The sequence below is a fragment of the Halichoeres trimaculatus genome, unplaced genomic scaffold (assembly GCF_033239565.1).
Source record: "Halichoeres trimaculatus isolate MK-OKI-2021-1 unplaced genomic scaffold, fHalTri1.1 fHalTri1_scaffold_12, whole genome shotgun sequence".
NCBI lineage: Eukaryota > Metazoa > Chordata > Actinopteri > Labriformes > Labridae > Halichoeres > Halichoeres trimaculatus.
Window position 1 is genome coordinate 32,294,748 of NW_027437190.1, and position 58,028 is coordinate 32,352,775.

Sequence of the window (58,028 nt, forward strand, 5' to 3'; positions counted from 1 at the left end):
TTTGGACTGAGTCCGGATCCGATTTTGGGTTTGGAGATAAACTTTGCCAAAGAAGCGAGAAAGAGAAGTAGCACAGTTTTCAACTTTGTGTATTAAAAATACTGAAAAGTAAATGATAACAGTTAAAAATTATTAATTCTATTTAACTTTGACTAGTTAGCTAGTTTTGAAGTTAAAACCCTCTGGATCCCAAACTCGTCGGCGGGATCAAAATACCTCATATTTTTAAATGGCTGGCATTTACAAGCCATTTGTCCAACCAAAAAACTGAAAAAAACGGGGTAATCATCAGATTCTCAAGTTTCTGAGGGTACCTGAATGTATCACATATGAAGCTTGAAAAATGTCTTTAGATGACGCAAAAGACTGGAGAATTTCATCAACATCACTTTAAATTGCATGTCTTCTCAGAACATTTGCAGAAAATGACTGGTTTGCTGTAATGCGCCTGGATTCAGGACCAGTCTATTCTCTAGCCCTCTGTTGGACTGTCCAAAGTTGGAAAAGCAGTCGGCCGTGAAGTGGCTAGAACACACATGCACAGTTTTACTGAGTGTAGCTGGCACATTTCCTTGATAAATGAACTCTAGCCACTTAGTCTGTCTTCTTCTGAGATGGGAAGCTTGAGCATGGAACTATGTGGCTGTTTACAGCCCAAAACAGAGCAGTGATGGCTCTTCAACTTTGGCATTCTCCTTTCCGCTGCTGGAGAGAAAGCTCTCCAGCAGCGGGGAGGGAAGTGGACGGGAGGGGTTTAGGGGGCATCTGCTCAGATGGACCAATCAGGCCAGACTTGCTTCTGATTGGTCAAAAAAGGGAATCGCTGACATCAGCAAATCCCCAGAATCCAAACAGCTCGTTTTAAGGTCAGGATTTTACATTCACAAGCTCTACTAATTACAGGTTTTGTCATTAAATATCACATTTTGTGGGCTGGGAGGAAAGACAACAACCTACAAATTTCACTGAAAGACTTAACAAAGTGATTTTTGCATAAAATGAGACCTTTAAAGAGAAAATAACCCTAACGTGGCCTTCAAACAGGGTGTCCTGCTCCATCACAGAGATCATCCACAAACATGAACTGACTCTGTGTGCTACGTTTTTACATTTACTCTAAACCTGTCAGAAGTCTGTTTCTGTCTGAGCTTTGTCTCCACCTGCTGGTTGGTTTCAGAATCACAGGAAGAAGAACCAGACTCGCCAAGCTCTCTGATTGGACGAAAATCCTCTGGTGTTAAACCACCTGAAGGAGTCATAGAGGATGAGACATAAAAATATGGCACCTCCTCCTCTCTCTCTTCCTCTCCTATACCCCCCCTCCCCCATCTTCCTCCTCTCCCTCCTCCTCCTCTCTGTCTCTCTCTGAGTAAAAAGGAAGTTGTGGTCTCGTAGTGTAGTCCTCTGAGTGAGTCTTGTCACTGTCTCTCTGTAAGTGCTCACAGTTAATGTGTTCAGAGCTGCGAGGAAACAGATCTCTTCATCATCATGGCTCCATCACTCCTCTTCATCCTCCTCTTCATCCTGGGCTCCTCCAGCTCCCTGCCTCATCCTCGGAGATCCTTCCCCCTCCGTGAGTTCAAGTCTGTTTTAAAAACTGGTGTGTGAGTGTGTGTGTGTCCCTGCTCCTCTGTCGAGCCTGTTTGTTAAAGCGGTGATGGTCTGAGTCCTCGGTGTTAAGGTCCTGAAATCTGTGGGGGGTCGATCCTTGTCTTGGAACGCCTTAGAATCCTTGAGGAGGATCTGGGTCAGTTTTTGTGTTGGGGAATGTTAGCCTACTCAAGAAATCTGACCAATCTGTCAGATATATTCTATTCTATTCTATTCTAAAAACCATGAGGTGGGTCAGGAAAGGGAGCTGAGGGTGGATCCTCATGGGGACTCTGGGGGTTTACTGGTCTGTGATCAGCTCAGACTCTCTCTGTGGACTCTCAGCGTGTCCCCGTCAGTCTGTGACTCTGGTTGAGTTATTACAACCTTCAGACGTTTGTCGATCGCTTGGTGTTGAAACATCTTCAGAGTTCCTGCTGCAGCTTCATGTTTACAGAGCTCACACCTTCCACATGCTAAACACCAGGATACAGCTAGCACACTGTTAGCTTAGCATAAGGACAGCATTTTTAGCCCTTACAGGACAGGACGTGGACAGAGCTGGAGGGAAAGAGTAGGTAATGACACAAAGAAAAGAGTCTAAAGAGTCTGAAGGTTAGCGCACAGAAAAACCACGAGGACGAACCCAGTCTGAGCTTCTTCATCACGTGTCTTCATTGGCCGTCACCGCCTGCTCTCAGTAACCCTTCAGGTTACTTTGTGAAATTTTTGGGGGCATCTGTTTCAAGACTATAGACGATTCCCCTCCTTATCTGACCAGCAGCCGCCACTATATATATATATATATATATATATATATATATATATATATATATATATATATATATATATATATATATCAGTGGCCGCTGCTGGTCAGTCAAGGAGGGGAAGCTCATTTTTTTCCGGCCTACTTCATAAATTTGTTTATTTATTTAAACATAAATTCTACCCTCGGTGTCAGCTCGTTAGCAGCTGGAGCTGCTACGTGAGACTACGACAGGCTGTAAGTGCGAGTGACAGGGGGAGAAGCTCCACAGCTGGAGCTGGAGCTGCTTATTGGAGAAAAGAGAGAGAATCTTTAAACACAACGCTCGTTGTTTTTAAGAAAGGTAAACTCACTGGGGATCAATAAAACCTCCGGATCAGTCCAGAACAAGTGACTGTAAAAATCAGAAGATGCTCTGGTGGAGGGTTATACTTAAAGATCGCTGACTGGCTCATTTCACTGTCAATCAAAAAGGGATTCAGCCTCAGACAGATCATCCAATCATCATGCAGAAGCAGAGTGTCCAGGCCAGCCCACTGCCTCATAGACCCCCAGAGACGCTGAGCGTCCGATGGGCGGGACAAAGCCCAGCGTTTATCCAATGACCGTCCAGTTTCCACAGTGGAACAACCCACTCTACGCTTCCCCGCTGAAGTCAGAAGACGCTCAGCGTCCGACTGTGTTAAAGCGCTGAGACGCTGGGGGGATGAATGAGAAGGAGGTGGAGCCAGTTACCTGTGATAGGAGCTGATTCTGAACTAAAGATGAAGAAATTCTAGCGCAGATTTTGTCAATAAAATATACACACAGCAGAACATATCAACACTTTTTTGGGGACATTTTAGAGGAAGCTGAGCTTCCCTTGCAGTCTTAAAGCAATCACCACAGGTCAAATTAGGAACATGAATTTGGCCTACATGTAAAATAGTGAATACCACCATCATCTTACACAACGCTGTGGTCTTCTGGGCTTCAGGGTTAGAAGAAAGAAAGGTCATCAAACTCAGCAGAAACAGTCAGTGTTGATTTGACAGGGATCTATATAAACATTGTATTCTTGAACCAGCAGCATCTCGTGTTTCCCTTTTATGTGATTTTCCCCTTGTAGTAATCATATGGCTCCATGGGGTGTTTTTGCTCCGCAGGGGGAAACATCTTTGATTTTGTCATTTCGACAATCGATAGGTTGGGTATTTTTATCTACTGCGGACGCATGCTTAGCCGCAGCTTGGATCAGCCCGGCTTGAGTAAGCGTCTCTGAAAATCAGCTGAGCCTCATTAGTAGAACGAGTTGCAGCTTATTCAAGCTACACTTACCAACGATAGCCCGGACTTTTTTAGCCAGCTTCGTGGAATACCCCCCTTGTATCCCTATGGAGGATTATCCAGGTCTGAGTCTGTCTGCAGATACCCCAGGACTCTGTTTTGATGTCTGTTATAAGCAACCTCTGCTCTAAAAAGGTGCATTAACTGCAGTTCCCTGAGTGTCCACTAGAGGCTGTGTGCAAAAACAGAAGAAATCACATCCACGGCCATTCAAAAAGCCAATCTTAACAGCAGAAATAAACATTTTTTCAGCCTGGTTAAAAATATATTTTTCAATCAAAACAGATCATTTCTTTTATCAGCACACCAAACAAAGGAGGACATGTTTGACCATATAAGGGCGTGGCTGACAGACTGACAGGTGGGCACCTTGTATCTGTTAGTGAAGAGGCTGAAAACCCAACTCTTCATATCATGCTAACTCAAACAAAATGAAATAATCAGAGAGTTTAAAAATCCATGTTAATGTGTAAACAAGTGTTCCCCACTTGCACAGTTTTGTCTGACGCCACCTGTAGCGTCAACGCGGTGAGTGTCTGATCTGACTGACAGGAAGTCAGAGTCTATTTAGAACTAGATGTGAAGTCTAAAATATCTGCTTGTTGTCAGTGCGGTGCTGCTGATGAAAATGTGAAACCCTGAGGACGGTCAGAGTCAGAGTCAGACTGACGTTAACGTCTGAGGTGTGAGGAGGTTTCACACAGAGACACGCCATGAGGTTTAAAACGTTAACATAACTCCTCTACGCTGATGACACTCCACTATCTCTATCATCGTCCTGGTAACGTCACGCCCTGTCTACCTCTACTGGTTCCTGAGTGTCACCTTGTCTCCTTTTACTCTCCTGTCTCCTGTCTCCTAATGACATCGCCATGGTAACATCATCTTTTTGAGCTCATTCTAATGATTTCAATAAGGATTCAGTCAAAATGAGTTTTAATAAAAGTTTTTAACTAACCCCTGTGATTGAGTGGAGACCAGTCCAAGGTGTACTCTGCCTCTTACCAGCAGACAGCTGGGAGAGGCACTGGCCAACCAAAATAAGCAAAGTTGCTGAAAATGAATGAATGAATTTGAGATTATTTCACTTCCCCTCTTCGCCTGATCTGATTATTACTCTGTAAATTAATCAACAGGAAGCTGAAAGAGGAAGGATTTGAGAATGCAGAAAGGGGGTTAGATGAGGGAAGAGGAGACAAAGGTAATGAAGTGTGAAAATACATGACCCATTTACGGCAAAGGAAAAATCCAGCTCCTGTTCTGCTCTACGTCGATGACCCGACGGTCTCTACCAACCTCCAACCTGAGAGCCTTCAGTGCGTGTGTCCCTCAGTTCAACCAAGCTTTATTTACTTGGCTCCAAATCACAAAAAAAACATTCATGTCGCATTAATAATCAACCTAACCCTCCACGAGAACAGACCTTACAGTACAGAAACCTCCAACAGAGGAAGACTCATCAGCCCCATGGTTTGGTTGGACTTGTCTTGACCCGTCAGACTGGTCAGTCTTATACCATCTTGTCCTGAATCTTTCCAGTTTGCACTGACTCGTTACAACTGGTCTGACCTGGTCCAGCTCATCTGACTTTTCTGACTGGTTCTGACTGCTCCAACACGTCTGATATTCCTGGATGATTCTGACTGGTCTAGCGTGGATGACTGGCCCAACTGGTGACTGAGCTGACTGGTTTGACTCATCCTGACTGATCTGACTTGTCCTGCCTTCTCTGACTGGCCGACTTGTCCTGACTGGTTTAACTCAAGCTGACTTCTCTGACTGGTCTGACAGGTCTAAGTTCTGATTGGTCTGACTGGCCGACTTGTCCTGACTCAGCCTGACTTTTCCATGTGGTCTGACTTGTCCTGATTGGTCTAACAGGTCTGACTGGTCTGACTAGTCCTGACCGGTCTGTCTTGTCCTGACGGGTCTACTTGCCCTGATTGGCTTGAAATGGTCTGTCTTGTCTTTACTTGTCCAGATTTTTCTGACTTCTCTGACTGATCCTGATAGGCTTGACTGGTCTAACTTGTCGTAATTGGCCTGATGGGTCTGACTGGTCTGACTTGTCCTGACTTCTCTGCCTGGTCTGACTGGTTTGACTGGTTGAGTTGTCCTGACTGGTCTGACTGATCGGACTTTGCCTGATTGGCCTGATGGGTCATACTTGTCTTGACTACACCTGACTTCTCTGACTGGTCTGACCGGTCTGACTTGTCTAGACTTCTCTGACTTCTCTGACTGGTCTGACTGGTTTGACTGGTTTGACTGGTTTGACTCATCCTGATTGGTCTGACCTATCCTTGCTTCTCTTACTGGTTTAACTTGTCCTGATTGGTCTAACTGGTCTGACTGGTCTGACTTGGCCTGATTGGTCTGACTTGGCCTGACTGGTCTAACCTTTCCCGGCTTCTCTGACTGTTCTGACTTGTCCTGACTGGTTTAACTTGTCCTGATTGGCCTGACTGGTCTGACTTGCTCTGTGTGGGTCTTTAAACCAGTATCTGTCTCAGATCTTTCTCTGCTCTGTTGACCACAGTCGAGGTAAAGATGCTCCATTTCTCTGAAACTGAACCACATCCTTTCTAACCCTTTACCCAGATCCTGTGCCTCAGAAACAGGAAGTGGCGCTGTCTCTAAGTCATGTGACCCCTGAAGCAGAGAGCTGTGGGTGTTTATATTTATCTTGTTTGCTTTCTCCCCTCCTGAACCATCAGTCTGGTTAACCCAACTCGACCATCACGCTCTCTGATAATACCCAGAACTCGGTTTGGTCCACTGATGTGAGAACAGATGCATCATGGGAAAGCTTGAGACCACTAAAAAACCTGACCTTATGAAGACAAACCTACAGTTACTGTCCTCTCCCCCCTCCTCCTCCTCTCAGCCTCTGCAGACAGACCCGTGCTCCTCTTCAGCCTCCCTGACGTCAGGAACACCTCCACGCTGCTGCTCAGCTCCGACGCCTCCACGCTTTACGTAGGCGCTCGGGACGCGGTCCTCTCACTTAATGTTAGTCAGAGTGATGCCATCACGCTAAAAAAGAAGGTACTGAACTCAAACTTCCATGATGCTTTGCAACATAACGTACAGATTCACTGACAAACCAGGGTTTTTATTTAACTGATGCCTCTTTTCTTCCCCTCCTTCCTTCCTGTCTTCTTTCCCTTATTCTGTCCTCTTCTCTCCCTCCCATCCTCCAGTTTGTGTGGCGTCCGTCTGCCTCAGAGTTGGAGCAGTGTGGATTTAAAGGAAAGGATCCTTTGGTAATCTGAACTCTCTGTTCACACTTCATTCAGCTGCTCGTACAGAAACCACTCAGACTATTCGTAAACCAAAAAACACTCTTTGTGTGTTTGTGTGTGCTCACCCAGGTCGACTGTCCAAACTATGTCAGTGTGTTGCTGCCCATAAACTCCACCCACCTGTACGCCTGTGGCAGCTACGCCTACAGCCCCCGTGATGCCTTCATCGTGAGTTCACTTCATCGAGCTCTTAGCTCCATTTCTTCAGATTCAGACTCTTCTCTGACGTGTCTCCTATGTGTTTCAGATGTGTCTCTGTCTCGACTCTGACTCTTCTCAGACTATTTGATAGGGATGCTCTGATAGAGTGGTTTTTTACCCTGACTAAGACTTTTAGGTTTAGGTCAGTTTTATCTTGTTTTATTTCTTTTGAATGGCTGCGTCACATCTCTCGTCGCATTTTGATGTATCTTTTTCTTTTATGTATTGTTCTTACAGTATTGTTTTATGTTGCTTTTATCCATAGTGTTCTTATTTATTCTCTGACACCAAAAGCACTTTGTGGGAATTTTGGGCTACTGTAAAGGGCTTTAGAAATAACCATTGATTGATGAATTTATTGATCTGATCCTGGCAAAAGCCCTGGTATCAGTCTCAGAAAAAGGTCAAAAAAGTTGGGTCAATGAATCCTTTCTTATGTCACCAACTCCTCCCTGATTCAGCTCAGATGTGTCTCAAACTCTTCTCAGAGTTATCTCTGACTTGTCTCTGACGTCTTAGACTTGTCTCTAATGTGTCTCTAGTTTGTCTCTAATGTGTCTCTGACTTGACTATAGTTTGTCTCTAACTTGTCTCTAATGTGTCTCTGACTTGACTAAGATGTGTCTTTGGCTTGTCTCAAATGTGTCTCTGACATGTCTCCAATGTCTCAGACTTGTTTCTAATGTCTCAGACTTGTCTCTAATGTCTCAGACTTGTCTCTAATGTCTCTGACTTGTGTTTAATGTCTCTGACTTGTCTCTAATGTCTCTGACTTGTCTCTAATGTCTCTGACTTGTCTCTAATGTGTCTCTGACTTGACTAAGATGTGTCTTTGGCTTGTCTCAAATGTGTCTCTGACATGTCTCCAATGTCTCAGACTTGTCTCTAATGTCTCAGACTTGTCTCTAATGTCTCTGACTTGTGTTTAATGTCTCTGACTTGTCTCTAATGTCTCTGACTTGTCTTTAATGTCTCTGACTTGTCTCTAATGTCTCAGACTTGTCTCTAATGTCTCTGACTTGTGTTTAATGTCTCTGACTTGTCTCTAATGTCTCTGACTTGTCTCTAATGTCTCTGACTTGTCTCTAATGTGTCTCTGACTTGACTAAGATGTGTCTTTGGCTTGTCTCAAATGTGTCTCTGACATGTCTCCAATGTCTCAGACTTGTCTCTAATGTCTCAGACTTGTCTCTAATGTCTCTGACTTGTGTTTAATGTCTCTGACTTGTCTCTAATGTCTCTGACTTGTCTCTAATGTGTCTCTGACTTGACTAAGATGTGTCTTTGGCTTGTCTCAAATGTGTCTCTGACATGTCCCCAATGTCTCAGACTTGTCTCTAATGTCTAAGACTTGTCTCTAATGTCTCTGACTTGTGTTTAATGTCTCTGACTTGTCTCTAATGTCTCTGACTTGTCCCAGATGTGTCTCTGACTTGTCTCTAATGTCTCAGACTTGTCTCTTATGTCTCTGACTTGTCTTTTATGTCTCCAACCTGTCTCTGATGTCTCTGATTTGACTCAGATGTGTCTCTGACTTGTCTCCAATGTCTCTGACTTGTCTTTAATGTCTCTGACTTGTCCCAGATGTGTCTCTGACTCGTCTTTAATGTCTCTGACTTGTCTTTAATGTCTCTGACTTGTCTTTAATGTCTCTTTCTGTCTCCAATGTGTCCCTGGCATGTCCAAATGTCTCCGACTTGTCTCTAATGTTTTTGACTTGTCTTTAATGTCTCTGACTTGTCTCTGATGTGTCTCTGGCTTGTCTCTGGCTTGTCTCTTATGTCTCCAACCTCTCTCTAATGTTTTTGACTTGTCTTTTATGTCTCTGACTTGTCTTAAGTGTGTCTGACATTTCTTAGACCTTTTCTTTAAATTATTTTAATTATTAAATTATCTGTAATTCTAATTCTGTCTAGTCAAAATGTTTATTTTATTTTATTTTTAGATATATCTTGAATTGGAATACCAGATATCTACATTTCATTTGCAGATATCCATAATTCGTATTTAGGGTACCCGAAATGATGTAGTAGATATCTTGAATGAGAGACCCTATACACATGAATGGTGAAAAGAGACGTATTTGCCTAGACAAAATGACGTTGTTGATATCTAAAATGACAATTGTGGATAGGCAGAATGTATTTGTGGATATCTGAAATATTCCTTTTTGTCTAGGCAAAAAATGAATCACAGATTTCTACATTGCATTTCCAATCTAGCGTTTAAATGTTAAAACGACTTGTCATAGTCCTCACTGAGTGTTTCTCCCTTCAGGACTCAGAAAGTTTTGCTGCGGTCCGTCACATGGATGAGAAAGCTAAACTCCGCTGTCCACACAAACCTCTCCAGAGGAGCAGCGCCATCACCTACGGTCAGCTGACTCACCTTTCATCACCACACTCAGGTGTTCAAATGGTTTAGAGGGTCAGGGCTGCACTGAGGTAGCACATCTGACGAGAGGAAGAGTAAGACAGGTTCAACAATCTGAAGCTCCGTCAGCTAAAGGTAGAGTCAGAGGAACAGGAGCCAATCAGCTGATAGCTTCGGAAAAGAAAAAAAATATTATAAACCTGAAAGAAGAATAGGAACCAAACATCAGTAATCTTCTCCTGGGTCCATGTGTGAATAAACTCAGCCTCCTCTCTTCTGTTTGTCCGTCTGCAGATGGCGAGCTGTTCACCGCCACAACCACAAATTTCAAAGGAAGCCAGCCACAGATTTCTCGTCACTTCAGCAAAGATGGTCGCCCAGACGTCTGCCAGGATCCATCCCTCAACTTACTGCAGGGTGAGAAAAAAACGTGATTAATGCTGAGGCCAGCGAGGCCCAATGACCCACTTCATGTTTCGAATAATCAGCAGAATAAAAAAGGAGGTCAGAGAGGGATGAGAGAAAACAGGAAGAAGGAAGACTGTAGTCACCTGTTTAAGATTCAACAACACTGAAGATTGTCATCTGCAGCACGAAGTGTGACTAGAAGCAGTGGAGTTTCATTAACAGTTAAGCCATTAATAGGGACAGTAGAGTGTCGTCCACAGCCAAAGGCAGTTGTACAAACAGTAGAGTGTTTTCTGAATACTTCCTGAAACATTAATAGAAGAACAGTAGAGTGTCATCTGCATACAGCCTGAGACTATAAAAGAAACAGTAGAGTCATCCGCATACAGCCTGGGTTGTAAAAGAAAAATAGTAGAGTGTTGTCTACAGTCTGAGAAGTTAATTGAAACAAAACATTTTTGCCTGCATATATCCTGTCATGTTAATAGACACAGTAGATTGTTCTACAGCCTTTGTCAATAGTAGAAACAGTCGAGTGTCTTCTGCATGCAGCCTACGACATTTATAGAAACAGTAGAGTGCATTGATCCTTTGTCCTTAGACATATATAGAAACAGCAGTCTTGTCTGCATATGTCATGAGTTGGTTATAGATGCAGTAGAGTGTAATCTACAGCCTTAGACATCAATAGAAACAGTAGAGTGACTGCGTTTTTTCCTGGGATATCCATAGAAACAGTAAAGTGTCGTCTACTTTGAGCCAGAGACGTTCATAGAACCAGTAGAGTGTTGTCTGTATACATCCTGAGACAGTAATAGAAACAGTAGAGCGTTGTCTGTGTTTGTCCTAGGATGGTTATAGAAACAGTAGAGTGTCATGCCCTTACAGCCTGAGTCATTAAAAAGAACAGTAGAGCATTGTCGAGTGCCTGAGATAATGAAAAACAGTAGAGTTTCGTCCACTGTCTGACATGTTAATTGTAGTGTAGTATTAGTAGAAAAAGTAGAGTGTCTTCTACATACAGCTTAAGACATTAATATAAATGTATATAAACAGTAGAGTGCAGTCTGCCTTCGTCCTTTGACATCAATAGAAAGAGTAGTCTTGTCTGCATATGTCCTGAGATGGTTATAGAAACAGTAGAGTGTTGTTTGGGTATGTCCTGACATATTCATAGAAACAGTAGAGTGCCATCTGCAGCCTTAAACATCAATAGAAACAGTAGAGTGACTACATCTGTCTTGGGACGTCAATAGAAACAATAGGGTGTCATCTGCTTACAGCCTTAGATGATCAAATGATCAGTAGAGAGTTGTCTGTTTACTTCCTGAGATGGTAATAAGACAGTAGAGTGCTGTCTGCACCCTGAGACATTGGTAGAAACAGTAGAGTGTAGTCTGCGTTTGTCCTCGGATGGTAATAGAAACAGTAGAGTCTCATCTGCATACAGCCTGAGTCGTACTTAAGAACAGTAGAGCGTGGTCTAGTGCCTAAGAGAATAAAAAACAGAAGAGTGTCATCCACAGTCTGAGATGTTAATAGGAACAGTAGAGTGTCTTCTACATACAGCTAGAGACATTTATATACATTTATAAAAACAGTAGAGTGCAGCCTGCCTTTGTCCTTTGACATCAATAGAAACAGTAGTCTTGTCCTGAGATGGTTTTTGGAACAGTAGAGTGTCATCTAAAGCCTAAGAATTTGATAGAAATAGTAGAGTGTTGTTTGCATACATACTGACATATGCTTAGAAACAGTCGAGTGACCGTGTTTGTCCTAGGATGTCAATGGAAAAAGTAGTGTCATCTGCAAACAGCCTGAGACGTTCATAGAATCAGTAGAGTGTTGTCTGTATACGTCCTGTGATGGTAATAGACACAGTAAAGTGTCATTTGCATAATACCTCAGCTATTTATAGAAACAGTAGAGCATCATCCACTCACAGCCTGAGATGTTCGTAGAATTAACAGAGTGTTTTTCTGTCAGATTTTGGTAGACTGACTCTGAATACAAGTGGCCCAGGTGATGAGAGTATGCTGCCAGCTGGTTTTCAGACTCAGTCTCAGACCTGGTCTCACTAGGTCTCAGACTCAGACTCAGTTTTGGACTTGGTCTCAGACTAGATCTCATACTTGGCCAAAGTCCAGCCTGAGTTCTCAGCTGCTGATAAAGAGGACAACAAACCTCAGACTAACTTCTCATGCAGCTCTTCGCACTTAAACCACACCACAGTGTTAGCGTTAACAATAAACACTTCCTTTTCTCTCTGAGCAGAGACTCTGTTCCTTTATCTGATCTTCAAACTCTCAGAAGTAGGTCACTTAAATCAATCTATGTCTACACTCTCTGCCTACCTGGATCCTCACTCAGGGCTTGTCTACCTGAGAAGGAGGAGCCTAAACAGTCTGTTTGATCAGTCTGCAGACTGCAGTCCCTTCAGTGGCCACTGGGAGCATGTCCAAACCATGAAGATACCTCATCACCTCCAGAATTAAACCTGTTAGATCAGAATCAGAAGAATGATGCGTATTGATCCACAACACTCAGTCTCAGGAAAACTCAGATAAGTCATGAAGAAATTACTCATGCACAGGTTTTAGGAGTAAAGAAATGAGCTGCAACGACACGAGGCTATCACAGCAAAATGACAAACAGCTGCTCATCATGTCGTTATCACACGGTGGTATGATGTTGAGAAAGAGTTTAGGTTTGAAATCTTCTGAAATCTTGAAACCACTCTCGAATCTCCTTTCCTGTACTCAGACCACATGGCATGACACCCTCAGCTTCCTCATCTGTCACCACTTCCTGTTTTCAGAGCCAACATTCGTCAGCTCGTCTCTTGACCCGTCAGACAGGAAACTCTACTTCTTCTTCAGTGAAGTTGGTAAAGAGTTTCACTTCACAGATGAGCTGCAAATCCCCAGAGTGGCCCAAGTCTGCAAGGTGACAGAGACGCAAAGACACTAAGATACAAAGACACAAAGATTCAATGATACAGACACATAGAAACACAAAGGCAGCGGGCTAATGTCTCCACGCTTCTCTCACAGGATGATGTCGGTGGACAGAGGATTCTGCAGAAAAGGTGGACATCCTTTGCCAAAGCCCCTCTGCTCTGTCAGTCTCCCAAACAGCTGCCCTTCAATATTCTCCAGGATGTCTTCACCCTCCAGCCACCAGAGGGCAGCAACTCCTCAGAGACGCTCTTCTATGGCGTCTTCACCTCCCAGTGGTAGGAAGAATGTTTTACAAAATCATTAAAAATCCATGTGTCATCAAGCAATCGGATCAGTTTAGGAGAAATTTCTTGCTCCATAGAGAAGATCTCAGCTGACAGGACACTGACCAGTTAAAAAACAGTGAAACTGAGACTGAGTGGAGACAGATAAAGTGAAAATGAGGGAGTAAAGAATGATACAATGAAACTCAGATTCATTCGAGACCGATGCACAAAAACTGAGACTCACTGGAAACAGATACAGTGAAACAAATACTTAGTGGAGACAGAAACAGAGAAACTGTGAAACTGAGACTAAGTAAAAACAGATCCAGTGAAACTGTGACTGAGGAGAGACAGATACAGTGGCACTGAAACTAAGTGGGGACAGATACAGTAAAACTGAGACTCTGGAAACAGAAACTATAAAACCAAGACTCAGTGGAGACAGAAACTGTGAAAATTAGACTCAGTGGAGACAGACACAGTGAAACTTAGACTATGTGGAGACCGATACAGTAAAACTAAGACTCAGTGGAGACAGATGCAGTGAAACTGAGACTCAGCGGAGACAGATGCAGCGAAACTGAGACTGAGTGGAAACAGATACAGTGAAACTGAGACTTAGCGGAGACAGATACAGTGAAACTGAGACTCAAAGGAGACAGATGCAATATAGTTAAGACTAAGTGGACACAGAAACAGTGAATCTGAGACTCAGTGGAGACAGATATAATTAAACTGAGACTCTGTAAACAGATACAGTGAAACTAAGCCTCAGTGGAGACAGATATGATGGAACTGAGACTCAGTGGAAACAGATTAAGTGAAACTGAAACTGTGGGAGAAAGATACAGTGAAAGTGAGACTCAGAGTAGACAGATACAATAAAACGGAGACCAAGTGGAGACAGATACGGTAAAACTGAGACTTAGTGGAGTCAGATATAGTGAAAAAGAGACATGGATAAAAAAATAATGAAACTGAGACTCAGTGGAGACAGATACAGTAAAACTGAGACTCAGTGGAGACAGATACAGTGAAACTGAGACTAAGTGGAGACAGATATAGTGAAAATTAAAACTCAATGGGGACATATCAGTGAAACTGAGACTCTGGAAACAAATACAGTTAAACTGAGACAAAGTGGAAACAGATACAGCAAAACTGAGACCTCGGAAACAGTTACAGTGAAACTGAGACCAAGTGGAGACAGAAAAAGTGGAACTGAGACTTAGTTGAGATAGATCCAGTGAAACTGAAACTTGGTGGAGACAGAGAAACTGAATCTGAGACTCAGTCAAGACAAAAAACAGTGAAACTGAGACTCAGTGAAGACAGAAACATTGAAACTGAGACTCAGTGGAGGCAGGTAGAAATAAACCCAACCTCAACTTGAACCTGATTGCTGACTTTTGTTCTCTTTCAGGTCCTCTGGTCCAGAATCTGCCGTGTGTGTTTTTAGGATGCAGCACATCAGGGACGTCTTCAGTGGTAGCTACCTGACCCTCGACACTGAGACCACGGCGTGGGGTCCACGGCAGGGGAAGTCAAACTTGGGGAAGGTGAGGTGGAGACTAAGTCTAATATTTGTCTTTTATTTTCACCTGTTGCTCTGGTTCAGGTCGTTAAACTTTGTGTTTATTAGAAGACGTGTTAAGGAATAAATAAGTTCTGTGTCACGGGCTAAATCCAGATAAATGTGTTGTTCAGTCAAACAATGACATAATACTCAGGCTGTCTTAAAGGGCCAGCTGCACCTGTCAGAGTGTAGCAAAGGTAAACGGCGTCCCTCAGGGTTTGATTCTTGGCCCAGTTTGGTTGTCAGGAATTTACGTCGGCTCATTTTCACTGATGTTCTGATTTAAGACTCTCCCTGAACCTTGTCCTCTCAGTGTGGACTGGAAACAGCCTCGGACTCAGACTTGCACGATGTGAAGAAGAGTTTCCTGACTTCAGGTAAAGTCAAACCTGTCGGGAACGCTCCAGTCCTGGTTTCCTCAGAGCAGCGGTACAGTCGCGTGGCGGCCATGAGGGTGCCGGCAGTGAACGGAAAACAGTACACGGTCCTCTTCCTCCTGACAGGTGAGCTGATCAGGGGTCAACAGGTAAAGCAGACCATGAGGTGGTGGAGTAGAAACCTGTATTCTGATTTAACAACCCGCTTATCTTTCCCCCATGACCTCCAGACTCTGGCTTCCTTCACAAAGCGGTGCTGTCTGACGGAGGTGTGCAGGTGGTGGAGGAGGTTCAGGTGTTCACCGAGCCTCAGCTGGTGAAGAGTTTGGTCCTCTCCTCCGCCAAGGTAAATCCCTCACAACGCCATGAAGACTTCAACGGGTCAGAGCCCACTGGACACTTCGTCTGTGGGACGGTTCACATTTATAACCCATCGTCCAACAACACTTCCTGTTAGATCTGCCTCTAATCACACACACACAAACAAGCTAATGGACTGCTCTGATAGCCTTTCAACCACTCAGAGTCCTTTACATGTTGCACACACACACACACACACACACACACACACACACACACACAGATAGCAGTGAGTGAGTGTGCAGGAAGTAGAGATAACTCAGTTAAAAACACTTTGTCAGAGTGTCGTCTGCATAAAGAGCTCAGGGATCAACGATCGGAAATGTTTGGCGTTTGTGAAGTCCTGAGATTTGGACCAGAGGTCTTTGCACAATGAGTCCGATTTTTTATGAAGTGTTTTTTCAATCCAATCAATCCAATCCACTTTATTTATAAAGCACATTTTACAAACAGAGCGTTACCAAAGTGCTGCACATCAAAAACACAATAACAAAAACAGTAAAACAGCTCCACCTGTTCTCATTAAGGTAATAAAAACAACAGTAAACAAGAATACGCTAAAACAATAAATAGTACATGAAATAATGAATACAAATAAAATAGATAAAAAAAATAAAAACAATAAAATCAGGAGAACAACAACAACAAACTTAATACTGTAAAATAACTAAAAGAAATAAAAGACACAGAGGACCACACAACTCACGCAGTGTTAAAAGCCAGAGAATAAAAGTGGGCCTTAAGACGAGACTGTGGGGGCACATCGGATGTGGGGGGGCAGCGTTCCACAACTTAGAGCCCGTAGATCTTATTTTGAAAATGTAGAAGAAGAAGAATGTTATGGAAACAGCCAACAAAAGAAAGAAGAAGAGAAAAAATAAATAAATATGTAGTAATAATAATAATAGTACTATTTTAAATCCCTAAGTTACAGTCTTTTAACAGGGAGCCAGTGCAAAGACGCAAGAATTGGACTAATATGCTCATGTTTTCTGGCCCCTGTTAAAAGTCGTGCCGTGGCATTCTGGACTAACTGCAGGCGGGAAAGAGCTCTCTGGTTAATACCAGAGTAAAGGGCGTTGCAGTAGTCCAGGCGACTTGAGAAAAAAGCGTGCAAGACTTGCTCAAAAAGATTAAAAGATAAGAATGGCTTGACTTTCGATAAAAGACGAAGATGATAAAAACACGACTTTAAAATGGCATTGACATGTTTGTCGAGTTTAAAATCACTGTTTGGGGTCTGTAATCCGAAAAAAACGTCACGCACAGACACCTTGCACACTGAATCCGATGAGTTTATTTCCTATCAATTGCGAAAATTTGCAGTACAAGAAAAACGGAATCATCAAGCAATTGATCCTAGGCAGTGACCTTCGGTATGTTTCAAGTATGTGTGGCGTGCACAGGTCTTCATTCATCATCTAAACGTCCCCCAAAATGTGTTGAGAAAATATGTAAGAAAATGTGATGTTGCAAGCAGCGTACACCATCTCTAAAAAGTCAAACTACCCAGAAAAGGAGTTGGGTGGACGCGTAAAACGCAAAAAATTTGAACCCGTTCCGAACAAATAAACTGGCATCATTGCTTTTGATTAAGTGTTGCTTGAGAATGTCCCTGTCTGTTCTCCTCCTGTAGGGGGCACTGCAGGTCACACTATCATGACAACATATCACAGTCTGTTCTGCTCCTGTAGGGGGTGCTGTTTGTTGGGACCTCAGAGGGCGTGGCCTCTGTCCCCGTGGCCAGGTGTTCCATCTACGCGTCGTGCAGTCAGTGCGTTCTGTCCAGAGACCCCCTGTGTGGGTGGAGCCGGAGCCGGCGTGCGTGCAGGTCTCTGCAGGACGCTCTGGAAGGCGGTCTGGAGGACATGTGAGTGAACACAGATTCTGTTTGTCAGACTGAAGGCTGGTCTTTGTGGGTCAGTCAGCCCTGAGTACGGACTCACAGATTGTTTCCTCCTCAGGGCTCAGGACGTGGAGCACGGCAATGTGTCGGTTCAGTGTCGGGGACAAACCAGGGCGGTACGCAACAAAGGTCTGTCCCTAAAACCTGTTCAACACAGAGAGTCCAGATACTGCAGGTCGGGATCCCATCACTCTGGTTCTGTTCTGACCCTCTTTGTCTTACAGTGGTTCCTGTGCAGCTGAACCAGGCGGTGAGGCTTCCTTGTCAGAAGCCATCCAACCCGTCCGTGCTGTCCTGGTCTTCACCAACCAGGAAGCTGTCAGAGAATCACTTCATCCAATCAGCTGATGGCAGCCTGCGGTTACTCGCCTCCCACAACACCTTTGGAACATACACCTGCACGGCGGAGGAAGGCGGGCACAAGGAAGTAGTCGCACGCTTTACTGTCACACTGATTGCTCCTCCTCGCACCATGAGCCTGCCACCAGAGGACAACCACAAAGACAAGTCCATCCAGGTTCTTACTGAGGGACCAGGAACTACTTCAACAAAACCTTCAGGAGACCCAGAATTCCCCACGATGACGGACTATGACGAGACTACGACAGATCTAATAGACCCCACAGATGACCACTCAGAGATTCACTCTACAGATGGAGGATCCAGCCCCTCCTCGCCCCCCAACAAAGACCTGCACTTCCAGACCAGTCCTCGGGACATTGACCCCAAAGAGAAGAGCTACTACGGCGAGCTGGTGGTGGTTTCCCTGCTGCTGGCGGTCTGTATCTGCGCCCTGATGCTCGTAGCGCTCTACATGTGGCGTCAGAGAAGAGCCGAGAAGGTGAATCCTCTGGTCCACGAGGACGGCAGCAGAACGGACCAATCCATGGAGAGTGTCCCCTCCCTGAGCAGCCCCGGGGACTCTGGTCCTGTTCTGACAGAGGTCCAGTAACATGGACCACGACATCTTTCAGAGCTCAGCAGGTTATTCCTGCTTCCTGTTCCTGTCTGCTCAGCTGTCCTGCAAAAACAGCAATACCACCAAGAATACCTTTGAATGACTAACCTGTCCTGATCTGTGATTGGCTGTTTGCCAAGTCAGGGGCGGGGCTTGTGTTCAGACCCACCTCCTTTACGTTTCCTCAGGCAGCTAGCAGCATCCTCTGCGTTTGATCCTAGCTCAGTTTTTTCATCAGGAACTTCAAACCTCATGGATGTGACGCTGATAGACTCTCATTTCCTCAGTGAAGTGTCCTCATGTCCTTGTGTCCTTACATTCTTGTGACCTTGTCCTTTTTGCTCAGAGCTGCGTGGACATTTTGTTTTGTTTCTGTGTCAGTCTCAGACACAGAGTCACAGTGAAACTCTGTGGGTTTTATGACTGAACCGTTTTTCCGTGAATGTTAAAATGTTAAACCAGGACGACAGGAAGTACGGATTCAGGTCCTGAATGTGGTGAACGGTGAATGTTGACTGAATGAATGTATGGTTGCTTTAAACCACTCTGCTATTTTTTTTAAATATTTCATTTGTTTTTTTTTAACAGAATGTTTGTTGTATAAGTGCAAAGTATCGCCCCCTACTGTTTCTGTTTTGTATATGTTGTGTTCTTGAGCTATGTGCTTCTATTGTAGAGCGATGATTGGCTCCAACATTGTGTTAAATATGTTTTCTCACTGTTTGATGACCTCTAAAGGCTAAAGGGGCTAATTAGGGGAGAAAAATGAATATTCACCTGATGAAATAAAAATTGTAAACGTTGTAATGAAACTGCTGCTGTGATATAAACTCACAGAAATGAACGCACTGCCATCTGCTGGACAATACACGCAACAACAAGCCAACAAACCTGTGTGAGTTTCATCTGTTTACGGTTTAACAGCAGAATCAGGCTGAAATAAAATCAAACCACTCTGCAGCTTGAGTGTCTGATAAATTTATCTCAAAGAAAAAAAAAAGGTTTGTGGTTTCCTTTACAGATATTTAATCTCTGATTCCTCTTAATCTCGGATGTGGTTGAAGTAAGACAAGCAGAATTTTCACGTTTCGGTCAGAATAAAACGCCCTCCGCAATTCATCGGTTCCTGTAAGAGGAGCAGGTGAGTTCAGTAAAAAGGAGGAGGAGTCAGTCAGACGTGGATTCACGGAAATGTTGCTGTCAATATGTATTACGCTGCTTTCAGGTAGCGTTGGAATATTAAGCATCCCAACCGACTGAGCACAAATTATGTGATTAACGGGAAAGAACATGTTACAACTGCATTTAAAGCTTAACACGAAACATTAAAAGCACAATATACAACATTTAAAGCCTAATAAACAACACTCACTACTTGATTAACAACAGTCTGACCGAAATCTATTGACATACTGAATGTTAGAAATCACTCACTACAAAAATACACCTGCTATGTTTATTTTCTCCTATTATGTGTCAAATAAATTATAAATATTTTACTTTCATTCGATTTAGATCAAATTTATAGCACACAGAGTGAGAAATTGATGATTTTTAATCACTTTCTATGCGTCTTCTTCCTGAAATTTCTAAATTACGAGCTCGTATCAAGTACTTGAACGCGGCACCATCCCAGTTTAAGGGAAGTTTCGAAGTCTTCCTGAAATTCAGAAACAGGAACCAGAGAATCCACCTCCAGGTAATGTTTGATTAATTTAGAGTATTTTCAGTGATTAGTATTATTTTTTATATGTGTTGTTAATTTTTGTAGCGGATTTTATGATGGTTTGGTCAGAATTTGACGTTACTGCGTCACAGCCGTGTACAGATGTTGATTTTAGCTCCTCAAACAGACGAAAAAACTATACTTTACTCTTCTTAACTCTGAAACCATGATTAATTATATTATGTTTTGGTGTTAAATGACGTTAGAGACATTAAAGTTCCTGTTTTGAGCATGTGTAAGACCCACCGTGAGTCCTTAGGATAGAAACACTTCCTGAAACACCAGAGTCCGTTTATATTTCATCAAATTTTACAGTTTCTGATTTAAATGGGATTTTAATGATTGTTGAAGAAGTTTTGAGCACTGATATGACTAAAAGGGGATGTATTGATTAATTCGGCTAAAGTAAAATAATCTCCTTTTGCTTTAAAACCGGGTTTTTGCACACTTGAAACAGACCTATAGCATAAACAGGCTGCACACATGATGAGAGGGTTTTAACAGCTGTTTAAAGCATATTCAGTAACTTTATATCAAGTCTATAAATATATTAAATTGTTTTAGAATAAATATTTTAACTGTTTTTCTAAAATCTTAAAACAGTCTTTATGTTTTCAGAGGCCCCACCTTCACAGGATGCAGGTGTAAACTCATAACCACAGTAATGCCTCAAATTATGTTCTTTTTCTTTCCCAGAGTCTCCACTGTGACCTTTGACCTTCACTATGACCTCTACATCTGTCACCACCGTGGGTGGGCTGGTGGTCGTCACTCAGGTGATTCCTCAGGATGAGAAGGCCATCCCCATGCAGGCTGGTGCTGTCACCAACGCCACCCCAGCCCCGCCCCCAGCCACACAAACCCCGCCCACTGCACCAGCTGCTCCCACCAAGATAGACGATATGACCGCCACCTTCCTGCGGGGGCAGCCACAGGGCCTCGGGGTGGTTCAGATCTTCCTCGGCGTGCTGTGCATCCTCTTCAGTCTGACAGCTCTCCTCTCTCCCATCCTGCTGATTCACGCCCCGTTCTGCCTCGCTGTGTCGGTATGTCTCCATCTCTAAACGCAGCTCGCAATCATTCAATGCCAACTGTCCAGACGTCAGTAAACATCTGTCTGTCTCTCTTTCTCTCAGTTCCTCATCTCCGGGTCTCTGGCCATCTCTGCGTCCAGAAAGACGTCAGTCAAACTGGTAAGTGTTCAAATGAGGTTAGATTTGATCTGGATCAGTGTTGAGGTCAACTTTATTCTGGATTAGAGCTGAAACAGCATCTGAGGTTAACCTTAATGTGGATTAGAGCTTCAACAGTAGCTGAGGTTACCCTTTAATCTGGAGTACGTCTGAGACAGCATCTAAGATTAACTTTCATCTGGATTAGATTTGAGGTAAACCTTACTATTGATTAGAGCTATGGTAAACTTTATTCTGGATTAGATCTGAAACAGCATTTGAACCCTAATATGGATTAGCGCCTCAATAGAATCTGAGGTTAACTTTCATCTGGATTAGATCTGAGGTAATCCTTCATACCAATTATAGCTGAGGTTTATCTTTACTCTGGATTAGAGTTGAGACAGCATTTTTGAATTACCTTAATCTGCATTAGAGTTGAGACAGCAGCTAAAGTTTACTTTATTCTGGATTAGAGCTGAAACAGCATCTGCAAATAACCTTAATATGCATTAGAGGTGAAAAAGAAGCTAAATTTAATTTTAATCTGGATTAGATCTGAGGTTACCCTTTATTCTGGAATTATTGAGACAGCATCTTTAGGTTTACTTTCATCTGGATTAGATCTGAGACAGCATTTTAGGATTACCTAAATCTGAATTAGAGTTGAAACAGCAGCTAAAGTTTACTTTATTCTGGATTAGATCTGAGGTGACCCTCTAATCTGGATTACATCTGGGAAACATTTGAGGTTAACTTTCATCTGGATTAGATTTAAAGTAAACCCTAATCTGGATTAGATCTGAAGTTAATTTAAATCTTTATGAGAGCCAAACCAGCATTTGAGGTTTATCTTCAATCTGGATAAAAAATTGAGAGACAATCTGAGTATTACTTTAATCTGAATTGGTATTGAGACCTCAGCTACAGGGTAATTTAAGGCTGGATTAGAGTTAAGGCAGCAGTTGAGGAAAGCCTTAATCTAGATTAGATCTGAGGTTAACTTCAATCTTTATGAGAGCCAAACCAGCATCTGAGGTTTGTTTTTAATTTGGTTTAGAGTTGAGACAGAAGTTGAGGTTAATTTAAGGCTGGATTACAGTTAGTGCAGCAACTGAGGTAAACTTTAAGCTGGGTTAGAGCTGAAACAGAAATTGTGTTCACACGGAGCAAGATATTCAGATTGTAAAGGGATTAAGTGCTCCATGGAGAGTTCAGTCTGAGTGAAAACCAATTAGAACAAAGATAATCTCAGACTGTCTCTGATTGGTCTTCCTGTGTGTGTTTCTGCAGGTGGGTGTGTGTTTGTCCTGGAACTTGGTCAGCACACTGTTTGGCCTGGTGGGCGTGGCCTATGCCTGCTTCCTTTTAGCTGACGGCCCCGCCTCAAAGCGTCTCTGTGAGAACTGCACCAGAGGGATGTGGACTCTGGACGTAAGTCTGACTCAAACTCACACACTCCTTTACACCCTGCAGTCAATGTGTGTGTGTAATCTCTGGTTTTGTATTTGTGTGTGTGTTTCAGACTTGTGTGTACGGATCTCAGGGTCTGCTCCTGGTCCTGCTGGTCCTGCAGGTCTGTGTCTCCATCACAGTCTCTGTTTTCTCTCTGAAAGCTCTGAGACGCCGCTCGCCAAGCGGCTCACCCGTCACAGTAAGACTCTCAGATTCACTGATTCACTCAGATTCACTCAGATTCACTCAGACACAGGCCTCACACATTCATTCTGTCTCACTCTGGATGTTAAAGTTTGGTTTGGTTTGACCTTTGACCTCCAGGTGATGGTAGATGATGCAAGAGCTCCACTGTGCTCTGCAGCTTCTCTGTCTGACAGCGATGTCGCCCTGTTGGACAGCGACTATGAAGGGGGAAACTGAAGGAAGACTCAACCCCACCACCACCAAACTACAGCAGGGCTACAGTTATACACAGTTATATGCAGTAGTATTGCTGTAATACTACAGTAGCAACAGCAACATAACTGTATCTCCTCCTTGCTCTACCATAATAATCTGTTTCCAGCTGTTTTTCTGTCTTTGCATTTTTTGATGTTTGGATGGTACGTTGCATTGTGGGTAATTTCAAAGTTAATCAGTTAACTTGTGTCTATAATGAAGATAATTAACCCTTTCCTCTGGTATTTAGAGGAGAAACTGACCTGTGACGTCAAACTGAGCTCATCTCTGTTTTGGAAATAGATGATTAATGAAAAACTGAAGCGTCAGACTTTATTTGGAGGCAGAATTTCTCAAAGATGCTAAAAAGACAAACTGGCTGTTTGGAAACCTTGAGGAGAGAAGGTATCACTCAGGCTCTTTTTGATTCTGTTGGATGACACTGATGTGTTCAACACGGTGTCGTCTCTTCTGAATGTGATTTTAGTTCATAGAAGAAATGGATTAATGAAATTAATCAAGCCTCAGAGTGTTTAGATTTAAAGTTTGGGTTTAACTCCTCGATCCAGCAGGGGGCGCTCATGCTGCAGTTGAACATGTTTGTAGTTTTCTCCAAAAGAAGCACTTTATGGATTAACTATTCCTTTTCATCAGATTTGACGATGAATTAGAAAAATGAAAACATAAACATTTCTTCAAAAGGAGCAGTACGTTCAGTTAAAGGATCTGAATATTTGCACTTTTTGTTTGTGACTCTCAAATCTTTTCTGTCTCTTTTTACTTTATGATCAATAAAATTGTTCTTTTTTACACTTTGGACTCTTTTTTTTTTTTTAAGATTTACAGAAACATCTGATTATAAACAGGAAGCAGAGGTCAGGAGCTCATTTCCTGTTGATAAATCTATGATGGTTCATGGTTTAGTCTTGAGGTTATATTTCAAATCAAACAAATACTGTTAAATTAATAGAGGTGTCCCAGTCCGATGTTGATATCGGATATCGGTCCAATATCAGCAAAAAAACAAGTATCGGATTATATCGGAAAAATGCATCTAAAATCTTCAATATAAGTAGTCCATTCCAGACTCCACTCCTGCTGTTTTTATTTGATTTATTTAGGTTATTTTCTGGGTCTTCTAATTTATTCTTTATTTTATTCAATTACTAGTATATTCTTATGTTTAATGTTAAAATTTCTGTTACCCATTAGTTAATAATAAATGGTTCAGTTTTTCCTCATACTTACTGTTGCTGACTACTGTTCTTTGTTTGAATATCACTTAATCAAGCCTTTTATAACATGTCAGACATACTACAAAATAAGTAATAAAAGTATGTATGTTTAATGCTGATACTGTATCGGATTAATATCAGTATCGGCCAATACTTAATGCTGCAGTATCGGTATTGTATCGGAAGTGAAAATGTAAAATCGGGACATCCCTATTAATTAAGAAAGAGTAGGACAGAAAATAAATACTTAATTTATCCACAAGGGAAAATTCGGAATATGCTTTTTTCTTCTTTACCCTATGATTGACAGGAACATATATATATATGAAACGTTACTTTATAAAAGAAACTATGCATAGTCTATATCCGCTATGATGTAATATTTTAGTTATTTGCTGCTGTTTTTCTGATTCTACAGACTGAAAGTGACTTAAAAAGGTTTTTCTCATTATAGGTACATTGATTCCACCATGTCCGTTCATAGCTATTTTTGGGGTTACATTACCCCCACTCAGCCTCTCCTCCACACAAAAAGACACCTTGGCCTTTACTACCCTTCTTGCCCGAAGGCAAATCTTATTAAGATGGAAATCTGTTCTACCTCCTACACACATACAGTGGCTCGGGGATGTCTTACACTTTGTAAAACTTGAAAAAATTAGGTTGTCGATCCTTGGACAATCAGGAAAGTTCAGTAAGATCTGGAGCCCATTTTTTGCCTTGATTAACAGCACACAATTTACCTTCACACCAGACTGAGCTGTGTTGGATCGATTTATGTGACTTGATATACTATGGTCAGACTACAGGGTATTTTAAAAAGTACTTTTCTTTTTTTTCTCATGTAATATTGTTAATATTTCTGTCTAACTCTCATGTATACTTTGACTATGTATGCTTTGCTTGTCCCATGTCTTTTTATTTGTTATGTTTTGTCCAGGGAGAAAGGTACCAAAGGGGAAGGGGGTATGGGATTATTTTGGTATTATTTCATCGTAATTGAGGTAAATGTTATAATTGCACAAATGCCTTGTATTCTTTGTTAAAATAAAAAAAAGATGTTTTTTTTTTAAAAAAAGAAGGTTTTTGTCTGCTTTTATTAAAATCTGGATTTTAATTTTTGCATTTTAATTTAAATGCGTTAAAAATATGTATGGAGGTCGTTTTAGTTTGGAATTAAGAGCCGTAACTTTGCATGTTGATAAATTAAAAACGTCAAAAAAAAGATTCAGTTATTCTTTTAATAATTATATTTATGTAAATGATTCAGTTTAATGCGTTTTAATGTAATTTTTTATGATCTGTCATGATTGTTAAAAAAAAAAAAACAGTCGGTGACTTTTATTTTGAAGTTATCAACCGGATGTAGAATCCAGCGGAAGCTAACCGGAGGTTTACGATTTAGCGCTGTTGTTGTGAGAAGGTGCGTGTTCTCTCTGTATGTCAGTAGGTGTGTGTTCGCTGTGTTTGTGTGTCAGTAGGTGTGTGTGTTCTGTACCTGTAGTTTGTTTTATTCGTGTTTTAAATATGTTCCTGTGTCGTTGGTTTTAGTTGTGATGATAAAATGTGACCCCGGTCTTGAAGAAGTTAATCTCTGATCTGTTTCTGTCTCCAAACAGCTCCCACCTTCAGTCCATCAGGTACACATTTAAACCCATCTTTCTTTCAGTATCATTGTCTCATAATTTCAGTCATATCGGTCAGAAATAAACGCCCCCTCCTCTCCCGTGTGGTGTGGTGGTGTGTTTTCCTCAGCTGACCGTGTAAATATTGGATCAGGGGATGCAGCGTGATGGACAAAGTGCGCCGGATCCTGGTTCATGTTTGTAAAGATGGAGCAGCTCCACAGAGAGCTCAGTTTGTTCAGGTCAGCCAGGAGGAGCAGTTTCCCACTTTTATCACGATGTTTGAACTGGATCAGTCTGTTTCCTGTTCTTCTTCTTCTGCTGTTTCAGAGTTTAACGGGACACTTCAGTGACAGTGGGGACGACCAGGTGGAGGTGAGCTGCTCCCTGGAGAGAAACCAGTTCATCCTTCAAAGAGGAGATGGAGGCAGAGGATTCCCCCTGAAGGTCAGACACCACCTCATCATAAGTACATATTAAGGGTCTCATATTCTGCTCCTTTTCTGCAGTTTAATATGGATCATTGATGTCTTCATGAAATGTCAGTAACATGTTTTGGTCCAAAAATCCAATAAATCAAGCACAGCAGCATTGTTTCCAGGCTCTCATAGCCCCTCTGTTCAGAACGCTCGGATTTAGTGGGCGTGGCCTTCATATGTAAATGAGCCACCGCTGATACCGCCCCGCTCTTCAGCGTCACTGAGAGCGGCGCCACGAGCTCCGAGTGCACAATGTTTCAAAAACAGCGAAGATCGTTTACCGTAACATTACAGGCTAAAACAACAGGCTAACTGCAGCTAAAGTTAGCATCCTGAAGCTAACACAGAGACAGGGGGGACACCGAGGAAAAGCTCTTCCATCTGCTCCACAGCACACAGCATTTAAAATACTCACATTTCCAGGGTCCCAGGTTTGTTGGAGGATGGTTGGTAATGCGCCTGGATTCAGGACCAGTCTATTGGCTAGCCCTCTGTTGGACTGTCCAACGTTGGAAAAGCAGTCGGCCGTGAAGTGACTAGCACACACATGCACAGTTTTACTGAGTGTAGCTTAAACATTTCCTTGATAAATGAATTCTAGACACTTAGTCTGTCTTCTTCCGAGATGGGAAGCTTGTGCATGGAACTATGTGGCTGTTTACAGCCAAAAACAGAGCAGTGATGGCTCTTCATCTTTGGCATTCTCTTCCCGGGGAGAGGAGTGGGAGGGGAGGAGGTTCGGGCGTATCTGCTCTGGTGGACCAATCAGGTCAGACTTGCTCCTGATTGGTCAAAAAAGGTTTTGTCATTAAATGTCACATTTTGTGGGCTGGGAGGAAAGACAAAGACCCACAAATTTCACTAAAAGACTTAATAAAGTGATTTTTGCACAATATGGGACCTTTAAATCAAACACTGCAGCTTTGCCCATATACTGTTTCTTTGTTGCCCTATCAGAGACCTGCATTCTGTCCCATCAAACACCTGTCACTCAGTGAGGTAGCTGCAATCCCATTGGACGTCCAGCAGCGTGGAGTAGACGTGGGCGTGGCCATCCTCCTACAGTCAGCCAATCAAAGGGTGTTACTCACACGGCGAGCAAAGGAGCTCCGGATCTTTCCCAACGTCTGGGTTCCTCCAGGTGAGTCTGTGGCATGATGGGAAATGGAGTCTACAGCTTAGTGTTGAGTCGTACCTGATGGATCCTTTGTTAAACCTCATGTTTGTGTGTCTCTAAGGGGGTCACGTGGAGCTGGATGAGACGGTGCGTGAGTTTCTCTCTAACCCTGATTAACTCGTGCTCGTGTTTGTTGACTGACCTGGTCTGAACCGTGTGCAGCTGCTGGACGCTGGACTCAGGGAGCTGAAGGAAGAAACTGGACTGAACCTGGAGCCGAAAGAGGTGTCTCCGAAAGTCCTGGGACTCTGGGAGGTGAGACTCAGAGAAAGACCAGACCCAAGAGACTGAACCCCCCTCAGGTCTTTGATAAACTTTCTCTGTGTGTGTCAGTCCGTGTACCCCCCCATGCTGTCCCGAGGACTCCCCCAGAGACATCACATCGTGGTCTACATGCTGCTGCACTCCCCCCACTCTCACCTGCAGCTCCAGGTACTCTGACCCTCACAGATGAGCTCACACACCTGTCCCTGACTCTGATCATGTGACCCCTCACCTTAGGCGTCTCTGAGTCCATCTCCGGCTGAGGTCAGCGCCTGTCTGTGGGCCGACCGTCAGCTGGTCCGAGCCGTGGTGTCGGCCGTGGACGGAGAGGAGTCAGAGGTTGAGGTGGACCACCTGCAGAGCAGTGTCAGGTGAGGACGAGCAGGTGTTGATGATGTCACAGGATGAATTTTGAATCTTTACTTGGAGACAGATTCTCGTTGTTTCAGCTCAACAGTGCTGTGTGGGGATTCTCGTGACCTTTGACCTTTTGCTGTGTTGCAGTGTGTCTCTAGTGTCTGTAGATGGCGCTCTGACTGACTCCTCTCTGCCTTTGAGCGTGTTTGTCAGCCGGGCGCCGTCCAGCGGCCCAGACGTGGAGCGGGTCAGCACTGGGACCAAGTTTGCTCTGGAGCTTTGGCTGAAGAGCCTGGAGACCTCCTGACCTCTGACCTTTGACCTCTGACAGTCCTGATAAGAGAAACTGTAAATTTAATCTGACATTTATTTTTTTTTCTTCATTATTTTTACAATAAAAAAATCAATCACACTTTAAGTAAGTCCACCTCAGACTGTTGGCCACCAGGGGGCAGCAGAGCACTTCAGCCTGGTGCAAGAATGTGTGTGTGAAGTTAAAATTTTCATATTGAACCGTTCTCATGCTGAGTGTTTGATGACCAGACGAGAATCTGTACAAAGTTAAAGGAAAAAAACCAAACATTTTAGCTTTCCTGATTAAAAAAAAATAAAGTTTTATTAAAGAAATATCTTTAAAAACATGTTTCAGGTGTTTTCTTTCTTTACTCAGGTTAAACTTGTCTCAATCACTGCTTTAGATGTTTATCTGAAGCGGAGGAACAGCGCCCCCCTCTCAGTTACAAACCACATAGAGCACTCTGTGTGGCCACAGATGGTACTGCACCCTGATGAAGCTGAGAGAAGAAGATGAATGATGTTACATTATCAGGAAATAGGGTGGGAACCAGGTGTGTCTCCTCCACCTGTGTGAGGCGTTCAGGTGACTCAGTGCAGACAGGAAATCAATGTTATCAGTGAAACAGTAAAAGCAGCCGAGCCCAGAGATGAGACACTGAGTCAGATTATAAACCATGTATACAGCTCTCTAACAAAAACACGTCTTCACACACACAAAGCACACAAATCTTTAAAAAGAGAAGGTACGGGTGTGAGGTCATCATGTCGCTCTCAGGTGATGTTGACAGAACAGCCGAACCCACGTCAAACACTCAGCTGTTACTTAAGATCACACTTCTGAGTGTGCAACTTTAAATGATCACCTGTCAGGAACACCTTTACAATATATCTGTCACTTTAAAGCCCCATCCCTTCCTGTTTATAATCTGTTTCTCTGAAATAACACCTGTCAGCTGGGTTTCTGAACAGGTGATGTAATGATATTGGGCACATAGCCCACAGGTTTTTTTAGTTTACTCCTTGTTTTTTTTTTTTACTCTAATCTGCATCACATTTAGCTAATTTTAGCTAATCTCAGCTATCCCCAACTCTCTGTATATTCTCCAGTTTTCACAGCTACCTCAGCTTTTTCATATAATCTCTGTTCATCTCAGCTAAATTTAGCTATCCTTAACTATCTTCAGCTATCTAAGCTAATATCAGCTATTCTCAGCTAACCTTAGCTATCCTCAATTAACTTGGGTATCCTTAGCTTCTTAGCTACATTAAACTATGTCACTATCCTCAACTATGTCAACTAATCCCAGCTATCTCATCTACTTAAACAATCATTGTCTTCCTTAACCGCCTCAGTTGATCTCAGCTATTCTCAGCTATTCTCAGTAAATCTCAGCTATCCTCAATTATCTCAGCTGTCCACACATTTTCACAGCTATCTCAACTTTCTCAGATAATCTCTCAGCTTTCTCAGCTTCCTTAACTATCCTGAGCTATCCTCAACAAACTTGGGTTCCTCAACTATTCCTCATTTAAACTACTCTCAATTTTCCTTTTTCTTTTATTTCAGCTAATCTCAGTTTCCTCAGTTTTTCTTAAATATCCTCAGCTATATCAGCTATTCTCAGCCATCATCAACTGTCTTGGCTATCTCTGCCAATCTCATTTTTTTTCTCAACTATCCTCACTTTCTCAGCTACCTTGATTTTCTCAGATAATCTCAATTTCCTTAACTACCCTCAGCTGTCTTCATCTATCTTAAGTCCCTCAGCTATCCCAGCTAATTCAAATTATTTGAGCTATTCTAAATTATTCTTATTTATCTCAGCTAATCTCATCTATCCTCAATTCTCTCAGCTACCCCCCATTTTCTCAGCTACCTCAACTTTCTTAGATAATCTCAGCTATCTTGGCTTCATTAATCCTCAACTGTCTCAGCTGTCTTCAACTCAGGTTCCTCAACTATCCCTAATTTAACCTATTTTAGCTAATCTCAGCTATCCTCATTTGTTTCGGCTAATCTCAGTTTACCTCAGCTATCCTTAAATATCCTCAGCTATATCAGCTAATCTCAGTCATCAAAGCTATCTCTGATAATCTCAGCTATCCACACATGCCTCAACTAACTTTAGCTATCTCAGCTAATCTCATTTTTCCACAGTTATCCTCAATTTTCTTAGCTTTCATATTTTTTTTTCAGATAATTGAAGCTATTTTAGCTTTCCTCAATTTTTCCTCGTTTAATCTATTAAATCTATTCTCAGTTTTCCTTTTTTGTCTCAGCTAATTTCAGTTTCCTCAGCTTTTCTTATATATCCTCAGCTATATCAGCTAATCTCAGCCATCATCAACTGTCTCAACTATCCTTGGTTATCTCAGATAATCTCAGTTTTCCTCAACTATTCTTGATTTTCTCAGCTGTCATAATTTTCCCAGATAATCTCGGTTTCCTTAACTATCCTCAGCTGTCTTTATCTGTCTCAGATTCCTCCACTTCTTCTTCTTCTTTTCTCAGCTATCAATATTTATTTTAGCTAATCTCACCTATCCTTAATTTTCTCAGCTATCCCCCATGTTCTCAGCTACCTCAACTTTCTTAGATAATCTCAGCTATCGTGGCTTCATTAATCCACAGCTGTCTCAGCTGTCTTCAACTCAGGTTTCTCAACTATCCCTAATTTAATCCATTTTAGCTAATCTCAGTTTTTCTTTTTTTTTTTTTAGCTAATCCCTGTTATCTTGAGCTATTCTCAAATATCCTCAGCTATATCAGCTAATCTCAGTCAAAGCTATTTTAGATAATCTCATTTTTCCTCAGCTATCCTCAGTTTTCTTAGCTATCTTAACTTTTCAGATAATCTCAGCCATCTCAGTTTTCTAAACTATCCTCAGCTGTCTTCGGCTAACTAAGGTTTCTCAACTATCCCCAATTTCATTTTTTATTTCAGCTAATCTCAGCTATCCTTCTTTGTCCCGGTTTACCTTAGCTAATATCGTTATCCTTAGCTATTCTCAAATTTCCTCAGTTTTATCAGCTAATCTCAGTCGGCTAATACATCTCAGCTATCTCAGCTTTCTTAACTTTCCTCAGCTGTCTTCAACTGTCTCAGGTTCCTCAGTTTTACCAGGTTATTTCAACTATTTTAGCTTCGTCTCAGCTAACCTCAGCTATCAAAACTAGCTGAATGGGAGCAGTCCAGAGTAAAAACACTTACTTATCATTTAAAACATTAAAACCTTTACTCTGTGAAGGACTCTCTGTCACGTGGACCCCTGGAGCCGAGCCGTCGTCTCTTTTTGTTCATATCAGCTGGTATCAAACACTCAGACATTCCTCCACCTCGCCTCGCCTCACCTCGCCCTGCTCCACCCGTCTTCACTTTCTGTCTTTGTCTGGCTCTTTGTTCACAAACTGTTCGGTTTGAAAAACATGAATCTGGACTTTGGCCCACAGAGAGTCAAACCCGAACAAGGAGGATCGTCTTTCAGACATTTTCTACACCATACAGCAGAAAGTGGGACAGAGACGCCGCTGCCAAACGGAAACATGATTTTAGAGGAGAGAGGTCTGCAGTTTCAAGATTAATTGAAAAAAATCACACACAATCAAACATCAGGTTTCTGACAGTTTTAATAGTTTGAATATTTTACACGTTATATAAAAACGGGATCAGTAAATAATTTAAAACATTCATGAGGACGTGACTTCAACTGTGACAGAGAAATGAAAACTAAGTCATTGGTAAAGTTCACGCCTGTTTTGTATGGAACGGCTAACATGTTTAACATAACATGTAGCTAGCGTTTTCAGATAAGCGCTCTCTTGACAGCTGATTCATGTTCACATGTTCATCGATCAGGCAGTTCAGGACGTCACATTTCAGTTATCTTTCATCTCAAATCTGAGAAACTAAACTTTAAACTGAGTGTCTTATGTTACTGTGATTTAATGATAAAAGTTTAATTCACACAAAGAATAAAATAAAAATCATTTCAGTGCTTAAATAAAGGGTTAATCCATCTTTAATCTGACTCCGATGTTGGTCGGTTTATTATCAGTCAAATAATGAGGTAAGAGTTTTAGAGTTTGTATATTAAATAAAGAGTTTAACACCAAACCTCTCATTGGATAAAAATATTAAAACTCATAAGAATCATTATAAAATTTAACTTTTACACAACAGTTTGAATCATTTTATTAAAAAAAAATAAAATAAAATTAAAATCCTCCATCATGTCCTCAGGTAATAAATTAACTATCAAGTGTCTGGATCAGTCTCAGGTGAGTGTTACTGGGTGATGGTGTAAACATTCTTCTTCATCTCCGCTTCCTCTGCTTCTTCCTGAAACACAAAAACCAGCAGGTTAGAGTCTCAGTACCACCAACCACCAGGAACCAACAGGAACCAACCAAAACTAACAGAAACAAACCAACACCGCAAAGAACCAGCAGGAAACACCAGAAACCACCAGAAAACAACTTGTTTCACCAGAAATCACCAGGACAAACAGGCAACCAAAAGAACACAACAGGAACCACCAAAAACCAACAGAAAACACCCAATGTTTCACCAGAATCCACCAAGAACAAATGAAACTAAGCGAAACAAACAAAAACTACCAGAAGCCAACAGGAACCTCCACTAACCAACAGATATTACATAGTTACATGTCAGTAACCACAAGGAACCAACAGAAACCAATTAAAATGAGCTGAAACCACCAGAAACCAATAGGAACCAACAAAATCAACATGAACCAATGGAAACCAACTGAAACCAAAAGAGACCAACAGAAACCTGCTGGAATCAATGATACCTACAGTAATGGACAAAACCAAACAAAAATCAACAGGAACCAACTGAAACCAGCAGGACTCAAATAAATAAGTAAGTAAGTAAGTTAATAAATAACTAAATAACTAAATAACTAACTAACTAACTAACTAACTAACTAAATAAATAAATAAATAAATAAATAAGTATATAAATAATAAAATAAAATAAAATAAAATAAAATAAAAAAATAAAATAAATTAAATCTAATTAAAAAATGGAAATCAACAAAATTCACCCATAACCAACTGAAACCGCGGAAAAATCAACAGAAACTACCAGAAACCAGCGGACACCTACAGAAACCAACAAAAAAGGGATAAACAAAAACAGAAACAAACAAAAAACACTTGGAACCAACAGAAACCACTAGAAAACTACCAGGAACCACGATAAACCAGCAAAAAACACCATAAACCAAAAACAACCATCAGTTAACACCGGGAACCAAGAGAAACCAATCAAAACCAGCTGACCAACAGAAACCACCAAAAACCACCAGGAATGGATGGAAACCAATGGAAACAGTCAGAAACAGGTTTTACAAAATGACCTCTGAAGAATAAAAAATCTGAATAAGTTAAACTGATGGACATGAAATAATCATTATGTCCCCATCACAGTTCTTACAGCATTAGTCAAAACATACATCATAAATCCTGACAGGGCCATGATGGATGAAAAACACTCACCTTACACAGCACAGGCTTATCTGAAAGCTAACAGCTAACCCCATTATCATCAATAAACTGAAAACCACTTTAAGCCACGCCCACTAATGGCTCTGCTGGTAAGCATGTTGTCACGGTAACATCCATCATGGTACATGAAGGTGTCGGCATCATTCCAGAACGATCCCTGAGTCAATGTTGACTCATTTAAACACAAACAGGTGAAAAACCATTACAGTAACACACCCATCACCCATCACACACACACACATCAGCATCACACACACTTGACACCTAAGTATGACGCAGCTCTCTGTCTGAGGCAAAGATTGCTCTGAAAAAAACTTCATTCAAGATCTGCCTTCATGATACACCTGATAAAAACCACATCCTGCCAAAGACCACATCTTGACAAACCTCAGTCTCCATCAGAACCTAGGCCTGGTCCTGATCCAGAGTCCATCAGTCTTTATTTATAAATCACTAAATCACTTCAGCAGTTACTTCCAGACGCTTTACGAACCAGCAGCTCCAGAACTGATTATGCTAGCATGTTAGCTTTTTGATTTATGCTAACAAATACGGTCTACACACATGGCCTGACATTCACTTCCTCTTAAATGTCAAAGTTATGTTTGGACTTCCTGTTGAGTCGATGTTTTACTTACGTAAGTGTTCCCGTTCTGGCGTCCGAATCGCCCATGTGTAGTGTACAGCGGGATGTTGTCACTGTAGGTCGGAGCTTCGTATGGGCTGAAGTCTTTTTGGCGCCCCCTACAGCAGCACCACCACACCAGCTGGAACGAGAAACAAGTTAGCGTTCAAACAGAGAATCAGAAACTGTGACTGCTAGGCTAGGCTAACGTCACCTGGAAAGGGTTAGCGTGCTAACTTACCAGAGCAAGCAGCAGCAGGAGGAGCAGCAGCAGAACCAGAGCAGCCAGAACCAGCAGGGCAATGCCCCACCCGGGGACGCCATCACTGCCAGCAGGGGGCGGGGCTTTACTGCTGGCTTTAGCTGTTGTTGCTATGGTGACTTTGGGCGTCACAATGGAGGCAGTGGAGTTGGCTGTAGTGTTGTTGCCAGGGGGACCAGTCACAGCTTGTGTGGTGTTTGTTGCCACGGTTACAGGAGGAGCATCTGTGTTGTTTGACGTCACGGTTACGGGTGGAGTGCCTGTGTTGTTTGTCGTCATGGCTACAGGTGGAGTGCCTGTGTTGTTTGTCGTCATGGCTACAGGTGGAGTGCCTGTGGTGCTGTTGGGAGACATGGTAGTCATGGTAACGCTGGGTGTTGTGATGTTGCTGGAGTTGCTGGACACAGCAGGTGATGCTGTGGGCGGGTCAGAGCTGCTGGCAGATGATGCTGTGGAGTCAGGGGTGGAGCTGTTTGTTGCTATGGCAACAACAGGCGTAGAAGCTTTGGGTGATGATGTGGCTGTCATGGTTACAGGAGGTGTAGTCGACAAAACTAAAGAGATAAAAAAAAGTGAAGTTTTCTGTAAATAAGGAAAAACAACAAACAGAAACCTGAAGCTAATGCTGAGGTGTAACAAACTGCAGTTCCTAAAGCGTCCACTAGAGGCTGTCAGCAGAAACCACATACACACTCACTCAGAAAGATGATAATTTACATGACATGTCTCGGAAACTACGTCCATGTTCGACAAGACTTTACTGGATAATCACATCTCCAATAAGCTCAGATTGTGTTCATTATGGCGCCCCCTGTGGACAAAGCAGAGTGTCTCCACTCTTCATAGCACTAATAGACATTAAATATAATTAAAGGAGTGATCTGTCTAATAAAAATCTCCCAAATAAGGCGATTGAAGAAAAGTTGATGAACCTCTGAGGAAGATGAGGATATGATCTATTGCTCCATTGAGTCACGTTTATTATGTTCACGAGTCTAAATTAATTATCTGTTAATTAGTTTGATCTTAGTCCTGATGTTTCATCACATCACAGACTATGTCTCTTTTCTCTAACTCCATCACGGTCTCAGCAGATGTCTAACACGAGTCTGGTGGTGCCTGAGGTTTCTGCCTGTTAAAGGCAAGTCTAGACCTGTTAAAGTTTTTGGAAAGTGTCTTGAGATGATGATTTGTTAAGATTTAGTGCTATATAAATAAAGATTGGCTGGTTAAATGATCAAACCCAGGTGAGATGTGTGTGTTTCTTACCTGACGAGGTGAGTGTGAGAGCGACGCAGAAAGCGAGCAGCGTCTCCATCTTCCTGCACGACATCCTGTGACAAAGATCTCAGTGTGAGTGACCGCTGGAGTCTGTTTCCCTCCACAGAAAGACTCCTTTATACACCTGACTCACCTGCACATATGGGGGGAGGAAGCATGAGGGGGAGGGGCCTTCACCTCCCGTCCTGCTCGAGAACAGAGCTCCTCTCTGTGGTCACAGCTCGAACCAGACGCCTGATAAAAAAAGAAACATCAATTGTCTGTTTGATATGGACGTGTCAAGGTGTGCAGACTCATCCAGACTCAGGTGTGTTGAAAGGTGGATTACCTGTATTTCATCCTCTGACCTGCAGTAAACTCACTTTGGTATCAGATCCCAGAGATCAGTCAGAACCTGCAGACAGAGAGGAGTAAAAATCATACATTTGAGCAGAAACACAGATTCAGAAATACATCTCTTGATAAATTAAACTCTCCATAACGAAACAATCTGAGCAAAAAACTTTGAAAAAATAACCAGCTAAAATTCTTCTTCAGGGTGGTGCTCTTTTTTTTATATACTGAGGGAGGCTGCCTCACCTTCTTTTCATTGTTATCAAACATGAATTTAGCACACTTCTGCTTTGACAGAGCGTGGGCAGGGGCGGCATTATGGGTGGGCGCAAAGGTCCCAGGCCCACCCATTTTTCAACATGCCCACCCTAAACGTTTCTCTAAATTCTTATTCATTTCTTCAAAAAAATCAGTTTAAAAATGTAAAATTTTGTCACTTCATGTTCACTTTGTTAGTGCATAGTGATTGTTAGTGTTAGTTAAAAGCTCTTGTCTTTATAGAGGGATTATTTGTTCATCAACAGCGGCAGATGCGCGCGCAACTTGGGTGCAGAAGCACTGCGGAGTATGATGGTTTGTCAACTGACAGGGAGGAGTTAACCACCAAAAAACATGTTTTTAAACTAAATATCATCACTTTAACGAGGTAAACCGCTCCCTGGTTTGTGAAATATCAGTGAGTGGACAGATAATAGGTGGACAGACGTTTTTAGCCGAGAAACCTAGCATGTACCAGGATGTAAACGTTGTTTCATAATATTCCCTAATTTATCATAAAATCTGTTTCTGTTAATCATTATTTGTAGATTCACTCATTATTTATTGTCCATTCTGAGTCCATGTTTGGTCACAACCTCAGCCCCAAACCAACTTTTTTATTAAATAATCAAAGTCAAATCTGTATTTCGAGTATCAGCAGTTATTATTGTTTGTTTGCAGTCAACCCTGGTTAACTGAGGTTGAATAAAGAATACACAATTAATTACACACACGCAGACGTCACTGCTGTATCACTGTAAAGTGTGACCCTGTTAACTGGTGACTCTCAAGGCTGCCGTCTGCTGAAAGTCACCAGTTAGCATGGTCGCTATTAACGCCGAAACACCGGTTGTGCTGTAACAGTCGAAAACTTGACAGAAGTTGCTTCTATTGTGTAGTATATTTTTTGACAGCTGTCCACAGAACAACCGTACATTTTGATGCTTCTAACAGGTTATATTTAATGTTTAAAAAACGCTAACTTGTCTGAATGAATGAAGCTAAATGCTGCGTCTGCCGTCAAGATGCGTGCGCAGCTTTATGATGACGCAGACGGATTATCAGAGAGGGAGACATATTTCTATTTCAGGTTGTCTGCTGATGGCTGGTGGTCCCTCTTTATTATTGCCAGATTGAGTTTCAGGAGTTAACAGCAGCACCTGGTGGCTGTTAGAGGAACTGCAGCTTCATGTTAGCCTCACACAGTCAGACGGCTGAGAGTAGTTTCAATGCTTTTATTGATCAAAACAGAAGTTTGTGGAAAAAAAAACTGATCTGAAGACAGGAAACAGGAAATAGTGATGTCATGAAGAAGAGGTGATGATGTCATCAGTTTAACTGTAGGCATCTTTCTCAGTTTGTGATTGACTGGATGGAGCAACCACAGGAAGCTCCAGGGTCATCGCAGGCTGGACAGGCTCCGCCCCCAAGTTACCTGGAGTCAGAGAAGGAGAATAAACAAGAGTGGAACGAGGTAGAAACCATCTGATATGATGTTTTAACTTAATTTATAAAAAATGAAGAGCAGGAGGACATAAAGTGGACTCTTCTGGTCTTGTCTCACCGCTTAGACCACTCAGTTTGGATCCCAGTTGGCTCCAGAATGAACACGCGTTCTGACTCAGACCTTGATTATGCTGGAGGGTGGGGCTTATCTGTAGGTAGGTGGGTGGGGCTGCAGAGGACAGGACCGGCTGCCAGCGGGGGAGAGCTGACTCCGCCCACACAGCAGACGGGTTAGGGTTCCTGACAAAGAGAAGAAGAAAGGTCAATGAACTTGTTGAAGTGGTTGGTTGAAGGAGGACTTCTGTACTACAGCTACACCGTCAAGAGTCCAACTCAGAGAGTCAGAAAGTCAGAGAGTCAGAGAATCAGAAAGTCAGAGAGTCAGAGAGTCAGAGAAGGAGAGTCAGAAAAAGACAGAGAGTCAGAAGTATATTCAAAGTCCTGACGTCTGAGAGTCAAAAAGTCAGAAAGTCTGAAAGTCTAAGAGTCATAGACAGAGAGTCAGACTCAGAGAGTTAGCGAGTCAGGAAGACAGTTAGAAACAGAGTTGGAGTATCTGAGAGTCAAAGAGTCAGATCATTTGAGATTTAGAGTCAAAAAGTCTTAGATTATAAGACTCCAAAACTCTGAGGGTCAGGAAATCAGAGAGTCAGAGACAGAGAGTCAGAAAGTCAGAAAGAAAATCAGAGACAGAAAGTCTTGGAGTCTAGGAGTCAGAGAGTCTGAGATTTGGAGTCAAAAAGTCGAAGAGTCAGAGAGTCAGAGTCAAAGAGTATGGGAGTCAGAGAGTTGAACAGTCAGAGAGGCAGGGAGTCAAAGGGTCAGAGACAAAAATTAAGAATCAGAGCGTTGGAGAGTCAGAAAGATAGTCAGAAACAGAGTCGGAGTATCTGAGAGTCAGAAAGTAAGATAGTTTTAGATTTAGAGTCAAAAACTCCAAAATTATAAGACTCCAAAAGTCTGAGATTCAGAGAGTCAGAGACAGAGAGTCAGAAAGTCAGAAAGAAAGTCAGAGACAGAAAATTTTGGAGTCAGAGAGTCTGAGATCTGGAGTCGAAAAGTCAAAGAGTCAGACTGTCAGAGAGTCAGAGAGTATCGGAGTCAGAGAGCTGAACAGTCAAAGAGTCAGCGAGTCAGAGAGTATGACAGGCAGAGAGTCAAAGAGTAAGAGACAGAAAGTCAGACTCAGAGAGTTAGAGAGTCAGAATGATAGTCAGTCACAGAGTCAGATAGTTTGAGAGTCAAAGAATGGAAGAGTCAGAGAATCAGAGAGTCAAAGAATACGGGAGTCAGAGAGTGGAAGAGTCAGAGAGTCAAAGAGTCAGAAAGATAGAAACAGAGTCTGAGTATCTGAGAGTCAGAGAGTCAGAAAGTCAGAAAGAAAGTCAGAGACAGAAAGTCTTATGGACTAGGAGTCAGAAAGTCTGGGATCTAGAGTCAAAGAGTCGAAGAGTCAGAGAGTCGAAGAGTCAGAGAGTCTGAGAGTGAGGGTCAGAGTCAGAGAGTCAGCATTTTTTAGGATTAAACATCATCTTCATCATCATCATCATCATCATCATCATCATCATCATCATGAAAAATTATCATCAGTCTGACCCGGAGCGAACAAAGCTGGACACGTAGCTCATCATAGCCAAAGAGAGGCGTCGGTCAGAGGAGGTGAAACGCTGAGAGTTGATTGGACGATGAGGAGTTCCAAACACTAACTGAACATCCAATGGAACAGACACATCAGCCCTGCAGAAAGGAAGCAGTCATCAATACGGACTTCACTTATACAGGAAGAGCTAACATTAGCCAGGTGAGCTAACATTAGCCTGAGTGCTAACCCTGTTTCGGCTGAGTCATGATGTTAAAATCAGTACCTGCTGCCGGCGCTGGAGGCTGGCTGATGGTACATGAAGACGTTAGCTTTGCTGTTAGCCCAGCGGCTAGCCATCTTCAGACTGGGACAGGTGATGAACAGATCTCTGAGAAACACAGACGAACAGTTTAAGGTTTGGTTCTAGCTTTTTTGCTTTGTTTGTTGACCAACATTGGTGTTTCTGGTAGCAGTTCCTTGGAGTCTCACCTGGTGGCGTTGTTGAGCGCTCTGGAGAACAGGTTGTATCCAGAAGCAGTCGGACTGTGATCCAGAGAATAGAACCAGGACGCCGCTTCCTTCAGGAGCTCACTTCCTGTCTCACCTCCCAGCGAGCGGCTCAGAGCCTCGTAGAATGCTGTCTTACTGTCAGCGCGGCCCTGCAGAGCCTCAAAGTCCTGGACCAGAGAGACCAGGATTCATGAGAGACCAAAACACAGGAGAGGAAAGTTTGTCAACAGGAAGTGACCTCTGACCTTTATCCTGCGAGCCCGGCTGATCAGACCGTCCTGCTCTGATGTCCCCAGCAGGAGGTCGACTCCAAGGAGGGACGAGTTTGAGACCGACTGACGGACTGGAGACCAGGACTGAAATGGACCGCTGACCGCCAACAGCTGCATCACACACACACACACACACACACACACACACACACAAACACAGGTGAGACACAGAGACCAGGATGTTCCTCCCTCAGGTGACCTGTGCTTGATCGTGAACCACCTTTGTCTGAGCGGCGTTGAGCGTGTGAGCAGGTGCAGCTCTGAGGCAGGTGACCATGGAGTCATCATCCGTGAGGTCAGAGGTCAGACATCCCAGCTCTTTGGCGAGCTGGAGCGCCTGGCGTCTTGAGGTGGAGGGGGTGTGCAGCAGTGATGGAGAGAACACAGCGCCGCCCTGCAGGATGAGGGAGGAACAGCAGGGGGTCAGAGCTGTAGCAGGTTAATCATTAGCGGAAAACAGCTAACAGCTAATGGCTAATCAGAAGCTCTCACCATTAGCATCATCCTGTGGAACAGAGGAGGCGAGGATGAGGAGGAGGAGAGGAGATGAAGGCTGCTGATGTCAGCCCCATGACGCTCTGCCCCAACTGTCACCCTCATGTTGTCTCCGCCCACCAGAGAGATGTGGGCGTTAACCCAACGAAGCACCGCCTCCTGGTCCGACAGACCGTAGTTACCATGGAGACCTGAGTTACCTGCAGACAGAGTGTGTAAGTGGTGTGTATGCACAGTGTGTCTCTGTGAGTGAGTGTGTGTGTCTCTACCTGTGCTTAGGAAGCCCAGAGCTGCCGTTCTGTAACTGGCCGTCACCACAACGATATTCCCCACAGCAGCAAGGGCGGAGCCATCTAACAGCGCTGGGTTTTGATTGGCGGAAGGGTTGAAGAAGAACACCAGGACTGGGACACGCCCCCTCTGTATATTTCACACAAGCACACGTATATAAATCAGACTCCGATAAAGACTTGACTGTCTCTTAGGGAAAGAAGGAGGAGCTCGGAGACTCACCTGAGCAGCAGGAGCGAAGATGTTCAGGTAAAGACAGTCCTCACTGGAGGACCCAGAGTCCATGTCACCAGGCTGGATACAGGCAGGACTACAGAGAGGGAGAGAAAAATCAATCTTTAGATAAAAACTGCAGTTCCTCAAGTGCCCACTAGAGGCTGTCTGTGTGAAACAGAGTGACAGAGAGAGACGGAGAAAAAGACAGGTGAGAGGTGACATCCATGTACCGAGGTTTGGTGGCGTCCCAGGTTCCACTCCAATCAGCTGGCTGAGCTGCCTCAAAGCGAAGTGATCCGATTGGTGGACGGGCGTATGGGACTCCCAAGAACTCAACAACAGACTTCCTGTCTGAGCCCACTGCTGTTTCCACGGCAACACCCTGCAGGATGCCATGACCCGGGATGGTGATGGATGTAGCCGTTGAGGACAGCTCTGAGAAAGAAAGAAAGAGGGACAAGTCAGCGATCTCACTGTACTACAGTCACCCAACATCCTGCTCTGTGATTGGCTCACCTGTTCTCATGTACACCTGGGGGGCGGGCTCTCTGATAACCAGCCTGCAGGAGGAGGAGGAGGAGCCCAATCCGCAGACTGTGGTGTCAGGGTAGAGGACACAGCGAGCAGCAGACTCCACCTCACTGAGAGACACTGCTGCACAAGACTCCGCCTCCTGACAGGCTGAAACAGGAAGTAAACAGGAAGCAGAATGATGTCACAAGTGGCTCACAGGATGTTAACAGTCTACTTTGTTATGATTGGTTACCGTGCAGACACCAGTCTCTCGTTTTCACTGCGTCACTGGCGATGTCCCGGCTTATGTGGATGACATCGTATTTAGAGAGAGACGGGTCAACAAGGACGGCGGACTCAGAGAGGAGACGCCACTGATCCAGAGACCCTGAGGACACAAAACTGAAGAGTTGGACCTGAAGAGTCAGCATTAGAGGGTCTGGAGGTTTTCAGGCTCACCAGTGATTTTAGCAGACGGCAGCCTGAATGGAGGACAAAGCGCCGGAGAGGACGTCCACTGGTTCACTAAACACACAAACACACATTGTTACACACTCTTAGACCTACTCTGCCAGAAACATCAGAGGCCTAAAAATGAAACAAACTCTGAAGGAACTGCAGTTCCCTGAGTGTCCACTAGAGTCTGTCTCAAGCAGTGAGTCTGTTTCAGCTACTGTCTCTTTAAGAGCCTTCATAGCACTCAGGAACTCATTGTTCCGGAAGCTAGCATTCCGGAATGCTTTCCATAAGATCAAAGAACAGAGCAGGATGTTTCTGATTGGTTGGTGTTTCTTCACATTCAGACATTAACCAATCAGAAAGAGTCATTTTGGCTTTACTCCGGCACACTCTGACCTCACAGTTTGTCTGGCTGTTCTCTCTAGCTCCACCCCCTTCTCCAAATATGGTCACTACTAGCTTGAGGAAACTGTGTCACCTGGTTTCTGGTACCAGCCAAAGGGATCCGGTGTGGTCTTGACTTCAGATGGTTTACAGTCCTGACTCCTCCAGGTGGTCATGTCGTCCTCACTGCAGGTCTGAACCCCGAGACTGATCAGGGACAGACACGTTACGTCTGAATCACCTGAAACACAACATATTTTAGGACACATGTGACATCATGATTGACAGCTGTATGGACCAATGAGGCTCCCGCAAAGCTGTGCGTACCGGATCATCAGAGAAAACACAAACAAAAGAGTCACTGAACTTTACAGAGCTGAGAGACTGTGGACCCGACACACCTGAGGGGGCGCTAATGCTTTACAAACCAGGTAAAGGTGAGTTTGTTAGTGGAGGGGGCGGGGCTTAATGTTCAAACATGTTTTTCTATTGTCACCTGCTGATTTGGTGTCTCTGACGAAACCGATACCACGGCAACAAGGATCTTCATCACAGCGCCGCTCACACTCCCTGAACCTGAACACACACACACACACACAGAAAACAGACACAGAACACACACTTAATGTTTTACTTAGCTTCGAACTTTAAAGAGTAAGGTGGGAAGTTTTATTCCTTAGCTCACACAAAAAGGAAACTATCACTAAACCTTGAGATTCAGCATCCAGACTTGCTTTGGACAAAAGTGCAAATTGTAGAAATTGTAGTGTGTGCGTGTGTGTATTACCCATCAGACAGCGGTGTGCTTCCTGACACGCTAACTCTGCTGCGTACGGAGTAAGAAACCATCTTCTGGAAGGAAACTCTCTGGTAGAAACTCTTCACTGCTCCAGACAGAATCACTGAAACACAAACACACACACAAAGCTTAGTGAAAGCTGTAGCTGAGGGTTAAAGCAGGTTGACATGAGGTGTGTACCTTTCTTGCTGTAGGTGTTGTTGGGCGTTCTGTCCAGCAGGGGGCGACAGGGCTGTCTCAGAGGTTTGTCGTACGCTCCACACACTCTGCTGTCAGGAAACAACGAGCAGCTGAAGAACCCCCGAGAGTCCGAGTCCGAGAGGTCAGCCACAGAGCAGAGAGGCTCTGACTCACAACCTGAACACACACACACACACACACAAACACATACAGAGTCACTTGTGTTCATACATGCAGTTTCATCAGAAACCCTCAGAGTTTGTGACTTACGTGTGAGGCACCAGAGCAAAGCTTGCTGCGAGTTGTAGTTTTTTTTGTTTAGCCAGAAAGAAAGCATGGAGAGTTTCCTCTGGGGATCCACGAGGACGTCGTCCTCCGACAGAGACTCAAACTTCTCCTGCACTGAAACTGAACACAAAGAGACACACACACAAATTGATAAGGAGTCTCATTAAGAAAACAGTTAACTCTTTTTTCTCTTTCTTCTTTAAATGTTTTTCTCTACTCAGGCGCTCAGGAGGCTGAGGAACATTCAGGAACCTTTTCTGTCTGTAGCCCTGAAGGATGAATTCTCAGACTTGTGTCAGAGTAGTTCAGTGTGACAGAGAGTTTCATGGTTAACTCTGTGTAACTGTCACAGTGAGCTCAAATTGACCCCAAACTGAGATCACACTGACCTCACAATGACCTCAACCTCACCTTAAAATAACCTCAAAGTGACCTCAGACCGAGATCACACTGACCTGACATTGACCTTCCACTGACCTTCCACTGACCTCAAACTGACCTCACACTGAGATCACACTAACCTCAAACCTACCTGAAACTCACCTTACACCGAACTTAAAATGACCTAAAACTAACCTTACACTGACCCTAAAATTGACCTCAAACTGACAACGCATTGACCTCAAACTGACCTTAAACTTATCCATATTGACTCAAACTGACCTAAAACTGACCTCAAACTGACCTCAGACTAAGATCAAACAGAGATTACACTGACTGCAAACTGAGATGACACTGGCTTAAAATTGACCTCATACTGACCTCAAACTGAGATTACATTGACCTCAAACTTAGATGACACTCGTCTCATACTGCTCAAACTGAGATCACACTGAGATCACACAAACATAAAACTCACCTTACACTGAACTTAAATTGACCTCAAACTGACCACACATTGACCTCAAACCGACTTCAGACTGTCCTCAGGCTGACCCCTGACCTCAGGCTGACCTCAGGTTAACCCCTGACCTCAGGCTAACCCCTGACCTCAGACTGATCCATATTGACCTCAAACTGACCTCAAACTGATCTTGAACTGAGATCACACTGAGATCACACTAACCTCAAACTCACCTTACACTTACTGCAAACTGAGAAAACGCTGACTTCAAATTGGCCTCACACTGATCTTAAACTGAGATTACAATGACCTCAAACTGAGATAATATCACCTCATACTGACCTCAAACTGAGATCACACTGAGATCACACTAACCTCAAACTCACCTTACACTCACCTCACACGGAACTCAAACTGACCTCAAACTCACCTTACACTGACTTCAAATTGACCTCATCTGACCTCAAACTGACCTCAAACTGACCTCAGACTAAGATCGAACAGAGATTACACTGACCTCAAACTTACCTTACACTGATTGCAAACTGAGATAACACTGACCTCAAACTGACCTCAAACTGAGATGACTCTGACCTCATAGTGACCTAATACTAGCTTCAAACTGACTGTACACGTACACACCTGATCAATTTAACTTAGATTAGATTAAATCATCTTTAATATTTCATCAGTTTTCTGTCTCTGACACCAACCATCCAGAGGAGGACCCAGATCTGCTGCTGCACAGGAACCCGAACCAGAACCAGTTACAGCTGACTTTGGATCTGAAAACACAAACAAACACACAAACATCAGTGAAACAAAAACAGGTTCACATCCTGGCAGGTGTGCTGTCTGACCTGGCAGGTGTGCTAAATCTGAGCTCTACCTAGCCTGAGACATCTACACACTCCCTGTTTGTTCAGCTTCCTGTCTGAGGTGTTCTACTTCCCGTGGCATATGTGCTCAGGTAAACACACATATTTAGGTAGATTGCTGTTTATATGGATCTTTAAATGCCTGATCTGTCCCGGTCTGCCTTTTGGTCTGGATTTGGGTCCATAGTCCTGCTTTCTGTTTTAATCTGTGGGACCATGAAGAGGATCAGACAAAGAGTTCAGGTGTTTTACCTGTCAGCCCTGATCTGTTCCTACCTGTGCGTCTGTATTTAGCTCCTCCTTCCTGCTGTCTCTGTCTAACCTGTGTGGCTGAAGAGAGAATAAACGCTGTTAGGAGCTTCGTCTCTATCCTTCTCCCTCCCTGTCTCTCTGTGTTTTCTGAGTGTTTAAAGGTTTTAAACTTGGACTCTGCGTACCTGTGCTCAGGTAGACGGCCTGGAAGCTGATGATGGAGGCCTGATAGTCCTTCTTGTTCTTGCTGTCGGCGGGCAGAGCGGACTCATCTGAAACAGGAACATGATAAACATCCTCTCATCCTCTCAGTCACTCTCTCTGAGGTGATCTGGACTCTGAGTCTGATCCTTACCGATGCTGAAGGTCTGTCCTCCAAACTCAAACAGGAAGTTCTTCTGATCCTCACTGTAGCTAAGCCCCGCACCACAGATACGCTTGGCTTTCCCCTGTCCAATCACGTCCCAGTCCTCATCTCCGCACATCAGGACTGATGGAGCTCTCAGCCAACCACAGAGCAGAGAACCTTTGAGGGCGGGGCAGAAAACACACAGCTTTAATTGATTAATTCACCTGGTCTGTTATTGACACGCCCCCTCAGGTGAGCAGTGACACCTGCCGTACCTCCGTTCAGGACGTTCTGGTTCAGGATGAATCCCTCGCAGCAGGCGTCACGGCTGCAGCCATCCTGACAGAAACGGTGAGCGTCGCTCAGAGAGGTCCGCTCTGAGGAGAACACCTGAGTCCTGAACACACCTGAGATCACCTTCTTCATCCTCATCTTCACGAAACTCTGCTGCTGCTGCAGAGTGGAGAACTCCGCCCCTGAATACACAGGTATACACACACTTTAACACCTGAACACACAGGCACACACACAGTTACCTCTGAGATCATTTAAGAGGCAGCAGTTGCCTGGTCGTCATGACAACAGTACCTTTTTTCCTGATGACAAGAAGATCTGAAGCGCCGCCCCTCACTCTCATTGAGCAGCTCAGCCAATCAAAACGCTCTGCCTGAGGATTACCCAGAAACCCTGTTGTCTGAAAACATAGAGCGTAATGTCGTCAGTATAATGTCAAACACTACGTTACCCATAAACCTTAGCAGCTGTGCCTGAGGATAACCCAGGCATAGTTTCTCAAGGTTTGTGTGTGTGAGTGATTACCTGCTGGGAGGTGTTGCAGTGTGTGTTCATGGTGTGTGTGCTGTACAGTTCACACTGAGTCTGCCTGTTAGACAGCGCCACATGGTGGCAGGATGGCTCCGCTGCACACGCTGGGAGGTAAACACAGGAAGTGAACCATGGAGCAGTCTGACCTTTGATCTTTGACCTTTGAACAGACTAACTTGTCTGAGTCTGTTACCTTGGACACAGGATGTGAGGTCAGACGTCATAGTTTGTAGGATCTCTGCGTCTTCAGCTCCAACAGTGACATCCGATGCAGGAACAGGCTGAAACCTCCTGAGAACTGTGACACACACACACACACACACACACAATCAATAAAACCCACCTAATGTGACAAACAGAAAGGTACTCTCTGATTGGCTGCTGAGATGTCACCTGAGCACTCGTCATCAGTCAGAGGTTTCCCGCTGCTTGTCCATTCAAGCTCCCCCCCCTCACTGCTGACACACCTCCACGTGCCAGACAGGAAGTCAGGCTGTGCTGGCAGGAAGTTACCTTCCTCTGAACATCGCAGGCCCCGTCTCTGACACTCTGTCACACCTGATACACACACACAAACACACACTGGTAAGTACACACTGATGTCTTCTCTGTATCCCTGCCAGGTGGTCACATGACCAGTTTCAGATGAAAACGGTTAAATCTTTTGAGCTTGTCAGACTCAACCATGTGGAGTATTTGTCCTTTAGGGGGCGCTACAGTTGAGTCAGGTGTACTCTAAACCTGAAGGGGTCCAGGACTCACACTGATTGGCTGATGATGCCCCAGCAGGTGAGGAGCCTCTGGAACACCTTTTGCAGAAGTCCCGCCCCTCTTCGTCCTGATAGGTTCCTTGAGGACACACAGGACACGTCCCCTCTCTGGAGTAAGTCCCCGCAGGACACACCACTGTGGAAACACAGATAACTAATGACATCACTGTGAGGTGTAAACACCAAGGCATGATGGGAGTTAGAGTCCTCTGAGGTCTGACTCACCGCAGCTGTCACCATCTGAGGCCAGGTGGTAACCGCGGACACAGCCGAATGATGGGGTTGTCATGGAAACCAGTGTGGGTTCTGATGTAAGCACGGAGTTAATATTACCCATAATTCCCTGCATCCTTTGCAGAAGTGTGGACTCATTGAGGAACAAACCTGTCAGAGGAAAACAAAGATCCATTTATTAATTTTCAGCGTGTTTCATCTGGTGGATGGGCCTCGGTGGCAGTGCTGGAGGTCAAAGGTCAGCTCATTTCTACTCACTGACATCGTGGAGGTCTGGGAGGTCAGAGGTCGGGAGGTCAGACAGGTCGGCAGTGAATCTGATTGTTACCTTCAGCGTGTTGTTATCACATAACAGCTGCAGCGTTGATGCGTCACACACTGACACAGAGTGACCCAAGGGGAGCTACACAAACACACACACACACAAAGAGTTGTCTATCACAGGTTAGGAGACATGTATCAGGTTAAGTGTGAAGCTGTGGCTTCAGGTGAGTTCAGTGTTTACCTGAGCAGAGCAGATCCCCCTGCTCCTCATGGCGTCCGACAGCTGAGTCTGAATCCTGCTGATCTGGGAGCAGGATGAGGGCAACGTCCAGAGCTGAGAGGACGACACTGACTGAAGAGGCTGAGAGACTGTACACACACACACACACACACACACACACACACACACACACACACACACACACACACACACACGATTATAAAACTTTCAATCCATTTAATGTCCCTTTAAATCTTTATGATGTCTCGTTAAAGGGCACCCTGAGTTTCAGCACTTGTTTGCCTTCAAAAGTAGTTATTTCCCTATTTTACCAAAATTGACTGTTAGCAACTCACAAAATGTGTCATTTCCTTAAAAAACTTTCAACTTCACTTCACCTTTTAAGAAATACAGAGGTTGCCATTTTATTTGCCTGTGAAGTGCGTTTTGAGACGATGTACAAAGGTGCACAGGATACAGATGGAATTGCCAGTTCAGCTGCTCAATCATTATATCTAGGCAAATTTTCAGACCACTCTCGCTCATTAAAAAAAGTAAGAAAAAAATGTGTTCAGCGGTAAAAAAAAAACAGCCAAGAACTCAAACGTTGATATCAGTATCATTTCCCACAAGAGCAAGGCTGGAGCCACATATGTCAGTACAAAACTCCACTGAGTCCAAAACAATGAAAAACCAAACTCAATCTGAGCTGATTATTCTGTTATTAAGCCCCTCCTTTAACACAGATTACACATCACAGGAACTTGAAAATGACTGGCAAAGGCCTTAATTCTATCTATTTGCTTGCAAGATGGATAGAAAAGATTGTAGAGTTTGGCTAGCTGCTTCTCATTGGCATTATTTTGCATTTCACACATCTAACAACCAGTATCTTCAGTAAACAACTAGTTGTCCCATAGCTTATTAGCTATTATTAGCAGCTCTTTAAGCTGATGAATCCAGCTGCAACTGCTCTTCATCAAAATCCCTCCATTAGCTTAAGCAATGTTTTCACCGCTGTGAGCCTGGGTTGCCATGAGCATGCTCAGCTCCTACTTTGTGTCTACCTCATGAATGCTCAATTAGCCATATGCTGCTTGCAATAACGACAGTGGGAAGTAAAGTACAGTGCAGTAATGCTGTAGTTTAATAGAGACATGTCCTTCCAGATAACCATGCCTTAGTTTTTTTACAGTGATGAAACATAAATACTTCTGTTTCTGTTGCTAGTTATGGGACTTTTCCACCACGGTAATGTCAGGCATCAACTTCAGGTGTTCCTCATAACTCGTCTTTAGTTGTTTCCCAGTTCAGGGACACAGCTTAGTTTTAAGCAGCAAGTTTTATTCAGCTTAGTTTTAAGCAGCAACATAGAGGCTCATATTGTTTGACGTCATTACTCAAAAATGCAATGTCGCCAAACAACAAGGGCTGCCTACAAGTGAAATTTATTTATTGAAATGTATAAAAACTAAAAAGCCTGTAGTGATTTTAAAGATGGTAGAAATGTTTATCAAGCAAGGCCCATTAAATTTGTGTAGTGTCCCTTTAAATCTGTGTAATGTCTGCTTAAATCTCACTTTGACAGGCTCCTGCCAGCGGTGCATCTCCGTCCCATTGCCCGCTCTCAGTCACACACAGGAAGATGCTGACAGAAAGTGCATTCTGGTAACCATGGTTACAGACGAGGTCACAGCTCTGAGAGCCATCGACAGCAGGACGACAGACCAGTGCACCATGGGAAACAGAGGCAGGACAGAGAGGACCTGAAGAGACAGACAGAAGAGAGTCAGAGTAGTTCCTCTATTGTCCACCAGGGGTCACTGTGTTTGACTAAGTCCAAGACTCAACAGTTTTTAAAAAAACACCATCACTGAGAGGCGCTTACGGTCACATGATGGTGTCCTTCCTGTCTGACGAGGAGTTCTGGTCCCACCCACTTCCTGCCCGTCTTCAGAGACACACCAACAGGAAGTGACATCACACTGTAGTGGGATGAAGGAGCCATCAGGGCGACACTGAGAACCCTTCAACTCACACCAACTGGGACCTGAACGCAACACAGAGTTTACAGATTTACAGACTGAAGAGGGACAGTGAATGCATCATGAGTGTGTGTGAGAGTGTGTGTACATGTCAGCTGTCCTCCAGCGCTTGGTGTAGCCGCCTGTATGATCTCTCCGGTCAGTGGGTTTACACACCAGCCTGCAGCGCCCCCCGTCTGCAGCACCGAGTAGCGACCGTCCTGGAACACCATGAGAGATAAGATGCTTTGTCCTCCTCTCACACCTGCTCAGGTGTTTCAGACTGTTTGATTCGGTCCTACCTCCTCACACTGCGGGCTGAACGATGACGGCGTTGTGATGTCAGAGCCTTTCATCCAACCAGAGAGCAGCGTGTGAGCCTGAGCTCTTTGACAGCGAGTCGGACCTGTAGGACAGAACCAAAGATGTTATAATGGATTTAAATGTGTGTGTGTGTGTGTGTGTGTGTGTGTGTGTGCTTACATTTAGGCAGCTGTAGTGAGCGGCTGGTCAGAGTGTTTGGGATGTACTCTCCGTCTTCATCAACACACCAACACTGACCTGAACACACACATGAGATCACACACACATTCTCAGCACAACTCTACACAACAAGGTGAATTGTGTGTGTGTGTGAGTGTGTGTGTGTGTGTGTGTGTGTGTGTGTGTGTGGGTGTCACCTGTGCTGTGGTAACACTGTGTGTGCAGCCAGAGTCCGTCTGCGTCACATTGTGGAGTGAACGGTTGGTACGAGCGTCGCTGAGGAGGAAGAAACATCTGAACAGCTGAAAAACAAAGACACACACTCAGCAATGAAACCAAGCAGTAACAGTTGGTGTGAGTGTGTGAGTGTGTGAACAGAGCAGTGTGACGGCTGAATCTGTGTTACTGAATCAAACTGTGACTCACTGGACAGAGCAGCCAGTCGGAGAGCAGCTTTAGAGCGGCTCAGCAGCCTATCAGTGATCTGCAGCTCCTCCTCTGATTGGCTGACCTGGAGTTCCTCTGGGGTCAGACGCAAACCTTCAGCCAACAGGTATCCATACCCCAGAGGAAGGTGGGAGGAGCTAGAGAGGGTGATGATGCTCTTCACTTCCTGTCTGAAGGCTGTGACCTCTGCTAAGGCTGCAGAGCACCCACCTGCAACCAAGCATCAAACCAAGTTTGGTGTCGCTAAAGGTTTGGCATCGAACAGTGTCAGTGTAGCTATAGAGTAAGCATCAAACTAAGTATACTGTAGGGGTCAGTGGGGCTAAAGAGTTAGCTTTGAATCAGGGTCACTGTAGCTAAGAATTAAGCATTAAACAACATTTTATGTGGCCAAAGGATTAGCACTGAAAAGGCTCGGTGTGGCTAAAGGATTAGAATTAAATTGGGTCAGTGTGACTAAAAAGTTAGCATCAAACTAAGTTTACTGTAGGGGTCAGTGTGGCTAAATGTTAAGCATCAATTCAGTGTCAATGTGGCAAAAAAATAGCATTAAACAACATTTGCTGTGGCTAAATAGTTAGCATTAAACTAAGTTTACTGCAGGGGTTAGTATGGCTAAAGAGTTAGCATTGCACAGGGTCAGTGTGGCCAAATATTTAGCATCAAACTAAGTTTAGTGTAAGGGTCAGTGTGGCTAAAAAGTTAGCAGTGAACAGGGTTAGTGTGGCTTAAGAGTTAGCATCAAAACAGGTTTGGTGTCGCCAAGTGGTTAGCATCAAACAACATTTTCTGTGGCTAAAGAGTTAGCATTGAAAAAGGTCAGTGTGGCTTAAGTGTTAGCATCAAACTAAGTTTACTGTAAGGGTCACAATTGCTAAAAAGTAAGCATTAAACAGGATCAGTGTTGCTTAAGAATTAGCATCAAACCGGGGTCCATGTGGCTAAGAATTTAGCATCAAACAACATTTTCTTTGGCAAAAGAGTTAGCACTCAAAAGGATCAGTGTGGCTAAAGAGTTAGCATTGAAAAGGGTCAGTGTGACCACAAAGTTAGCATCAAACTAAGTTTACTGTAAGGGTCAGTGTGGCTAAATAGTAAGCATCAAACCAGTATTGGTGTGGCTAAAAATTTAGCATCGAACAACATTTTCTGTGACTAAAAAGTTAGTATTGAACAGTGTTATTGTGGCCAAAGAGCTAGCATCAAACTAAGTTTACTGTAAGGGTTAGTATGGCTAAAAAGTTAGCATTGAACAGGGCCAGTGTGGCTAAAGAGTTAGCATGGAACCAGGGTCATCTCAAATTATGGTGTCATTGGGAGGATGATCATGATGATATAGAAGAAGACAATGAAGAGTCTGACCTGCAGGTGTCGCTGTCTTTCTCTCTGGACCTGAAACACAAACAGAGCATGCTCAGATGTTACGAACTCTGTCCCTGCGTTTACTCATGTTATGTGGTACCGTACAGGAAATAGCGCCCTCTGGGGATCCTGAGGTCATTGTTTTCCCCTCAGCGTCGACGCAGAAACATCGTGATCTCACACACTGCAGTGGCAGGAAGTCCCCGTCCTCCGAGCATGCTGGGACATGGATCTGAGCGCCAGCGGCCAAGTTTCCCTGCACCTTCAGCGCCATCGCTCGCGCTCTCTCACAGCGGGACGGACACTGAGGTCGACCCCCGGTGGTGCGAGACCCCTGGATCTCCTGACCCTCAGAGTCCACACACCAGCAGGCGGCGCCCTGACACTGAACTTCCTGAAAACCTCCTGAGGGGGAGCAGCTTGGGATGAAGACCGCTGCTGCGCCGCCATCGACTCCAGAGCAGGAACGGAGGAGAGGAGTCAGGACCTGAGAACGTCAGAAAACAATGAGACTCTGTGTGAGTTTGTATGTGTGTGTATGTGTGTGTCTGGACCCTGACCTGGTCCACAGAGTCAGTGTGTGAGCTGCTCAGTCCCTTCAGTGTGTGTTGGAGAGCAGACAGGAAGGCCGGGTCCTCCAGAGCCCTGCTGACAGTCTGGACCAGGTCCCTGTTCTTCCTGAGGCTCAGAAAGGAGAGCCGGTCCAGACCCAGCGCCCCCTGAGTTCCTAGCGCCCTGCTGAAGTTAAAGGAGGCGGCGCTCTTCAGGAACTTCCCTCCAAACAGGTTCTCCTGGAAGCGGCGCGGCGTGGAGCGAGACAGAGCCTGCAGAGCCCCGCCTACCGAGGGGAAGAGACCGTGGAGGACTTCGACCAGCTGAGACAGGAAGGAGATGGGGTCTGACTCCACCGGAAGGAGGTCTCTGAGAGGGTCCAGGAGGGAGAGGCAGGATGACATGGGTCCATCAGAGACCTGGGAGGGAGGATTGATGGGACCAGAGAAGAGGCGGGACAGAGCCAGGCGACGCCTTGACGGACAGTCAGCAGGACCAGAACCTGAGGGAGGAGGAGAATGAATTAGACAAACCGTGGAGACGTGGAGGTTCGGCTCGTACTCCTTTGCCCTCTTACTCACTGCAGTTCGGGGCGTCTCCTTTCCGCCGGGTCCCAGGAACCTCTCTCCCTGTGGGGTCCACACACCAGCACTGCCCTCCTTGCTGGCACTGAGTGGGACTGAAGGCTCCTCCGCTCTCACAGGATGGAACAAACACGCTCTTCACCTCCAACGCCACTCGCCGCTCCTCCTCACAGGGGGAGGGGCCTGAGAAGAGGGAGATGACCTGTTATTGAGAGTGAACCAGTTAAAACCAGTGAAACCAGTGTTTGTCTGGTTGTTTACATCTGAAGTGTCCAGTAAGAGCGAGGCGAACTCCCAGCATCCTCCTCTGCAGGACTCTGTAGATGTTGGTCTGAGAGAATGAGCGACCGGACTGAAGACCAGAGAATGCCGTGTCATAGACCTCAGAGAGGAGGAGCTCCACACCTGGACAGGTAAGACACATTGTCATCATCTTCATTAACAGTGATGGTGCTCTGTTCTTTCTGTCTCCATGAGGACAGGTGTTCTTACCTGTGTTCTCGGTCTCGCGTCCTCGGCTATCGGAGCAGAAGCAGTACGAGGAAACGTCGGGGAAAAACTTCCTGAAGTTGCTGAACGTCTCAAAGGCTTCAGGGAACCTGAACACAGAGAAACACACTGATAAAGTCACCTGTGGTACCTGCAGAGAAATAGAGTCCCAGGTGTTCCAGGTGACTCACCTGTTGAAGGCGTGCAGCAGGTCCAGCTGTTTCCTGTCGGTGGTGTTGATGAACTGACACTGGACGGGGAGGAAACTGCCATCTTCAGCGCACTGAGGAGGAGATGGAGCGCCGAAGCCGTGGAGGAGGCGCCGTGATCGCACCTCACAATCACCTGGACCTGAGGGTCAAAGGTCAACCTTGTGTCATATGACTGTGAGTTAATCTGGGGACCAATCAGAGCAGACCTTACGTGATTGGATGTGTACTAATGTCTGTGTGAATCTGTGTGTGTGTGTGTGTCCGTACGTACAGCGCTGAGGTGTCCTGTTCTGTCTGGTCCCGTAGAGCTCCATACCATCCTGGTCCACACACCAACACTGCCCCCTGCTGGTGTCACACTGAACAGCCTCAAACTGACCTGAAGGGGAACAACGCAGCACGGACTGCAGCTGGCAGGGAGACGCACCTGAGAGGGACAGGTAAAGAGCAGACAGGTGTTTATTCTGTCAGCTGTGTGTGTGACCTGATCATTAAATAGTGTGTGTTTAAGTGTGTGTGTTTCTCACAGTGAGGAGTCGAGCTGTTGGTTCGAGTCCCAGCCACCTCACCACCTTTAGCGTCTACACACCAACACTCCTGACCCTGTCCACTGCACTGCACAGGCCTTTACACACACACACACACACACACACACACACACACACACACACACACACACACACACACACACACACACACACACACACACACACACACGTGTTATCTTTGTTACTTGTATCACCTGTGTTATCCATGTTGCCTGTTATACCTATACGACCTGTAATACCTGTTTCACCTGTGTTACCTGTGTCACCTTAGTCACCTGTGTTACTCGTTTTACCTATGTCACCTATGTCACCTGTATTACCTGTGTCACCTGAATAACCCCTTTTAGCTTTGTTACCTGTGCCACCTGTGTTATCTTTGTTACATGTGCCACTTATGTAACTTGTTTTACATATGTCAACTGTATTACTTGTGTCACCTGTATTACCCTTTTATTTCTGTTACCTGTGCCACCTGTGTTTACCTGTGTTATCTTTGTTACTTGTGTCACCTGTGTTACCAATGTTACCTGTTATACCTGTGCCACCTTTAATACCTGTATCACCTGTGTTATCTGTGTCACCTTAGTCATCTGTGTTACTCGTTTTACCTATGTCACCTATGTAACCTGTGTTACCTGTGTCTCCTGTATTCTCTTTGTTTTCCTTTGGTATCACAGGTGAGTTATGAAGGAGCAGCAGAGACTCACCTGAACCTGCCATCCTCTGAGCAGTGAGGAACATCTCCTTGTTGTGAGGAAGCAGCTGATCCTCGGAGCAGCTCACACTGACTGAGAGTCTCAGTCTCCAGCTGGTACTCTGCACAGTGACAACAGGAAGTGACATCATCAGGTAACTTACGTTGATTAGTGTTTGATTGACAGCTGTTAGATAGCCTTAGCATCCCATTCAAGGGCTCAAGTGTTAAAAATATAAACTAAAATGTATCAATCAAATACATATATATATATAAAAAAAAGATTAACTGCAGTTCCTGGAGTGTCCACTAGGGGCTGTGTGCAGAAACAGCAGAAACCACATACACAGCCATTTAAAGAGCGGATCTTAATGGCAGAAACAAGCACGTTTGCAGACTAGTTCAACAGTTTGTCGCTTTGTGGTTGTTAGCGAGGACACCTGAAGGCTTGGCCTCTTCTACCTGGATGACATCATGGCCACCTACTGTAGTCCTCAAACTCAGCCTCAGCCACAAACATGAGACGCCGCTGCAGAATCCACAAACTGGTTTTATAGAGAGTTACAGAGACAGACAGGTGGTCATGTCAGGTGGTCTTACCTGAAGCCTTGCCCTGCAGCAGGTGCGGGCAGCAGACCAGGATGCAGGTGATCCCGAGCAGCCAGGCCATGGTCTCTGTGGTGCCAGTCTCAGAACCTGGACCTGTTTATAAACCTGCAGACCTGCTGAGTCACCATGAGGAGGACCGTCACACCCTCCTCCTCCTTCTCTCCTGCGTCCTTGTCTGACCTCTCACTGGAACCACGAGTCCTTCACCTTAGCTTAGGGGGCACTCAGGTGAGCTGTGGAGCCGTCTGATTGGATGAGACGTACAAGTGAGGGGGGGCAGCGTTAGTCTGACGTCTGTTCTTGTCCCATCAGCACTCAGAGCCGTCTCACCTGAGCAGCAGGTGAACTGAGTGTTGACCTGTTAATGGTACCTCAGTTTGGACGTGATGCTAATCTTCATCAGATTTAACTGTTTATTTACTCACAGGTCTCTGGTCTCACTTTAACCCACTTCATGAGGTCATGTCTAACATAGATCTTAAGGATTAGGGTCAGGGTTAGGGTAGCTCCATGGGGAGACCAAACCCTTCCTCAGAAGTGAAGCCAAAACGTTTAAATCTCATGTGTCCCCCCTGGTGAACCCTTTGCATTTTGTTTTCTCACAGTAATGATAATCTGTATTTGTTGAACCAGATGTTTAGAGACTGAGAGGAAGTTATCTGGCAGAAACTGAAGTGGGTGACCCACAAGTTTAGAAACTCAAACCAAACCAGGTCCATGGTCAGATCTGTGAGATAGCTCCTGTTCATGGGGTGAAAGTGGTTTAAGTTACAACACTGGGTTAGTGCGAGGCTAGCAGGCTTCAGTGGGAACTTCAGAGAGCAGGGTCAGGGTGCAGAGGGGCTTAGAGTCGGTCCATGAGAGAAGAGGAAAACTTAACTTTTGTACATATCTATATTTCTTTCTTAACTTTTTGTTAGAGTGTTATTACACTGTGTTTTGTGCAGCGTCATCAGGTGCCTTAAAAGAAACATTGAAACAAACCGTAATAAAACTAT

At 44.2% G+C, this 58,028-nt stretch overlaps 4 protein-coding genes across 7 annotated transcripts; 3 read left to right on the plus strand and 1 right to left on the minus strand.

Moving 5' to 3' along the window:
- Positions 1 to 1,318: 1,318 nt before the first annotated feature.
- On the plus strand, positions 1,319 to 19,233 carry LOC141800219 (semaphorin-4B-like). The gene is made up of 14 exons (XM_074682636.1): positions 1,319 to 1,573; positions 6,573 to 6,733; positions 6,889 to 6,951; positions 7,060 to 7,158; positions 9,469 to 9,565; positions 9,859 to 9,981; positions 12,791 to 12,918; positions 13,026 to 13,207; positions 14,622 to 14,757; positions 15,088 to 15,277; positions 15,382 to 15,497; positions 17,206 to 17,381; positions 17,476 to 17,546; positions 17,642 to 19,233. The coding sequence occupies exons 1-14, from the start codon at positions 1,489 to 1,491 to the stop codon at positions 18,367 to 18,369; spliced, it is 2,355 nt and encodes a 784-aa protein (XP_074538737.1). The 5' UTR covers positions 1,319 to 1,488; the 3' UTR covers positions 18,370 to 19,233.
- A 750-nt stretch (positions 19,234 to 19,983) lies between these two features.
- On the plus strand, positions 19,984 to 23,979 carry LOC141800956 (membrane-spanning 4-domains subfamily A member 4A). Its single transcript, XM_074683828.1, has 6 exons — positions 19,984 to 20,074; positions 20,798 to 21,147; positions 21,238 to 21,294; positions 22,567 to 22,707; positions 22,799 to 22,927; positions 23,053 to 23,979. Exons 2-6 carry the CDS (start codon positions 20,827 to 20,829, stop codon positions 23,149 to 23,151), a joined length of 747 nt encoding a protein of 248 aa, XP_074539929.1. The 5' UTR covers positions 19,984 to 20,074; positions 20,798 to 20,826; the 3' UTR covers positions 23,152 to 23,979.
- A 1,785-nt stretch (positions 23,980 to 25,764) lies between these two features.
- Positions 25,765 to 28,903, plus strand: nudt17 (nudix (nucleoside diphosphate linked moiety X)-type motif 17). Of its 4 annotated transcripts, none has more exons than XM_074683812.1 (10): positions 25,765 to 25,827; positions 26,024 to 26,044; positions 26,160 to 26,271; positions 26,360 to 26,476; positions 27,466 to 27,649; positions 27,747 to 27,772; positions 27,848 to 27,940; positions 28,019 to 28,117; positions 28,187 to 28,320; positions 28,454 to 28,903. In XM_074683812.1, exons 3-10 carry the CDS (start codon positions 26,197 to 26,199, stop codon positions 28,611 to 28,613), a joined length of 888 nt encoding a protein of 295 aa, XP_074539913.1. In that variant the 5' UTR covers positions 25,765 to 25,827; positions 26,024 to 26,044; positions 26,160 to 26,196; the 3' UTR covers positions 28,614 to 28,903. The 4 variants fall into 4 exon arrangements, with proteins under 4 accessions (XP_074539913.1, XP_074539914.1, XP_074539915.1 ...); XM_074683813.1 differs by having other exon boundaries at positions 25,810 to 25,885; XM_074683814.1 differs by having other exon boundaries at positions 25,810 to 25,854.
- A 9,326-nt stretch (positions 28,904 to 38,229) lies between these two features.
- tg (thyroglobulin) lies at positions 38,230 to 57,091 on the minus strand. Its single transcript, XM_074684214.1, has 49 exons — positions 57,022 to 57,091; positions 56,435 to 56,543; positions 55,707 to 55,804; positions 55,451 to 55,606; positions 55,159 to 55,318; positions 54,971 to 55,077; positions 54,740 to 54,883; positions 54,476 to 54,661; positions 53,903 to 54,396; positions 53,448 to 53,829; positions 53,343 to 53,372; positions 51,960 to 52,190; positions 51,731 to 51,835; positions 51,534 to 51,611; positions 51,353 to 51,456; positions 51,160 to 51,271; positions 50,915 to 51,076; positions 50,607 to 50,792; positions 49,048 to 49,175; positions 48,801 to 48,945; positions 48,534 to 48,692; positions 48,301 to 48,444; positions 47,932 to 48,096; positions 47,732 to 47,836; positions 47,533 to 47,642; positions 47,302 to 47,407; positions 46,989 to 47,189; positions 46,720 to 46,890; positions 46,550 to 46,636; positions 45,948 to 46,019; positions 44,373 to 44,510; positions 44,103 to 44,279; positions 43,911 to 44,025; positions 43,620 to 43,699; positions 43,218 to 43,364; positions 42,740 to 42,805; positions 42,534 to 42,668; positions 42,284 to 42,448; positions 41,998 to 42,202; positions 41,774 to 41,861; positions 41,530 to 41,680; positions 41,258 to 41,460; positions 40,986 to 41,159; positions 40,739 to 40,876; positions 40,473 to 40,660; positions 40,267 to 40,371; positions 39,998 to 40,138; positions 38,460 to 38,641; positions 38,230 to 38,330 (listed from the first exon to the last, which is right to left on the minus strand). Exons 1-49 carry the CDS (start codon positions 57,089 to 57,091, stop codon positions 38,230 to 38,232), a joined length of 7,206 nt encoding a protein of 2,401 aa, XP_074540315.1.
- Positions 57,092 to 58,028: the final 937 nt, after the last annotated feature.

What these genes read in the sequence shown, in the direction of transcription:
- LOC141800219 (XM_074682636.1), top strand. Translation starts at nt 1,489, where the DNA reads ATGGCTCCATCACTCCTCTTCATCCTCCTCTTCATCCTGGGCTCCTCC. An exon ending in TGGTCCTCTCCTCCGCCAAG is followed by an intron (nt 15,498 to 17,205) that starts GTAAATCCCTCA and finishes CTGCTCCTGTAG; the next exon opens with GGGGTGCTGTTTGTTGGGAC. An exon ending in GAAGGCGGTCTGGAGGACAT is followed by an intron (nt 17,382 to 17,475) that starts GTGAGTGAACAC and finishes TTTCCTCCTCAG; the next exon opens with GGCTCAGGACGTGGAGCACG.
- LOC141800956 (XM_074683828.1), top strand. Translation starts at nt 20,827, where the DNA reads ATGACCTCTACATCTGTCACCACCGTGGGTGGGCTGGTGGTCGTCACT. An exon ending in GAAAGACGTCAGTCAAACTG is followed by an intron (nt 21,295 to 22,566) that starts GTAAGTGTTCAA and finishes GTGTTTCTGCAG; the next exon opens with GTGGGTGTGTGTTTGTCCTG. An exon ending in CAAGCGGCTCACCCGTCACA is followed by an intron (nt 22,928 to 23,052) that starts GTAAGACTCTCA and finishes TTTGACCTCCAG; the next exon opens with GTGATGGTAGATGATGCAAG.
- nudt17 (XM_074683811.1), top strand. Translation starts at nt 26,225, where the DNA reads ATGTTTGTAAAGATGGAGCAGCTCCACAGAGAGCTCAGTTTGTTCAGG. An exon ending in ACGTGGAGCTGGATGAGACG is followed by an intron (nt 27,773 to 27,847) that starts GTGCGTGAGTTT and finishes AACCGTGTGCAG; the next exon opens with CTGCTGGACGCTGGACTCAG. An exon ending in ACTCTCACCTGCAGCTCCAG is followed by an intron (nt 28,118 to 28,186) that starts GTACTCTGACCC and finishes CCCTCACCTTAG; the next exon opens with GCGTCTCTGAGTCCATCTCC.
- tg (XM_074684214.1), bottom strand. Translation starts at nt 57,091, where the DNA reads ATGGCCTGGCTGCTCGGGATCACCTGCATCCTGGTCTGCTGCCCGCAC. An exon ending in TCTTACTGGACACTTCAGAT is followed by an intron (nt 54,662 to 54,739) that starts GTAAACAACCAG and finishes CCCTCTTCTCAG; the next exon opens with GCCCCTCCCCCTGTGAGGAG. An exon ending in CCCAGAGGGCGCTATTTCCT is followed by an intron (nt 53,373 to 53,447) that starts GTACGGTACCAC and finishes TTTGTGTTTCAG; the next exon opens with GTCCAGAGAGAAAGACAGCG.